Genomic DNA, 72,089 nt, shown 5'->3' on the forward strand with positions numbered 1-72,089 from the left:
AACCTCTCGATTCATCTCAGTATTATTTGTGTATCGTTTGTTTTTCCGTGCACATCGAAAAATCAACCTATATTATATTCCGATTTTCCTATAGCGAAAAGGTAACGCATTAGCTCGCTTCGCGAGGAAGTCTACCATCCGATGATCGATTCCAAGTGTTAGAAACTCGGTGTTGTACAAGTGTCTTTCTGAGGGCGAATTTTTGGTGCTTTCTTACACTCGGTTAAGATAATATTTGCTCTGTTCTCCATCTGCTCCTCAGGAACACCATAGCAACGCACTGTGCTTAAATAGGCAGGAAGACCCATTATTATATTCTTACACTGTTGCAGAACAATCACTGGAAGCAAACCACATTCATAATATATCTAGGAGCGTTCGTTCATAGCGATTTAAAATGCAACGACTACATAAAACTTAGCGCGCGGAAGCAAGATGCCAGAATGTGATTCATTGGAAGAATCCTCAGGAAATGAAAAGGAGGTAGCTTACAAAACCTACGTACGGCAAACACTTGAATACCGCTCGTCAAGCCTGGAATCCGTAACGGATAAAACTGACAGGGCAAATAGAGAAAATCCAAGGAATAGCAGCGCTTTTCGCTACAGGTTCATTTAGTAACCGTGAAAGCTTGACGGTGATGCTCAGCCAATTCCAGTGACGGACGTTGCAAGAGAAGCGTTTGGATCACGGTGTAGTTCACAGTTAGAAATCTTATCTTCGTAAAAAGAATCAACCAACATATTGCACCCTCCTGTGTATATCTTGCTAAAGATCATGAAGGTAAAATTATGGAAACTCGAGAGCACACGGATGCTAACCAGCAATCGCTCTTCAAGCGGACTATTCGCGACTGGAGAAGGAAACCGGGGAAGTGACAGTGGTACATGAAGTATCCTCCGCCGTACACCGTAAGGCTGCTTGCGGAGCATAGATGTATATGTGAAAGAAGTGAAACAAAATTTACATGACTTACAAACAGCTAAGTAAATAACTTCATTTCTCATCCTTGGTTAACTTACGATGTGACGACAGGAATGACACTCAACTACAGAAGTAACATTATTGCTAAATGCAGGACGAAAGGCGCACCTAGCAGAAAAAGACAACTAGCGCTAGGAAAGAGAGATGGTTGTCCGACAGAGCGCAGAAAGCTAAGGTGTAGCTGAACGGCTTATCAACGTCGTCAACATTACGGGTGCATCAGGGAAAACGTTTTCTTCAGTCATGTTTTGAGTAAAACTTATAATAGTCCAGCCAGTTAACAATTTTAACCGGATTTTTCCCGTTTGTGGTAGACTCATCATAACAAGGCCTTAAAATTTCAAACATACCTTCCCAAATGATTCCCTAACATCTATTTACTTTTTATTTCTAAACTTTCAGGCCAAATTTAGATGTATCTGTATCTTTCATATTATTCTACGTACGAGTTTATTTAAGCTTATTCACACTGTGGATAATACTTCCAAAGGACAAAAATGCTTATACAGCATTTCACCAGTCTGTGAGAACTATTCGTTGCGTTGGGTTGCTTCTCGCAAGTGACCTATCCGAGCAGAGCTCTTGGTTTAACAGTAAGATTTAATCCTTGAGAAGTATTCACTCAAACCAACACACTGAGTATTATTACCGTCAAAAGTTGTGTAATACATGTATGACTGCACCAGTTTCCACTAAACAATCATTTTCAATAGTCCGTCTGATAAGTCTGGGCGATATAATTCGTCGAGCACCGCCATCGATGAGAGGGACTAGATGTAGCCGGCCGGAGTGGCCGAGCGGTTCTAGGCGCTAAGGTCTGGAACCGCGAGACCGCTACGGTCGCAGGTTCGAATCCTGCCTCGGGCATGGATGTGTGTGATGTCCTTAGGTTAATTAGGTTTAAGTAGTTCTAAGTTCTAGGGGACTGATGACCTCAGCAGGTAAGTCCCATAGAGCTCAGAGCCATTTGAACCATTTGACTAGATGTAGTTAACGACCCGTTATCGTTTTGAGATAAATATCGATTACCCAGGTGCCGGTTTGCAGCCTGATAGCAAAATATGAGTCCATTTATGTACATAGTGCTAATGTTGGTGTCATAAACCTATCTCGGTAATCTCACGATAAGCTCCATCAACAAAAACTTGTAATGCAACAATATAATAGTTGCATTCTATTCAGGATTTTCCATTGTTTGAAAAATTGTAGTGCAATACACTGTAGGATACGAATAAGCAGTTCGCCTACACATCTCAGTACGATGACACTGATGTTTTTGATGAATACTGTGGAAGTCTACACTCTGCCTAGAATAGCCCCCACCCCCTCCATAGCCTATTCTTCGCCCCCTTCTCTCTCTATATCTATCTATCTCCATCAATCCATCTATATATCTGTTTGTCTATCTTTACATTTGGGTCATTCTTCCAGCGCAGTGTGTGGTTTTCCCTTCACAGAAATCTGTGTTGTCAAGTGTAACTGCGACGTTTACAACTAGATGCTTCTTTATGTTTGTTTTTTGGAGGCGCGATGCCAGCGTTTGTTTAATTTTCATGTTGACCCGTCCACGTCTAACTGCCAGGATGACGAGATTCCGATTAAATCCACGTTATAATTTTCTGATGTGTTGTGGTCTATAACGTGATATGCTTACCTTTGTGGGACCTACTGATTATACGCTTGAGTAAATAAGAAGAAACATTGTTGTGGTAACAGCCGAACAGTTTTATGTCATATTGTGAACCATACTCAGATTTTCAGTCCACCAAGCATTAGTAGATATCCACTGATAATGTTATGGTGCTGCACGGCGTAATTATCCACTGGCGGGAAGGAAGTTAGGAGTGATAAAGAGTTGGATAGTATCTGGCGAGGAAGGCACTGTTGCAGAAGCTGGGGTAAGGGGAATCATTTTATAGACGACGCAACACGCGTTGTCCAAAAGTTTAGCACTTCACATCTGTATTTCATGCACTTCTTTTAGCATGTGAGTTATGAGACGCCTCATTCACGTATATTCTCTCTTTTGGCACTTGCTTTTCGTAACAATGCGATATAATTTGTTTCGTTGTATTTCTTCATATTTCGGTACCTATATGAGGCCCCATTTACACGACAAAAGAAGTGAAGTTTGTTGTCGAGTACAGAAATGGTGCGAGCAATGTTGGCGGCAGAGAAAGTCCTCGACACAGACAGACATTGGGAAACGAAATTAGCGGCGGTGTTTACTGTCAATTCCGGATGCGTTCGCAGAACCGGGAGCTAGTAGGGGTTGACGGCGGGCGCTACGCCGTTAGCGGATGCGTTTCGCGGTGTTTGTTTAAAATATTTGGCGAGTAGCGGTCCGCATCCGTCAGTGCGAGCGGCGGCAGCGCGCTACGGTCGCTAGGCAGCGCGCCACCTGCCCGTCAACACGCACGCACCTCTCTGCTCTCTCCGCCGCACACACGTCCTCTCCGTACCGTTCTCATGACGTCGGAGGAGTGATTTATGCTATTTCCGTCAACTTCAGTAACTTTAATTACCAAAGCTACTTCGACACGACGCGTTTCGGTGGGATTTGTCACTTTCAGGTTCCCCTAGATCAGGGGCGGGCAATTTCAATAGCTCGGGAGCCGCTTTGTGGAAGCAGAGGGGCGGAGGGCCGCACATCTAAAATACTTGTGTTCATTACCTAACTCTGTATTTCAGAAAAGGTCGATTCCTTATTATACACACGAAATTCATCAGTGATTTTACGTTCTTTTCGGAGGTTCGTGGTTTCACTAAAGTTGAACATTTATGTATTTACTGTTGCACGGATAATACTGAAATAAACCAAATAACCGGAAAAGCACTGCGCACCGTACTGTGCGCGCAAATCATGTTGATACTCACGATACTCGGCGCGGTGACTGATGGGAGCGAACTTAAATTGGAAATGCCTTCGTTAGCCGCCGCGCCTTACGTTATCTTGATTTGCACGAATACTATCTACACTAAGCATACTTATTGACGTGGTTGTCTTAGCGTGATCTTCAGTCGCGCGCGGGAAGGAAATCTCGGTTCAAGGCAGATTTTTCAGAGTGTATTGAAGGACTTCGCAAAAACCCCAAGCGGTCGCGCGTGGCCCACGGGCCGCTATTTGCTCACCCCTGCTCTAGATGTTAGTATATTATCCCGTATGGTACACGCTTCTCTGAAGTGCGACGCTGTTGTTGATTGTGACGATTACTTAATGTAACAAAACTCTGTGGCCTTCCATCAGAAAATGTAATATAAAGTAGTTTGCAACATTTGTGCTTATTATTATTTTTATATTAAAAGAGTAGAACAAGTTGTTAAATATTTTGAGGAACTTGAGGGAAGTCATTTTCTTCGAGTGTACTGTTGTTTGATTTTGAAATAAATACTTTATTTGAGAATTTAGCGATTAGTTAATTTCACTCCCTCGGGCATTATAATAATAAGTCGATGCTAAGGGAATTGAATTAGGAAACAAAAAATGGTTCAAATGGCTCTGAGCACTATGGGACTCAACTGCTGAGGTCATTAGTCCCCTAGAACTTAGAACTAGTTAAACCTAACTAACCTAAGGACATCACAAACATCCATGCCCGAGGCAGGATTCGAACCTGCGACCGTAGCGGTCTTGCGGTTCCAGACTGCAGCGCCTTGAACCGCACGGCCACTTCGGCCGGCAATTAGGAAACCAGACACTAAAGTAGTAGATGAGTTTTGCCATTTGTGCAGAAAAACAACTGATGATGACCGACGTAGAGAGGTTATAAAATGCAGACAGGCTGTCACAAGAAAATCATTTCTCAAAAAGAGGGGCTTGATAACATCTAATATAAATTTAATCGTTAAGGAATCTATCCTGAAAGTATTTGTCTGGAGTGTAGTCTTCTACGGAAATTGAACGTGGGCCATAAGCAGTTCAGAAAGGAAGAGAACAGAAACTTTTGAAATGTGGTTCTGCAGAACAACACTAAATTTTAAATAGGTAGAACAAATAACAAACAAAGAGCTACTGACTGGAATTGAGAAAAAAGAAATTCATGGCACAGCTCGATTGAAAGAAGGGAAGGGAGATGTTTAACGCCCCGTCGATAATGAGGTCATTAGAGACGTATTAATGAAGGAACCATTGCGTCAAGGAATCGTCAGTTTTGACTATGGAGAAAGTTGAGTGTGTGTGTGTGTGTGTGTGTGTGTGTGTGTGTGTGTGCGTGTGGTGGCATACGTTAACATTAAAACTAATAATATTTTGTAATGTGTGCCACTTCTTGCTTTAAAAAAAAACAATCTTTTCTGAAATGACAACGGTCGTAATTTACTTACATATCGATAGTAACATTGCTGTACATCCTTCAATATCTGAGACGTCTTACAAGCTTTGGTCGTCTACAGGCATTACAGTGTAAACAACTGTGAGCGGAGGAAGTGTTAGGCGATGTTTTCGTTTGCGTGTTCTGTGTGCCAGTGTGGATTACGCAGTCCCACTACACGTAAGTTCAACCTCTTCTCTAATTTTCTGACATATTTGTCACAAAACACAGATTGATCCAAACAAATTTATATTAAATTTTCTCGCCGCTGTGACCGAGCGGTTCTAGGCACTTCGGTCCGGAGCCGCGCGCCTGCTACGATCGCAGGTTCGAATCCTACCTCGGGCTTGGATGTGTGCGATGTCCTTAGGTTAGTTAGGTTTAAGTAGTTCTAAGCCTAGAGTACTGATGACCACAGATGTTAAGTCCCATAGTCCTTAGAGCCATTTGAACCATATATTAAATTTTCTGATCAGTGGTCACAATGTTAGTGCTCGACTTTGTGAGAATTGTTATCAGGCTTCTACAGATGAAGTACCGCTTAGAGATTAAAAGAGCGCTTTGTCTGAATACAGTTATTTTGACGTGATTTTCTGCCGTTTTTGATAAACGCGCTATTACAAATGTTCATTTCATGGCAGTCAGGAATGCTGCATTTCCAATTCTCCCTGCCACTGCTTTCGTACGGAACGTATATTAAAGTTTTTGTTTTTCCTCAGTTTCCTGTCAATCACTGTGTCCAAAAAAAAAAAAAAGGTTCAAATGGCTCTGAGCACTAAGGGACTTGACCTGAGATGTTAAGTCCCTTAGTGCTCAGAGCCATTTGAACCTTTTTTTTTTTTTGGACACAGTGATTGACAGGAAACTGAGGAAAAACAAAAACTTTAATATACGTTCCGTACGAAAGCAGTGGCAGGGAGAATTGGAAATGCAGCATTCCTGACTGCCATGAAATGAACATTTGTAATAGCGCGTTTATCAAAAACGGCAGAAAATCACGTCAAAATAACTGTATTCAGACAAAGCGCTCTTTTAATTTGTAAACGGTACTTCATCTGTAGAAGCCTGATAACAATTCTCACAAAGTCGAGCACTAACATTGTGACCACTGATCAGAAAATTTAATATATGGTTCAAATGGCTCTAAGGACTATGGGACTTAACATCTGTGGTCATCAGTACTCTAGACTTAGAACTACTTAAACCTAACTAACCTAAGGACATCGCACACATCCAAGCCCGAGGTAGGATTCGAACCTGCGACCGTAGCGGTCGTGCGGTTCCAGACTGAAGCGTCTAGAACCGCTCGGCCACAGCGGCCGGCGCTGTGTTCATAACTAAGTTGATGTAACAGCTACAGAAAAAAATTAACAATGTACGTTACATGAGAGGTGTCCTCACTAATGACACGTGACTAATGACACCTCGATTCCAAAATATTGCTTCCCGAAGCATTTGAGAGGTATAGCTCTAAAATTGTCACCACTGTCGCCCTACAAGTTTTGTAATTTGTTTGAATACTGTTCTAGATATTTTTGCACCTGGTAAGTACTTCCTGCAACCCAGTAAGGGCAATGAATTTCTATTTCGTGAGCGTGTTTCGGCCCGGTTATCTCCGAGGAGAGCACTACCGCACTAGTTTAGTTTATCGGCCTCTGTTAGAGGGGTCAAAGTTTTCCATTACTGATGATAATACTTACGCAGTCAGAATCGAATCTTTGTACGGTAAAGTGTTTCGGAGTTCATAACGCTCAGTGAAAGAAATATATTGCGTTATTATGTACATATATGCTAACTGTACACTGTAAACAGAGCTATTTCTCAAGTACGTAACAGGTTTTCCCGCGTAATGAGATTGACAGAAAATTAGCAGGAGCGGCGCAGTGCCAGTGGTTCTGTAAATACTGTTGCAACAATAAGCAGAAATTCTTACTTTGCGCCGATAACAGGCTCCCAAAGATCGATATCGCTCCGTGTCAGATGGTAACAGCAGTTCTTGTTGACTGCCGCTCTTCAAAAAATGCTCGAGCGGCGGCATTGTTCGATCGCCACTTCCTCCGGAGAACAAACCGCTGGCCCCGATTAAATTTTCACACGAGCGATACAGCTATCGGCCTGGGAGATCTGTAGCAAGCGTGGTGCTATAGAGGGAGGCGGAGACGCAGAGGCGGGCTTGGCGGCCATATTTTGAGGAAGCAGTCAGTAGGTCGGGCGGCCCGCGCATGCGCTGTGCCGCCAGCGGCAGCAGAGAAAGTCGGCTCGACTCAGGCCTGCCCGGCGCGGAGCGCTGTCACTGGAGGTTCGCCAATGCGGCCCTCCACGGCGTACCGCCTCTCATAAAACAGCGCAACAGCTGGCCGACACCGCGGGCTTTCGTGGCCGACACTAAACCAAATACCACACCCACTGTCCGCCCACCCCTACGATGGCGCTTCCCTGATCCGGTTCCGCAAATAGAGACGACTGATACTAACAGTCTTAACAATACTATCGTGATTATTGCCCGTTCTTATTGCCCGTATGTTTCTAATACGTGTTTCTTTACGACTCCGTACCTCAGTCAGTAAAGCGGAACCCTTAGGAGCCGGCCGCGGTGGCCGTGCGGTTCTGGCGCTGCAGTCCGGAACCGCGGGACTGCTACGGTCGTAGGTTCGAATCCTGCCTCGGGCATGGGTGTGTGTGATGTCCTTAGGTTAGTTAGGTTTAAGTAGTTCTAAGTTCTAGGGGACTTATGACCTAAGATGTTGAGTCCCATAGTGCTCCGAGCCATTTTTTTGAACCCTTAGGATCACTTCCTTGCCGTCTGTCTGTCTTTCTGTCCTACTGTTAAAAACCATTTTTCTCATGAACGGTTAGACGCATCAAGTTAAAATTTACGCCACATTCTAAGGTCTTAAGACTAGTCTGCGATATTTGTTTCACGTACAACCCGAGACGCCGTACCTAAGTGTAAAAATCGCTTCCGGAAATTTGATGATGGATAAATTCCGAAACGTGTCTTATGAGCAGTAAAGTCATTCCTTGCCTGATGATTCACTTTTACCATTACGACCTAGTCAGCTTGAATGCAGAACTTCTGATTATTATAATAAAGGCCACCTGCCTCCTGTATGACTTTATCACATTTATACAGGGTGGTCCATTGATAGTGACCGGGCCAAATATATCACGAAATAAGCATCAAACGATAAAACTACAAAGAACGAAACTCGTCTAGCTTGAAGGGGGAAACCAGATGGCGCTATGGTTGGCCCGCTAGATGGCGCTGCCATAGGTCAAACGGATATCAACTCCGTTTTTTAAAATAGGAACCCCCATTTTTTATTAGATATTCGTGTACTACGTAAAGAAATATGAATGTTTTAGTTGGACCACTTTTTTCGCTTTGCGATAGATGGCGCTGTAATAGTCACAAACACATGGCTCACAATTTTAAACGAACAGTTGGTAACAAGTAGGTTTTTTGAATTAAAATTTGTTTGACCTATGGCAGCGCCATCTAGCGGGCCAACCATAGCGCCATCTGGTTCCCCCTTCAAGCTAGACGAGTTTCGTTCTTTGTAGTTTTTTCGTTTGACGCTTATTTCGTGGGATATTTGGCCCAGTCACGATCAATGGACCACCCTGTATTATCGAAATTAAAACATTCTCGAAAATCTTGGAATCCATGGCACCGATGTCTTGCCAGTATCAATGTCGATAACAGGAAAAAATAGCCGGCATTATCGATTTCCGGATTCGATGTCTTGTCTCTATACATAATTATGTTTTTACGAAGCGCACAGTGCGCGAGTTCTATTCGCAGCTGACTTTTTTATTTTGCCACGAATCTGGTTAGCTAATGCAGTCATCGAAGACATAGACATAGACAAGTACTTGTGTACGGAACAGTTGCTACGTTTTTATCAAAATATAGTGGAAAGAATCAGCTGTTTATCAGCCCTGCCAGGCACGCTAGTATGACAGTTTTCGTTCCAGTCTTCTGACTGGTTTGTTGCGGCTCGCCGCGACTTCATCTGCTGTGACAATCTCTTCATGTCACAGCAACACTTACACGCGACATTCGCCAGTATCTGTCGTACATTAACTTGGTGAAGAAGTTTCTGAGAACGTACGTTTGGAGCACGGCACTGGATGGAAGTGAATCAAGGGCTGTGCGGAAAATCGTAACAGAAGAGAATGGAGGCGTTTGAAAAGTGGTGCGACAGAATAATGTTGAAAATAAGGTGGAATGATAAAGTAAGGAACGAGGAGGTCCCGTAGAATCGGCAAGAAAAGGTACATGTGGAAAACAGTGGCGGCTGGTCCCGGCGGAGGTTCGAGTCCTCACTCGGGCATGGGTGCGTGTGTTTGTCCTTAGGATAGTTTAGGTTAAGTAGTGTGTAAGCTTATGGACTGATGACCTTAGCAGTTAAGTCCCATAAGATTTCACACACATTTGAACATTTGAAAACAGTGACAACAAGAACGGACAGGATGATGGAACATCTCTTAAGACATCAGGGAATAATTTCCATGGTACTAGAGGGAGCTGTGGAGGATAAAAACTGTAGGGGACGACAGAGACTGAAATATACCCACTAAATAATCGAGGATGTTGCGTGCAAGTGTTATTCTACGATGGAAGCTGCTCTGTTATGTTTTCAGACATGACCTTAATTTGCAGCAGCCTTCTATAAAACCACATCGCAAACCCTTCAATCCCCTATTCCCCAGTTTTCCCATAGTCGATTAATTATTCCTATACACCAGACATATATTCTCAAAAAATATTTATCAATTTAACGTCTAATTTTCTATGACAGTAGATTTCTTTCAGTGAGGAATTTCCCGTACGAAATCTACTCTAATCCAAAACTATTGTATGATGTATACATGCAGCTGAAGAGACGAATGAAGATTTGTACCAAGGCTGGGATTCGAACCAGGGTCTTCTGCAAACAACACAGAAGTGATGTTTGATACTTGAAAATGTCTCTGGAACCGTAAAGTTTCATTTGATTAAATCATCCATGCCTGAGTTTCAGGCAGGACCCCCAGTTTCATTCGATGTTGAGGTGTTATTCCAATACAGTTGGAGAGCCTCTGCACACACCGCACTACTTTGCGCTGTTTGTGTAGGTCACCTCCAGCATTTTTGTCGATATTGCAGTCGATCACTTTAGCGATCTCTCGATCTTCTAACAGCCACATATGTCTGCTATTGTTGGAGTAACTAATTATAAGGATTCGAGAAGCCTGTTTGTTTTCAAAACTGTTTGTGATAAGCAGATATTCATTGTAGGTAAACCTCTCGCATTCATGTTTCCTTAACAGACGCTTTCAGCTCTGAGAATGGAAGCTCATAATAATACATTAAGTTGTTAATAATAACAAAATAACACGCTAACGTACGTTCAGTTCCTCACTAGGAAGGCAGTTCTATTTCAGGAATCGAAGGAAGGGGAAATGTGGATTGAACGGAGTGGGTTCAATAAGGCAAGGCCGAGAAGTATGGTCGTAGTTTCCTGAAATCACTGTTTACTTTATCATCTCTACCATTTGCCATTAGTTGTTGGATTATACGTTCGCTGAGGACTGTGTGTATTTATACCTCTATAGTGGCCAATTTTAGCTGCAGCGCCATTTTCAAGTGAACTCGTCTGTATAAGACCAAGAATACAAGATACATGACTGCAAAATACTTGATAGTTGCCATTGTACGTGACAATAACATATTTTAATCAAGTGTTGTATCACATAATATGTTTACTTCAAATGATGAAATAGTCCTGTTTTGTCAAATAATATCGTTATTGAAGCTCAGTGGCTGTTAAATAATACAGAATGCTTATAGCGTACAGAAGCAACCAGCCACCATTTGCACTTTAAAGCATCAAGCTGTTCTTTGCATCTTTCTTGAGCAATGAAGAATTTTGGAAACGAATCACATTTGAGCTTATTCACGTATAATTCACTATAGAGGAACAATGGAGGGACTTGTAGCATGAATAAGCTTTTGTTGCAGTTTATTGATAGTTGAGAAGCCGATTTTAATATTCATGTGGCTGGTTGCTGTTTCCCGCAGTAAGTATTATGTAATGAAATTATCGTTACCACACAACGAAAACAACCCCAGTACATATTAGCATGGTCCTGTACAGTGAAGTCTACGTGAAACGACTCTGTAGCCCAAATTGTCCAATGGAGGTGTAAATAAATGCTATTTGAAGCAAATACGGGGTGTTCGGAAATTCCCGTTACAAAGTTCTAGGACGTGTAGAGGGGAATGAGTACATATTATTTTGAATAGGAACCCACGTCCGGAAACGAACCGTTTCCGTTCTACGACGTTTTCAATTCAGATGTTTAACTCATCCTCTTCTACTTGAGGAACTGTCTTAGGCACAACACTGTGTCATTATTAGGTAACAATTCGAAAGGAAACACAGCGGAGCATTCATTTATCACTTTAGCACATATCTTTGTAGAGTATTAACACTTGAATTTTATTCCAAAACAAAACAAATTGTGCCTACGAAGAATTTTCCACCACACCTGATGTCTCTTCACTTTTTAGTGTAGTGGCCAGAACACGTGCCGGAAGATCTTCCCCTGCCTCTACAGGGGTCTCATAAATTGAACTTTGCACACGACCCCACAAGAAGTACTCCATAGGAGTTAAAACCGACGATCGCGGCGCCACATGGTTGGACCGCCTCGGCCTGTCCATCTTTCTCCGAGTCATGCTGAAACCACATTTAATGACGACCATTCAGTAGCACAGCTACCGAGAACGTGCTCAATAAGTTTGTAGGAAGATCAGGTATCCATGACCAGTGAGCTTGAGTGGAAGGAGGTATAACCAGATCCAAATTGAAACGGTACGTTTCCGGACTGGGTTCCTGTCCAAAATAATATGTACTCATTCCCCTCTACACGTCCTAGAAGATTATAAGAGGAATTTCCGTACACACTGTATACAGTCTTCGCAAAAATAATTTCGTATCTCAAACGGTTTTAATGACTGAAATCGACGTCTCAAAAACAAAAAGACAACTTATAGATCTGTTTTCTTACATCACAACGCCTCCAATTACTTCAGCTGAAATGAATTAGGAACACCTCATGTTCGTTGTTAATTTAAATCAATATAAGCACTGCCTTTCAAACACTACAACCAATTTTCCGCATATGAAAATGGGTACATAATTAAGTGGTTTAATGTGAAATTTTGTCTTTTTTTATCATTTCTAAGTCCTCATATAATTGTGCCCTTCTAAAATTGACTATGTAATACCGCTGAATAACAGCAGTTTCTGCCCTGAAAGTAACGAGCGAACCTGTGTTGACGCACAAGTGCTGTGTTGTGTTACTTACCTGTGATTAACCTCGCGGGCAGCAACCTGCCACAGCACAGGGAGTCGTGTGGTGCGGCGTGCAGCCAGACCGCGGTGCGGTAACGTCGCCCCTGGACGGCCTTCGCTGGTTTCGTCAGCGACGGCGCTGCCCTCGAAATTCGGCCTCGGCCCTGCACTTTCGAAATATCCCTGACACTGGATCTCGACCCGGGCTGTGCGTTCACCGCACTGCGGTAACCGACAGATAGGCAGCGCCACAACTGGCGCCGTTTCTCGTCAAGTTTTACGCTAACGCCAAATAAACGTTGAACCATTAAAACATATGTTTTTGAGTTTCGGGTGACATGTTGCGATTTTTAACACTTTAGTGTTATTTGAGGTCCATATTATTCTCATTGTAGTACAGCACGTTCACGTTTTTCAAGCTATGCGGTTCGTTTTTGCTGGGCCGTATTTGTACTTAGATCATATTCATTTTTGTATCGTTCAATTCAGTTATTTTCCTGTGCAGTTAACGAACCGTTTCAGTTACTTGACTTTAAGTATGATCTTGACGTAAGAACAACTAGGCCTGTAAACGGTGACAATAACTTAAGAAGCCGTAGGCAATTATTGTACCATCATACTACGTCCTTTGCAGATTTTTTTATTTATCATATTAATATTATTATTGTGCAGTTCCATAAATTCGATAACGTACCTAGTAAAGCTCGAGCTCGAACTATTCTACAGTAAAAAGAAGAAATAAAATATAACTTAATTTTTGTAAGAGAAGTTTTTATCGAATGGTAGCTACGGTGTCAACTGTTAGTTTCTCTAATTTTGCGATTATCAAGCTGCAATTTAGAGAAAGTTTTCCATTTCCTCTCTTTTTTGTGAAGTTTTCAAAATTAGGTAACAGTTTTTTTCTGCAGTTATTCTCAGTGAATTACAATGTTGTAACCTGCGGAACGCAAAGAGTCGCGGAAAGTTTGTACGTATTCGATATGGGGAAACTGCTCAGCCTTTGTTTTTATTCCAAGCAGAGTTGTCTATATTCCTCCTGGACAAAACATGGGGCGTTCTACCTCACAATGGACTGCTGAGGACGTGTCGCACGTTTCACGATTGCGCCATCCTGCTGTAAGTCTGAACAGACAAGCGTAACCAATCTTAGCACGGAACGCCAAAGTGATTCTACTTTTTCCTTAAGCGCCTTTGTTGACCGACGCTGAAAACTGAGAAAATGGGATGTTATATTAAGGACATATAATTAGTCTTACTTTTGGAGTGTTGTAGGTATCGTCAACATCTAGCTGCTTTACTGTTTTGCATTCACTTGGTTAAGACGTTGCTGAGGATTTCGATGTGTGAAACATTGCCACATAATAAATAGGGCATATGCAATACTGATCCTCAGGGATTCGGCTTCAGATATTTTTGTACACTTCAATACCACAGAATTTGACTTACGCATCTGCAAACATGTTGCTGCCGACTATATGTGGCACTTTACTACTTACCGTCTGTCTCGTTCGTTTAACCAATATACGAAACGTCTCTCACTCCCAACTGCAAACGTAAGGAAATCTCTTGATAATGTAAAACTGATATTTACCTTCTACATACTTTGCTGGGATGCCGCAATTGCTGCTACTGATACAGCGAAAGGAATCAAAATTAAGTAAATCTGTGTTTGTATGACTAAGTAAATGACTAAAATCAAGCAAAGCCAGAGATACTTCTCTACAAACAATTGTCAAGTAGAATGAGATTGTCACTCTGCAGCGGAGTGTGCGCTTATATGAAACTTCCTGGCAGATTAAAACTGTGTGGCGGACCGAGACTCGAATTCGGGACCTTTTCCTTTTGCGGGCTTGGTAGGAGACGAGATATTGGCGGAAGTAAAGCTGTGAGGACGAGGCGTGAGTCGTGCTTGGTACAGCACTTGCCCACGAAAGGCGAAGGTCCCAAGTTCGAGTCTCGGTCCGGCACACAGTTTTAATAGTCAAGTAGTTAACACTGGTATTTAATCTCAGTTCAATCGTAACACCCAAGGGGCCAGGCAAAACTGAAAGTCATGAAGGAGTCAACAAAATGGATCTGTCGTACCACCTAGTTACCAGCGCTTACCATTAAAGAAAAGTGATATCAGATAAGGTCGTCCTAAGGTCATCTAAACTAAGTGTAGAAGAGAAGATTCAGAATGCCTAGCACTAGCAAGAGGAAAAGGCTCTGAAGAGAAAGACAAGAAACATCGAGAGGTACTAAGAAAAATTCTTGGGTTAAGAAAAAGTGGCTATACTTACTGATAACCAGGACCAATACAAGACATCCGACAATGTCTGGCGGTATATGAAGGCAATTGGTTAAATTTTTCGGGTACATTTTGGGATCGGAAGACAACAGACTAATAAATACCACCTTTGTAACCATCCTCAACAAGGACATCAGAAAAGGAAACTTGAAGGAAAATATTTATGACGTCACAATGGATCTGTAAGAAACTACACGTTAGAAATGCCTTATATACGAGTTATGTGTGTTTCAAGCAGTTCCCAAGACAAAGGAAAAAATGTAGCACCAAGGAGAGAATGAATAATTTGAGAGCATGAGACGCTTTCCACGTGCGTCGTAGTAGACAAAACTGAGGTGAAGGACAGTAATCGGAAGCGGTGCAGGAATGAGCTTCATTAGCACTGTATCGCCACTCGCAGCACTCGATACTACAGACTGCCGGGCCGCAGCAGGTAGCGCCTGCGAGCGGCTACCCGTAGCACGGGCAGAAGCTGCGGTGCGGCCGGCCTCTGCGCTCGCGCAGGCGTTTCCGCTGGCTGGCCGGCGACGCTGAACGCTCTGAAAATTCGCCGCTGCGTGCCGGAACAGCGGGAAGTGGAGTGTGTTAATTGGGGAGCGTGGACCCCTGACCCGCAACTCCTGCCGGCACCGGCACCGGTACCAGACCCGTGGGACGGCCGCCCCGCCGATCAGGTCACGTCTCCAGCCAATCCACGTTCGTATATCCTCGAGCGTTTGAGACGCTTAAAGACGTTCAAAATTACATGGACTTGTAAGAGACCAGGAGGTTGTCCACAGAATCGGTGAGGCAATTAATCTGTGGAAAACACTAACAAGAAGAGAGTACACGATGACAGAATTGTATTAAGACATCAGGGAATAACTTACGTGGTATTAGAGAGAGGAGTAGAGGGTAAAAACTGTAGGGGAAGAAAGAGATTGGAATATATCCAACAAATAATTCAGAATTTTGGATGAAAATACTTCTTTAAGATGAAGAGACTGGTACGGGGGAGGAAGTCGTGAGGTGCCGCATGGAACAAGTTAGAAGACTACTAATTCACAACGCACTCCGAAAATATTTTTCAAACAATTGTTTTCTTTTGTTATGTACCAATGAAATGTCCCAGTGCTGTCTTTAGCGAACGGTTTTGAGTAATTCTTACGTTGAATGACATCTAGTCCTAGTGACAGTTTCGAGAGTGAATCAGTTTTTGAAAACACATTCGCCCAGAGTGACATGTCAGTTCGATTTCATACGTTCTGCACCGCAAGGTAGTAACTTTTTGAGAATGTCTAGTTTTCTTAGCACGTTCTTCTGTTTTCCTATTTGTTAACGGAGTCCACGACGACAGAATATTGCCGGCCGGAGTGGCCGTGCGCTTCTAGGCCCTACAGTCTGGAACCGAGCGACCGCTACGGTCGCAGGCTCGAATCCTGCCTCGAGCATGGATGTGTGTGATGTCCTTAGGTTGGTTAGGTTTAATTAGTTCTAAGTTCTAGGCGACTGATGACCTCAGAAGTTAAGTCGCATAGTGCTCAGAGCCATTTGAACCATTTTGAACAGAATGTTAAAACTAAAATTATCAGCTTTCCAGAGAGGACAGACATTGAGTTACAAACCCCAGAGGTTCTGTAATCTGCAGCTGCGTTAATGTTGCCCTAAAAACTTGAACACCACACACTGAACAGGCTTTAGACCTGTTCTGACTAGCCCTCTGCGGCATGTAAAGCAGTACGAGGAGTGATCTATCATCGTGGGACATGTGATGAGCACGCCGGCAATCCCTCCAGCCATTAGTGCCAGGAGATGAATACTGATGAGACCTGTGCTTATTTACTCAAGCAGATCCCCATTTGGCCTCACAAGGGCTGAGTGTACCTCGTACCAGACGTCGCTACCTGGGGTGATACCAGGAATCGAACCCAACTCCTCCCGCGCCGAAGGTGGGTACGCTAAACACGGCTACTGAAGCGGTCATAGTTGCTCTTTTACATGTAATTTCAACATATTCCCTAGTGTTTTTGTGACTAATGTCGGGGGCGGATGTGATTGCTCCCAAACCATGTAGCACAATGCTTATGCCACTGGACATCCATTCTTTCATCGCGATTTAGTTGTCACATGGATTCCGTGAGTCACCACACCTGAAAGCCATAATGAGCGCCAGGGACGGAAGACTTTATTCCCATGCAAAACGGGTTTATTAGTGATAGGATACTAGTTAAGATGGACAGGAAGGATAATGTAAGCAACCGTGAACTGTGGAAGGAACCATCCCATAATTCGCATGAAAAAATTTATAAACTGTCGCGTATCCTAAATCACACGGAATGAAATCTAAATCACGGTTATCACGTAGGTATTAGAAGCCGAATAGTCATTCAGCCTAAGCAGTAACTGTGCCCGTGTTGTGTAGCGCCTTATTTAAGTTCAAAATGGTTCAAATGGCTCTGAGCACTATGGGACTCAACATCTTAGGTCATAAGTCCCCTAGAACTTAGAACTACTTAAACCTAACTAACCTAAGGACATCACACACACCCATGCCCGAGGCAGGATTCGAACCTGCGACCGTAGCAGTCCCGCGGTTCCGGACTGCAGCGCCAGAACCGCTAGACCACCGCGGCCGGCCCTTATTTAAGTCACTGCACTCTTATTAGGGAGGAGGGATGTTCAAATCTTCGTCCGATTTGGGTTTTCCATGAATTCCATAAATCGCTCTTCGAAACGCCAGTGCGTGCTCTATCCTTATTGATCTCGTCGTCGTCGGATAATTAATCCCCATATATAAATATAAAAACTTTAAGTCGTTAGCCATCGTCAGAATCTGATGATGCGTGATGGCTTAAGCTGAGGCCCGTTAAGGTGTATAGTTTATAAAATTTAGAAAAAGAGCGCTCAAGACGAAACATTATTTTAAGTAAATTACATCGCTCGCTTCGGGATTGTAATCTGGATACTTAGGTGACTTGCAGCCAGAAATACTGGCCAGTCGTACCGAAATCTGCGACGCGGCCAATTCCGCCCTCTGCTATTGTTGTTTGGTTGAGCACAAGCAGGAGTTACTGGGGATGGGGAGGAAGGAGGACACGGACGGAGCAGTTTAGGGCCGGCCAGGTGGTAAGCGGCCGCTGGCGGCGCGGCGGTGAGCCGGATGGCGGCAGGCAGCGCCCGCACGCGGATGCTCGCCGGAGAAAACCCGGTTATGGCGGGCTGCTCGCCCGGTTGATCCGGCCCCAAGTGGGGCGTCCCACATTCCGCCTTCTCACTGGGGCAGGCCTGCCAACGGCCGCCGGGATGTGCAGCGCCGCGCCGCGGCAATGACGCATGCAAATCGCGATCGCACGCCGCGGGCGCTGCTTACCGCCTGCCGTCCGCCTCCGACATCGTTAACGCGGGCTCCAGGGTCCGCGGGTACGCCTTGGCGCTCCTACCGGGTTCCCAGAAAACTAGCACACCTCTGCCACTACATCTAGACCTTAATTACTGTACAGTGCACACGATATTTTATATTGTCTCACATTTTAAAGTTACCTTCTGTACCATCACACGATAGACCGTGGGAACAGTTACTGCTTATACACATTTGCACCGTTTTTTATGTGTGATATGAAAAATTAACACATAAAACTTTCCGGGAGAACTCTGATTTCTCATATTTTTTTACGTGGTCAAGTATCCCTCAACAAAGTATTATATGGACCTTCCTGGCAGATTGAAACTGTGTACCGGGCCGAGACTCGAACGCGGGACCTTTGCCTTCCCGAGTTCGAGTCTCAGTCCGGCACACAGTTTAAACCTGCCAGGAAGTTTCATATCAAGCGCACACTCCGCTGCAGAGTGAAAATTTCATTCTGAAAATATTTTATATCTCGAGCAGATAGTTGGTGATAGTAATTTCGTGATAAGATCTCGCTGCAACGGAAAAGGCCTTTGTTTTGATGATTCCCAAGTTAACTCGGTTAATGTGGTCTGCCAAGCAACAAAAGTCATCTTTTGTTCGTCTTCTCCGCAAGACTTTCTGTGTAACCGAAACCCTTTTAATTTGTGTGTTTTATCGTGTAAGGGAAATTTAACGGAATGTCTAGAGTACCCACCTGAAGGACCTCACATAATGTTATTGTTCAGAGTCAGTCTCCACTTTTCGCCCACATGCATATAGCTTGTGTAAATCATTTCGTAATTCGCTTTGATCTTCTGACGACCTTACTAGAAGGCAAACGACGTCAACATCTGCAAACAGTCTAGACATTGTCTCCTAAATCGTCTATATAGATTAAGATCAGTACTGGTCGTATAACACTCGAACCTAGTTCCTGAAATATGTCAAAAGCCTGTCTAGACCAGTGCTCTGCAAGCTACCTTACGGAGTGTGGCAGGAACCAGTATTGGTATCACCACCATTTCTTTACTTTCCTCTCCGTTCGCTAACGTACGTCTGAAGGACGACTGTCAATAGGCCAATGTATAAGGTCTTGTTTCTCTGATTTTCTTGTCGTGTTAAAATCTCGAGGCGTATGTGTAAGGACGTAATATGTTGCTCGACTCTCCTTGCAACGTATACTCTCGAAATTTATAATAGTAAGCCTGTCGGTGATGGACACCACCTTTCTTGAAACGTCTATCACTGTAGTTAGACGAGCATCTCTGTGGCGCTCTCGCGTACATTGAATGAATCCCTCGCGAAACGTACCCCTAGTATGTTTCAGGCTGAGGAAAAATATTCAAAAATTTCTCGAATGAGTCTTTCGTAAAGCATTTGTTTCGTGTATGAGCTACACTCTTCCAGTGGATTCAACCTGGGCATCTGCTTTTCATAGAGCTAGTTCTTTTGTGATCATTCCGCTGCAGATTATTGATGGCTATTACTAGATACTGCACGTTTGTTTCTTCTTTCAGTAACTTACCTTCAAAAGTCAGCCAGATTTATGAACAATTCCTCTACACTGTTCCGCAAGAACTGTGACTACTTGCTCATCATTCCTTTGTCCTTCTTTAATCCAGCCTGATACGGTTCGCGTACGCTTGTGCAGCTTCCAATATGGGCCGTACAATTGTTTTGAAATCCATAGTTTCCCCATACAAACAACAGCTCGAATAATCCTCCCTGCCACATTTACTCCCAGATTCTTGAATTGCGTGACCAGATTCCAGCTCTGTCACATAAACTGTGAATGGAAAGCTTACATCACTAGTACGTTTCATAAATTGCAATTATGAACGAGGCCGTGCTGAAAATTAACGCTTCCGAATTTTAATGTGAAAACTTTAAAGCCTTTTAAATAATAAATTTTATTAGCATTCTACATCTTCTAGGAACGTATGCTCATGGAACTCCAACAGTAAAGCACACCGTGATGCACAACGCCTCCCTTGTAGTGCCAAGTCCTGAATGTATTTCACTTTTGATCTCCTTGACACTTCCACGCCGACTAAGTGATCCTGTAAACGAAACACGCTGCTCTTGTTTGGATCTTCCTCTATCAGTTCTATCTGGTATACATCCTAAACTGATGAGCAATATTCAGATTTCGTTGGATTTTATAAGCTATCTCCTTTCCGCATGGACCACATTTCTTGTGGATTCTTCCAATGGATGTCAGTCTATCACCTCTGTCTGACCTTCAGTTAGCTTTATGTGGTCGATTGCTAAATCACTTCACACGAAATACGACGGAATGCTGTTGGTTGGGTCGATTTCTTCTCCCATTCTTGTGAATCGGAACTTGCGCCACGTCTATTACGATCTCATCGTCGACGGAAAATTGAACTCAAACTTTTCTATTTTTCCTTCAACTTCGGTGACTTTACAACGGCCGGCCGCTGTGGTCGAGTGGTTCTAGGCACTTCAGTCCGGATACACGCGGTTGCTAGGGTCGTAGATTCGAATCCTGCCTCCGGCATAGATGTGTGTGATGTCCTTAGGTCAGTTAGGTGTAGGGGACTGATGACCTCAGATGTTAAGTCCCATAGTGCTTAGAGCCATTTTTGACTTTACAACGCTTGGTATTAAGAGGAAGCTGTCATTATTCTCCCCATTATTTGAAGACCTGAATGTATTTCACTTTTGATCGAAAAGTAATTACTCATGGCTGACCTGTCATCTGATAAGATTCACAATGCAAATAACCTCCTCCGCCAAATGAATACACATTCGTTAGCATACTCCGATGTAGCATTAAAATATAGGAACTCTGACTCTACTTGGTTACCTCTAGCTACGGTTTTTTAATAGGTAGATGAGAGAAGTAATGCTGAAGTTTGGTAGGCTGTCGACGTCGACGGAGACTGGACACCAGCTCCGATGGAGAGGGTCGGTCGTAAAGGAGCGACCATCACCTTTCTATGGAGCCGCTACATTCGCTTGTTGCAGTTTGGAGAAATCATTATTTCTATCAGTACCCGACCTCTTAGCTACACGACTCGATGATGATCTGTTCCTCTACTTCCTTTTGTCAATGAAACATGCTTCACTAGAATCATCGACGAAACATCCAGTTGATAGGTGCAGCATTTTGTTAATAGCCTGCACCATAATATTTCATAGTCGATTAATTATCCATAAGAAGTTCATGAGGTGGCCTGTAATCAAAAGCATGCCATGGTTGTGCAGCACTGATTACAGTATCAGTATATTCTAAGTGATAGTGTTTCATATTGTGTGTGTGTGTGAAATCTTATGGGACTTAACTGCTAAGGTCATCAGTCCCTGAACTTACACACTACTTAACCTAAAATATCCTAAGGAAAAACACACACACACACACACACACACACACACACACACACACACACACACACACACACACACACACACCCATGCCCGAGGGAGGATTCGAACCTCCGCCGAGACCAGCCGCACAGTCCATGACTGCAGCGCCCAAGACCGCTCGGCGTTTCATATTGTGACAACACCTATTACCAACCTCAGACATCCTAATTGCTCTCTCTTTATGCCGCTTTTTGCCGGCAACGAGATGAATGTAATAAGTATGTCAGGTTTTTGGGTCGTGTCTGTCTTCTCCGAAAATTATTTTATCCGAGCTCAGAGTATTATTTCCCTCAGATGTTACTGCTGCGTGACCAGTAATTTCTCAGGGGTTTCGAGATTCTCTGATTACTTGGTTAGCTACCGCAGTACAGAGAAATCGGGTTATCCTGTAGTTTGATCTAATCATTCAGTGCAAAACACCCTCCGAAATATAAGCCCACAGTGGTTGTGAGAAGATGTGCAGCCGCGTGTCTACGTCAACGCCTTAACTTGCTATTTAGGTCTGGTACGTTCTTGCTGACTTTGAGAAGCACGTCGATAGACTCTTCTGTTAAAATCTTGTATAACAAGCTTATTTTAGAATAAAAGTCGGATCTATATCTAACATACGTCCTATTTTAGTTAAATGCTTCGAGAACAACAAAATAATTGCAGTTATCACACTGTGTACGAACATACACCAGGAGAGAAACTGCCTTCTTCAGTGACAGATGTGTTCGGTTTGTGGCATTTATCACTCTCTGATATATAAATTCGTCATATTGCGTCTACTTTTTTATTTATTTTCCTTCCGATACTTCACCAACTACTTATTGGTATAAATGGTGCATTTAGCAATTTTAATATTAAATTGTTAAACTGAAGATGTAATTGGAATTAAAATATGTTTCACAGCTGATACCAATATGTAAATAAAGGAAATTGAAACATTTAACCTAACAGCAACAATGAAAATTAAAGAGAAGGTAAAACAATGATGCTGCATAAAAACAAACCAACTTAGAAAAATAAAACCTAAGACGTAGATTTTCGCCAATCACCTTGCCGATTACACGAATTTTCTGCAAAGACATCAGATCTCCTAATACCTCAACAGAGACTTCAGTATGGGAGTAGTCATTGTTCTACGACTATTATTAACCGCCGGTATATTTCATCATAATCGGTGAAGTGAAGTGTCCTGTGGTATGTAGTACTATTGATTGCTTTTACTTTATACAGCCGTCAACATGTTTCTGAGTCTAGACACGGATTGTAAACTGCTCAGCCAGTCAGACTTTACGAGTGAAATATGGAGATTAATGAAAATTTTATTTGTTACATTACAGTATCGCTTATTAAAGATTGGTTTTGGCGATCGTAGCTCGACGTGCTAACACAGACATCAGCGTAGATATGAGCTGTGGCAGTGATGGACAAGGGCGTCGAAGCTGCAAATTTGGCGAAGGGCGCTTACGGAGGGTCCACTGGCGTAACATACACTGAACATTATTGGCACTTGTGCCAATATTATTGGTAATAATCCCACTTTCGCTGTTGCTGGTCTTAGAAGGCGTAGCCAGATTGGTAGGTATCCTCCATTACTAGAGTGATTACTCACGGTACAGGTGTTTAGAGTTTGCGCCAGCTAAGATGCCCGTTAACCGCCAAAGATCTGGGTCTGTAAAATGGTACTAAGTGGACTGTCATGCATTATTCAGGAGCTTCCGGGTCGGTGCTACCTTGTTCGAATTTTCTGCAGAGTTGTACTTGGATCACATTGTTCAACGGCGAAAGCCATAGGGCCAATATAATAGTGAGAGAGGCGGTGTAATGAATGACTCTTTCACACTGCAGCGGTGTGGGCGCAGTTGAAATTTCGTGGCAGATTAAAATTAGGTGTCAGACAGGGTTTCGACCTGGATCTGTACCAATCGCGATCTCTGCTGTAAGTTTTATCTCACTACTTGTGCTCACAACTTCAGTTCGAGGGCCAGGTTCCATAACCGACCCCAGCCCGATACAATTTTTAATTTGCCAGGTTGTTTCAGACAGTGTAACGGCTAAGACCCTGAAATCGTATGTTGGAGGAGTGGCTTTAAATCACCTATCATTCAGCATTTTCTTTACATCATTCCAGACAAATCTCTTCCTCCGATAGCGCTATGTCTCCATCTCTAGTGACCTCGATTTTGACGCGACGTTACATTGTAACCTTTTCCTCTCGTTTTTTCCAATACTCTACCGGTCGAGTCCTGTGTGAAAGACTACCGGTGGCGGAGGGATGACAACTCGTTACCGACCGTAAACAAAGCGGCGACAAGTCGGTGTCGCTTTCAGTGAAGTGGGTTAAGCCGCAAGAAGCGGACGCGGCGTCACGGCGCGCTGCTAAGTGGCCCGCGGCTGTACAAAGCCAGCGCTGCCGACCCGCTTCCGCACAGCCCGGCACATACGGTACGTGCCGCTCGGAGAAAAACTCCCAGAGCTCACAACCGGGACACGCGATCGTTAAGAGTGAAATCATACCATCTGTGCCACAAAAGGGACTAAAGCGGTCTTCACCGTGAAGTGAAGTGAGAAAGAACGGTTAGTGTTTAAAGGTGTGTCGTTGTCGAAATTCTTCCCGACGGAGCACTACTTGGAATTAGATTGGAATGGCGAAGGAGTTCGACCCTCGCTTGTTTAAAGAACAGTACCGGTATTCTTCTGAAGTGATAAGAGGACACTACGGAAAATTTTTAGCCAGGATATCCAAATGTGAATTCGACGCTACAATTCCGGAATGCAAGTCCGGAGTTGTAACCATGGCGCCACCTCTCTTCACGTCCATTAGATGGTCACTGAGCAAGATGCCGTGGTGGAGAGGCACGGAACGCACATTCGGGGCGATGGCTGTTCAAATCTACGCCCGGCCATCAGGATTTGTGTGTTCAATGGCTTCCCTAAAATCGTTTAATACAAAACGCAAAGTGGTTCGTTTGAGAATCAAGCGGTCGGTTTCCTTCCCTTCCCTTTCCTTACCCTAATTCCGAGCTCCTGCTCCGTGTCCAGTAACGTCCCTATCGGCTGTTTATAAAGCAGTTCTAGTGCAACAAGGTAAAGATTACTCGATTTACTCAGCGTTCATACTAGAATTAAATAAGTGGTGCAGACATCTGACACATAACCCAAAATCTTACGTTATAGTCTCCTGCGATCTTCAACTGAATAATGTCACTAACGCTGGGGCCTGGTGGCGAATGAGAAGGCTAATTACGGGAGGAAGGGGTGAGTAAAGTATCCAGTGCAATAGAGAGCGCTCACAGAGGCCATTTCAAAGTCTTTGCAACAAACGTGTAGGGGTGATATCACATCAAGGTGGATACTTTTTGTCAGATATAAAATGATTGCTGAAGCTAGTGTCGTTTTATTGAATCCCCTGGTCCTGGGACGACAAGATTTCGCCGGACTACCGGGGTCTACTAACCAGGTGTGCTACATCTGCATACTGCCTACCCCAGTAAACTGATAGCATGATTTTCAATAGGAAAACCTTAAGAATGAGAGTCTGTAGACTGAGAGAGATACTTTAGAACCTCGGCGTAGTCCCTTTCACGTACAACAGATGACTGGATTATAGGCAACACACATTTCATACGAACACCGCAGAGTGCCTAAGCCCTGCCGCCTCTCAGGGGCATTACCAATCACAAAGACGCCTAACGTTTCCAGGATGAGTCAGCGAGCATTTTGCCTCTAACAAAAGTCGTTTCCCATGACGTTATCTATCATTCTTATACATTTGATACAAAGATTCTGAAACACAACATAAGCACTGAGGTTCAGTACTCCAAACAGTCATGCTAACACTCACAAACTACATCTTGTACAATTCTTTCCTATCTGTACAAACTTCTACAACTCATTCGAGGCATAAACAGCTTAACTTTCTGTGGGCAGTTCTTTGTAATTCAGTTCCAAATCGTCCTTCTTTCTTTTCATTTAATTCCTAGTCTGTGAAGCGTCCCTCTCAATTCCTCATTATCATTCGTTTCTTTTCTTGTGTGTCCTTTCTACGGCATGTGTAAAAAGTTATTTAGTTACCTAAGCTTAATTTTAAATATTTCGTGTAATTACATTGACGAGCTGAAACATTATGACCACTTGCTTAATAGCGCGTCTGTTCACCACTGGAAGGCAATATGGAAGTGATTGTGCGTGGAATGGATTCGAGTGTCATTGGTAGGGTTCCCGTGATACGTGGCATCAAATGCGTTCGCTCAAGTCATGCAGTTCCTGCATGCGGTAACAAGAAACGCTATTCAGCCTACCAGGCAAAACGTTTCCATTGATTTATGATGCATCTAGATGTTCCAGTGCCCACTATAGTATTAACTGATGACATCGTTGGGTCAACATGAGAAGACATTTGCGTCATCTACTGCAGTGCCCCTTGTTCAACAATTGCGCTCAGCGATGTGCTACGAAACATTCGTTCTAGCCTAGCAGTAACCTCTGCCATCAGATGTGCCACGTATCGCCCCCCTTCATACTGCTGCCAAGTCTCCGAGCTCTACGTTCTGTGATGAGGCGTGGACATCGAACACTTTGTCACCTGCTGCACGAGAACAGCCAACGAACTTCACCTACGAGGTGCTCGTAACTAGACACCGAGCCGTAACTGTCTGCCCTTGGTCAAAGGTTTGAACCGTCGCTACAATAATTCCTCATTCGTCTCTGCGCCGCTTAGACTTCTGTTTCCCTAAACGCCTCCAGGCACCAGTCAATCCCTCGTTGGGCAGTGGTCACAATATTCTGGCTCGTCAGTGTGTGTTGTATTTCATAATGTTTTTTTTACTTGTTTGAATATATTTTGTTTGATCCATTAACAACTGCCCGTTTTTTTTTCGTGTCGTCAACTTCTAAACCTTTCAGATCTTGCTGTATACTTAGTGCTTTTTTCCTGTTTTGTAAATGCTACAGCTTCTTGACAGTCGGAACATTCCAGGATATGCCGTTAATTAAGAAACCGCGATTTTTCCAGCAGCTATAATGAGTTCGCTACTTGCGAATTAATATCAAATTCCGATTTTCTCACGCAACCGTACTAAAGATTTAAAACCTCAAAAGACCTTCATCAACGTAGTAATAGTATGGCGACATTTTAGTGAACAAGTGGAAAACCGCAATATCTTCTGCCGCCAGAAATAGTATGTACCAGGATCTAGTGTTCATGCAGTCATTACATAGAGCAGGAACTCACTCAAAGTGTTAATTTCGCGTGAGGGCAAAGGATGCACATCGCATGTACCAGCCTTTAATACAATGTCAGCAGTCGGTCCATCAACGAGGAAAAGAACTACTAGAGTTACTGACTCCAGAAAGGAAAAAGAAAGTCTAAATGAGCAAAATTTTATATTTTCCGCATAGACACAGCAGTTGCTGAATAATTCTGAGAGAACGAAATAGAACAGTTGCAGCAAAGCAACATAGCTGCATTATTGAATGAAAGGCCTATAAAAAAGAAATTAGCCTCTTCTTTCGCAGCTTCTGAAGATATTTCATCTTTAAACAACCACAAACACTGAAAAAATGCTCGTCTATACACTCCAAAAGGTGTGAGAGTTAACGTGTTAGTCGCTGGAAGTAATAGATTCAAACCACACCAATATTCTGATTTTTGTACTCTGTGGACTCTGAGCGACCTAAGACAACTACTGGGAAGGTATTTAAAACGAAAACGGACGGTTTATTTACCAATCATAGTTTAAATTCGAGATTGTGCCCATTATCTAATACAACTATCAAAGGGAGGTAACCGAAATCTTGCTTCGTTTCCTTACCTCTCACGAAATGGCTGACGGCGTTTGTTTACGAGGTGAAACCACGCTGCCATCAGTCTCTTGGACAGCGTAATGCCTTAGAGTTTTCGACGATGCAAAGGAAAAGGAGTGGGTCTTTCTCCATTTCAGGGCGAGAAATGTAGCGGAGATATTTTGATGCAGGGTCTTCTGTAATACAATACGTAGAGCTGGCCGAGTTTTGACTCATTGTAGAATCGGACGCTTTTCACCCGAACACCAGGCGAACTGCTGCTGGGGCAGAGGGCGTCTCATTTGGGAACTTTTGAGAGGGGAATCACAGCTTCACAGCTAAGGGAAACCATCGAAAACCTTGGCTACAACCGAGGGATGGAAATTATTTTTTATCTTGGACATCACTTTCCACAGAAACACTTCGTTTTTATTTTAAGTATTCCTCTTTCGTTCTTTGCGACTAGTGTTGGGATCACAGCTCCATTCTTACGCAGTCTTTCCTGCCATCAACAAAGCCACAATGCCAGAGCAATTTTAATTTCGCTGCGACCTGTGGTGATTGAGCATGCTAGCTTTTAGCTTCGTGGATGGCAGAAAGGACTGTCTGAGAATGGATATCCCACCCATAAACGAGCCGCAAAGAACGGAAGTTTAACAAATAAAATCAAAGTAACAGAGTAACATTGATGACTCCTTAGAGAGTGCAGTGTAGCTGTGTCGCCACCGAGAAGGTTGATGCAGATCCGACGAGTAGTGTGATGGGCAGAATGACTGGAATTCTGATGTGAAGAAGCTGCGGTCTTTTTTTCTTTCCTCTCTTCCTCCCTTCTTGTGAAACTGTCGCTCTGCCAGTGCGGCCCCGCCGGCGCGCCACTAATGCGACACACGCCTACCCTCTTGCCGACAGGTGCAGCAGCCAGAGCAGCAGGAGCGGCAGCAGCCACTGCGATGCGAGAGGCCCCCCGCGGCCAGACGTCGTCTTCACGAGCCCCGCAGCCGTCCACCGAGCGCTACTCCGCAGCGACCGGCCGTCGCCCACCAGTTCCTCCTCCGCCGGCAGCCTCTCACCTCTCATAATGTGGACAGGACGCGGACCTGGGTCTTGACGAACTTACTTCTCGCGAACTCTACAGTTTTCGAGACTCTCCCTGCCGCCATAGCGAAGGAGGCAGTGAGTTCGGAGCCGGACTCGGGCAACGCGGCAGACCGTTCGAGTCGTGTTCCGGCCGGGAGCGCAGTGCAGTGCGGTAGGGCGGAGACAGCGCTGAGCGCGCCGCGTGAGGAAGTAGCGTGGCGACGCCCGCGGAGCTCGGCGCGCCGGCAGCCCCACCGTCCCCCCTGGATCCCCCGTGGCTGTGCCCACAGAGGGCCGCGCTCCACCAGCACCAGCCGCAGCGGCAGCGGCAGCAGTCTCCGCCACAGGTGGTGGTCGGCAGCAGCAAGCGCAGCGCCGCCACGCCGACGCCGACGCCCCCGCCGACGCTGCCTGCCGGTAGCGCGAGCATGAAGTTCTCCGGCGGAGACGCCGAGATCCTGGGCGGTGGCGACACGCTGCTGCTGTCCGCGTGCGGCTGGGCTGGTGGGGCCGCGCCCGTCGTCGACCACTTCCTGCTCGACAACAAGCTGGACGCGGCGGCGGCGGGGGCGGGCTCCGATCACGACGACTCGTCCGCCAAGGCGACCATGGACGCCCTCGACAGCCTGCTGCAGGCGTCGCCGCCCTCGTCTGCCGGGGGCCAGCCGGGGGGCGCCACGTCCCCCGGCAGCTTCGCGGAGCTCAAGCCCCTGCCGCCCTTCACCGGCTACACGGGACACCTCAGCATCAACGGCATCTCGGGACACCACTTCCACGCGATAGCTGCCGGGCCCTCCTCTCCCCAGAGCCCACAGCTCCCCGAGGCGAACAACAACAACGCGCACGCCACCAACCACAACACGGCGACTAGTTTCAAGCAGCAGCAACAACACCAGCAGCACCCGCACCAGCAACAACCGCCGTCGCAGCAGCAGGTGCAGCCCGGTGGACGGCCTACGAGCAGTTCCGGAGTGACGGGGGCGACGCTGTACTACGCCGTGAGTACGACGGCCGACCAACCGGTCGTCTCATCCTCGACGGCGTCCGTCGGGGGTGTGGTCAACATCAAGGAGGAGTTCATCGACTACTCGAGCCTGATGGGTGGCCCGGATATCGAGGACATCGCGGCGCTGATCGGCTCTGCCATCGCAGACACGACGGTGCCCAGTACCGTGGCGGAAGGGCTGGCCGCAGTTGCGGCGGCGGCTGCGGCGAGCGCGGGCAGCGGGCAGGCGCACGGCCAGGCCACCCCCGACGACACTGCCGGCTCGCGGGAGAGCTGGATGGAGTTCGACGCGTGGATCGACACCGCCTGCTCCGGAGAAGCCAAGCCCGTCATCTCGGCCGAGTCGCTGCAGGAGTTCGTGGCCGCTGCTGCTGCGCAGCAACACCAGCAGCAACAGCAGCAGCAACAGCAACAACAGCAGCAGCAACAACACCAGCAACAGCAGCAGCAGCAGCAACAACATCACCAGCAGCAACAGCAGCAGCAACAGTCGCAGTTCGAAGGCAGCTCGGCGTTGCAGAGCCTGCTGAGCTGCCAGTACCAGTCGTCAGCGGCCATGCTGCAGCACATGCTCAAGAGGGACACGTCAGCTGCGGCCGCCTCTGTCGGTTACCATATGCCGCTCCTACAGAATCGGTTGCAGAATGGACCACCCAACGGCAGCGTCAAGGTAATGAACATATGAAACTTAAACACATGTTTTCTTTACGTTTATCTCTTTTGCTGTCTCAGTTTAATATCAGACTACTAATCCAAAGATTACGAATTCGATAGCAAGGTGATGATAGCACTTAACAAGATTTGTATACAGGGTGTCCCAAAAATCACCGCCAAACATCAGGGACAGGTTCCTTACAGCAAAACAAGAAAAAATGTTTAGTAAACAAGAACACACCTTAAGGCGTATGAGCACTTGTTTATCTTCGATACTAGGAAACGCATCCCTTCTACTGCAAGCTCCTTGCATTTCATTTCTTGGGAGGTGGTAGTATGAACCAAAATAAGCAAAAAATTTCAAGTAAACATGGGCTTTAAAACGCATGCCTTAAGACCTATAAGAGCTTGCTCAGTTGAAGAGATGTATTTCACACTAGCGAAGATGAACAAGTGCTCATAACTCTTAAAGCATGCATTTCAGTCCCCATGTTCACTAGATATTTTTTTATTATTTTTGTCAAAACATCCTCCTCCGAAATTATGGAAACCAAACACCTTGCAGTAGAAGACATTTGTTTCATATTACACCTCTTAAAGATGCATTTTAGAGCCCATGTTTGTTAGACGTTTGTACTTATTTATGTATAAGCAACCTGTCGGGCTGTTTTTGGAACAGTCTGCATGTCAGAAATGCCTCGGTTCGAACGCCACGTAAACATGTAGGTTTGCAGGTACTGGTAGACCGGAGGAAAGTGTGAACGTATTATCTTCAACAGGACTACGACTGTAGACACTGTCATCGTACAGTCTTTTCTATCTCCTTCCTGGTCGAAGTTGTCCATTTCGTCATCAACTGTCATTTGATAGTTTCCTCCAGTTTCTCCAAAGTGATCGTATTTTGTTGCGATTCCTTCGAAACTACGTATTTCAAAAGCGGTTTGTTTCTTCAGATTATACTGCACTGTAAGTCTGCCAATGGTCCTTGTAAAATATTCGTAGCCGAATGGGTAAGCGTCAGCTTGCGCGGCTGAGCCCTCAGTCGCTTCAAGGATTTTGTCTTATCTCTGCTGCCACTTCTTGCAGTGACATTATAAAGTGAAAAATGGCTAGACGCTTCGCTGTTCGGAGTCCACATTATGAGACTGTTGGGATCTCTAAACAGGTTGGTTATGTCAGCCCAAGCGTCAGAGTAAGACCATGCCTAATAAAGCACTGTGGATTTCAGCCCAACTTTGGCGGACAGCTTCATGTATGAAACGTATATTTTAACGGTTCTTCTAAGGAATAATCGAAACCTTATGGAACTCAACCCTGTTCGTTTCTCCAGAAGTTTACGTTACTGGTAACGAAATTTCCGTTACTTCCACCAGTACCACGATTACACCGTCTAACTGCACATGGTTCAGACAGCGTTCCTGTAGAACGTTCATATGATCATGAGTGCAGTGGCTTTAATGGTGGTTAATGGTACAGAAAATCGTAGCAAAATTCAAAAAAGCATCTGGTTGCGTATTGTACCCACATAAATCACCAGTTTCTATCACCGTTGCAGCTCTCCATCCATAAAGGGTATACTGAGATAGTGTCTGTGTCTGTCTGTCTGTCTGTCGAATAGGACAAATCTGCGTTTATACATTCATTCAGTTGTGTCTATGTTTCTGCCTTGCAAACTTCTCCCAAAACTCCAAAATAATGTCATATATCACAGAGTGCTAAGCCAAACTGTAAGCTCAGTACTCCAGGGGGTGCGCTATCCTATGTTGTCGACGTGAAAATTGGTTGTAGTTTCCGATTTCCATTCTTTTTCTTTTAGTACGAAGTGTGACGTCTGTGCTCATTTAGTGGGCGTATGGCTGCAAATTTTTCATCCTATGTTTTTTCGAAGCTCTTAGTTTTATTTACCCTTTTAGCTATATTTAATCCAGCGCTGTACTGGCGTTGTCCAACCAATATCATACATCTCCCCAGCAAGTAGTGAAATTTGTTACATCCCAAAAGCACTAATATGTACTCCTTTGGAGTTACTTTTCTGTATTGCTAGAAACGGAACTGGTTATTGTTGTAACGTTTTCATTGTGAGCGGCTAAGCACAACTAACTGCCACACGGGACGGGTTTCTGTCATTTATTTAGCGTATTTGTGATGGCTGTTTTTGATTATGGCAGCTTCGAATGTGCTGAAGATTTCTGGGACAAACTCAAGGCATAAGATGTCTTCAAGAAAGACGTTAAGTAGGGGACGGTTTGCTTTGGGAGCTGTCTGCGAACCTCGTGCATCACCACTCTTCGTTTAGCTGTTGTCGGTGCAGTCTCTTCTCGAGCAGATGGAAGATTGCTCAATTTCCTGCCTGTGCGGTTAGCAGCACTCCACCTGTGATTCGGAGCCGTTATACGGGTAGAGGCCTTTGAGGACAATGTGCCGTTGGTGGTAGATAGTAGTATCCGAAGTGGGTCGCACCCACACGGGAACTACGGCCCCAGTGACACACTGACTGATACTACATCAGTGACTTGCACTATTTATAGGTTTGGTGTCAGGTGTTATGTAGAGCAGGAAACCCAATGGAGAGCTCAAAAAGAATACTGTCACTAGCCAGAAATTATTATTACCGCTAATATGGAAGCGTTTCAAATAATAAAATTCACTAACTATTTTATAAATTGTAATACCAAGAAGGCTAAATCGTGCAAAGAGTAGGCACACGACAATTGACAATTGAACAAAATTTTGTAAATCTGTACTTCTGAACATTCTAAATGCTGCAGTCAGAGATGCTAAATGTAGTCCGACGCGTTTGTGGTTTCAAGACTCTAAAAGCGATTTCAGCGATTTGCGTACTGTCAGTCTGTCCTGCAACACACGGACTCGGACATCGACGCAAAAAAAATCCACACTCGTTGAGTGCTCCAGTGTCGAACGAACACTATGTGCAAAGCTACAGCGTTTGACCTGCCACGTGGACGATATGACGATCATACCGTAAATTTGCTCACGTGGTGTAGCTAAATAAATGCGCGTCACTGTGTATGCACTGCTACAATCTATTGGTCGTACACAAGCATGGCTGTAATATAAGAAAACCCTAGGATGGTAGGAAATGGATCATTCTGCCTCATTCGAATTCACTCACATTCCGAAATTGCGTGGCTTGGCGTAGACGAGGGATACTGGTTCTTGCTGTCAAGCTTCCACAATGTTTGACGATTCTTCATTATATTGGGCCCTAAAAGTATAACTCCACTGGTCGTTTGATCATCTTGTTGCAATAGCATTTTGACCCTACAAGAAAATTGTGTTACAAATCGTCCGAACGTTTTTTTTTTCCTGAATTAAAAGGCAATATGTTGTTTTTAAACAATAACATGAACCTTGCTGACTGCTTTGTTTGTTAAATCGTTTACATTTAGATTTGTTCATAATGACACTTGTGTTAGAAGTAAACAGAAAAAATAATTCATCTTTCCCAGTAAATCAGAGGTCTACTTTCAAGCCGGCCGCGGTGGTCTAGCGGTTCTAGGCGCTCAGTCCGGAACCGCGCGACTGCTGCGGTCGCAGGTTCGAATCCTGCCTCGGGCATGGATGTTTGTGATGTCCTTAGGTTAGTTAGGTTTAATTAGTTCTAAGTTCTAGGGGACTGATGATCACAGATGTCAAGTTCCTTAGTGCTGAGAGCCATTTGAACCAAGTGCTTCAATTTTTACAGCCTAAACAATAAACTAGTGCACTTGCTTTGGTCTCAGTCTGAAGACTAGATGACTTTCATTAGTTAGACTGATACAGCTGTGTTCCACAATACGTCTTCGAATTTTTTAAATAAATAGTTTCCGGAGTTGGCAGCCCATGAAAGTAACTGCTGCTCCTGGAAGCCATTTTAAATAACTTTTGTGTGATTTTGAAACGTATATATATTATGTACATATCACGTCTTTCTAAGAGAGATCAATTTGCTAGCTTGTTCAATGATAAAAAATGATCTCAAATATTTCCAGGCAACTTCCTTGACGGAAGTGATAATCCCTAATCATCGAGTATGCAGCCTATTAACGTCATTCTCATAGTGTTATACTCAGTCTTCTTTAGGTTTACAGAGTGCTGATCTCGATTATGTTAAATACATGAATTCTTCTGATGATAACAGGACACTTGGGAGTTACATACTAGGTGAAAAATATGGCTATTCAACTTCAAACTCAAGAAGATGAAGATATTGATGAAATATCACAATATAAACGGGAACAGCAAAATTTAATAAACAGGGACAAACAACCTTAAAAAAACGTAGTTGTGTTTCTCTAACGTGAGAAGTGAATAGCGGGCAACTAAAGCGAATTAAGATCATCTCTTCACGTATTACAAAAAAGATTATTACTGAAAGCAAATTTTTGTTACAGTTCGCATGTTGTTCTCAAAATAAGGAAAACAGAAATGAGGAAAATAAAAATCAAAAGCATTGTTGCAGTTTCGACAGCGAGTTGGAACCGAAATGTGAGCTCGATACAACCACAGAAGACAGTTAGGAAAGCTGCCGACACCGATTTAAATAACATTTACTCGACTATTGTACTTTTGGTCATCAACTCTAATAGAGGCTTCATGCAATTCTCGATCCATGTAGTCGCCAACGACCCTCTTCATTCCAGAATAGCTGCCACATCCAACATCAACAACAATCTGCTTGTTTCAGAGATTCTTTCTTTCTACCATCCATTCAACTACATTTTATAGTAACGAATCATGACGTAATATTTGCCCTGCCACTTATTCTATTCGTTTCATTGCACTTTACTAACTTTCTTTTTGTTCACACGCTTCATTCCACACTCGAACCGATTCGAGCTGCGATTGAAACACAAGGATTACATTTTTGGTTGTTAGTAGCAATTTCTTTGTATATAAATACGTTATTCCTTTTAAAACATGTTAATATGTATTTGTTGCATCTTCCTTCTTTCTCTCTTCTGCTTCCGCGATCGCAAAATTCGTCCAGTTTTTGAAGAATGTCTTGTCAAAGTTTAGCATTTACTCGTCGCTACCCAGCATATCCTCCTGTTGCTCACACTTTCCATCTGATTGAAGCATCTGTTTCTGCTACTGCTAACTTTCGGCGAACTCTTCTGTGTCATCAGGAACCGCATCATACTCATGTTCTGTCTGTAACCAACAACACCCACTTCAACACGGTGCTTCACTTCCCTCATTTCCTTTTCAGTACACAAATTAAATATCAGTGGCGCAGCGAGCAGTCGTGCCTCACACCGTTCCAGACATCAGCCCAGGGGGCCACGCACAGATACAAGGCTCCCCTTCCAGTGGACAGTACTTCCTGCTTCCTGTCGCCAATTAGTCTCTATGCCGAACTGTGGCAAGTTTTCACGGATTCCATCTCTTCACCTTTTCTTTGGTCTCTCTAGTGGTCTTCTTCCGCAGGGAGTTGAGTCTGTGGACTTCAAAAGGCCATCAGTGTTTATTCGTCCTAGCGGCACCCTGTGCCTCTACAAGCCGTTTGGGTCTATCATATTTGGTCTATTGTAGCTCTCATCCAGCTTACAATAGTGCCGGATCCTTCATTCCCCAGTGATCTCATGTTGTGCCTTAATACCTGCAGTGCGAAAACGAGAAGATTATCTAAACATTTTTCCTGGACACTAAATTTCGCAACAATATAGTCCTACGCCCCCCATGAACCGTGGACCTTGCCGTTGGTGGGAAGGCTTGCGTGCCTCAGCGATACAGATGGCCGTACCGTAGGTACAACCACAACGGAGGGGTATCTGTTAAGAGGCCAGACAAACATGGGGTTCCTGAAGAGGGGCAGCAGCCTTTTCAGTAGTTGCAGGGGCAACAGTCTGGACGATTGACTGATCAGGCCTTGCAACATTAACCAAAACGGCCTTGCTGTGCTGGTACTGCGGACGGCGGAAAGCAAGGGGAAACTACAGCCGTAATTTTTCCCGAGGGCATGTAGCTTTACTGTATGATTAAATGATGATGGCGTCCTCATGGGTAAAATATTCCGGAGGTAAAATAGTCCCCCATTCGGATCTCCGGACGGGGACTACTCAAGAGGACGTCGTTATCAGGAGAAAGAAAACTGGTGTTCTACGGATCGGAACGTGGAATGTCAGATCCCTTAATCGGGCAGGTAGGTTAGAAAACTTAAAAAGGGAAATGGATAGGTTAAAGTTAGATATAGTGGGAATTAGTGAAGTTCGGTGGCAGGAGGAACAAGCCTTTGGTCAGGTGAATACAGGGTTATAAATACAAAATCAAATAGGGGTAATGCAGGAGTAGGTTTAATAATGAATAAAAAAATAGGAGTGCGGGTAAGCTACTACAAACAGCACAGTGAACGCATTATTGTGGCTAAGATAGACACGAAGCCCATGCCTACTACAGTAGTAAAAGTTTATATGCCAACTAGCTCTGCAGAGGAAGAAGAAATAGATGAAATGTATGATGAGATAAAAGAAATTATTCAGGTAGTGTAGGTAGACGAAAATTTAACAGTCATGGGTGACTGGAATTCGAGAGTACGAAAAGAGACAGAAGGAAACATAGTAGGTGAATATGGATTGGGGCTAAGAAATGAAAGAGGAAGCCGCCTGGTAGAATTTTGCACAGAGCATAACTTAATCATAGCTAACACTTGGTTCAAGAATCATGAAAGGAGGTTGTATACATGGAAGAATCCTGGAGATATTAGTAGGTATCAGATGGATTATATAATGGTAAGACAGAGATTTAGGAACCAGGTTTTAAATTGTAAGACATTTCCAGGGGCAGATGTGGACTCTGACCACAATCTATTGGTTATGAACTGTAGATTAAAACTGAAGAAACTGCAAAAAGGTGGGAATTTAAGGACATGGGACCTGGATAAACTGTAAGAACTAGAGGTTGTACAGAGTTTCAGAGAGAGCATAAGGGAACAATTGACAGGAATGGTGGAAAGAAATACAGTAGAAGAAGAATGGGTAGCTCTGAGGGATGAAGTAGTGAAGGCATCAGAGGATCAAGTAGGTAAAAAGACGGGGACTAGCAGAAATCCTTGGGTAATAGAAGAAATATTGAATTTAATTGATGAAAGGAGAAAGTATAAAAATGCAGTAAATGAAACAGGTAAAAGGAATACAAACGTCTCAAAAATGAGATCGACAGGAAGTGCAAAATGGCTAAGCAGGGATGGCTAGAGGACAAACGTAAGGCTGTAGAGGCTTATCTCACTAGGGGCAAGATAGATACTGCCTACAGGAAAATTAGAGAGACCTTAGGAGAAAAGAGAGCCACTTGTATGAATATCAAGAGCTCAGATGGAAACCCAGTTCTAAGCAAAGAAGGGAAAGCAGAGAGGTGGAAGGAGTATATAGAGGTTCTATACAAGGGCGATGTACTTGAGGACAATATTATGGAAATGGAAGAGGATGTAGATGGAGATGAGATGGGAGATATGATACTGCGTGACGAGTTTGACAGAGCACTGAAAGACCTCAGTCGAAACAAGGCCCCGGGAGTAGACAACATTCCGTTAGAACTACTGACGGCCTTGGGAGAGCCAGTCCTGACAAAACTCTACCATCTGGTGAGCAAGATGTATGAGACAGGCGAAATACCCTCAGACTTCAAGAAGAATATAATAATTCCAATCCCAAAGAAAGCAGGTGTTGACAGATGTGAAAATTACCGAACTATCAGTTTAATAAGTCACAGCTGCAAAATACTAACGGGAATCTTTACAGACGAATGGAAAAGCTTGTAGAAGCCGACCTCGGGGAAGATCTGTTTGGATTCCGTAGAAATGTTGGAACACGTGAGGCAATTCTGACCTTACGACTTATCTTAGAACAAAGATTAAGGAAAGGCAGACCTACGTTTCTAGCATTTGTAGACTTAGAGAACGCTTTTGACAATGTGGACTGGAATACTCTCTTTCAAATTCTAAAGGTGACAGGGGTAAAATACAGGGAGCGAAAGGCTATTTACAATTTGTACAGAAACCAGATGGCAGTTATAAGAGTCGAGGGACATGATAGGGAAGCAGTGGTTGGGAAGGGAGAGAGACAGGGTTGTAGCCTCTACCTGATGTTATTCAATCTGTATATTGAGCAAGCAGTAAAGGAAACAAAAGAAAAATTTGGAGTAGGTATTAAAATCCATGGAGAAGAAATAAAAACTTTGAGGTTCGCCGATGACATTGTAATTCTGTCAGAGACAGCAAAGGACTTGGAAGAGCAGTTGAACGGAATGGACAGTGTTTGAAAGGAGGATATAAGATGAACATCAACAAAAGCAAAACAAGGATAATGGAATGTAGTCGAATTAAGTCGGGTGATGCGGAGGGAATTCAATTAGGAAATGAGACACTTAAAGTAGTGAAGGAGTTTTGCTATTTTGGGAGCAAAATAACTGATGATGGTTGAAGTAGAGAGGATATAAAATGTAGACTGGCAGTGGCAAGGAAAGCATTTCTGAAGAAGAGAAATTTGTTAACATCGAGTACAGTGTCAGGAAGTCGTTTCTGAAAATATTTGTATGGAAGTGAAACATGGATGATAAATAGTTTGGACAAGAAGAGAATAGAAGCTTTCGAAATGTGGTGCTACAGAAGAATGCTGAAGATTTGATGGGTAGATCACATAACTAATGAGGAGGTACTGAATAGAATTGGGGAGGAGTTTGTGGCACAACTTGACAAGAAGAAGGGACCAGTTGGTAGGACATGTTTTGAGGCATCGAGGGATCACAAATTTAGCATTGGAGGGCAGCGTGGAGGATAACAATCATAGAGGGAGACCAAGAGATGAATACACTAAGCAGGTTCAGAAGGATGTAGGTTGCAATAAGTACTGGGAGATGAAGAAACTTGCGCAGGATAGAGTAGCATGGAGAGCTGCATCAAACCAGTTTCAGGATTGAAGACCACAACAACAACAACAACATAGTCCTACGAATTGGATATGTTTTATACACCAAGAGCCTGAAATTCCTTGAGAGACTGTGCGATTTAAAAAGCTGACTCAGGCTGAAGTACGATCCATTTGCGGCTTGGATCCTCGCTTTGATTTCTCCTTCACACATCGCGTCTTCTGTGAATAGTACACCAGCACTATTAGTCACACCCTTTTTGAGCCTAATCACAGTCCCTAACATTAAACATGTAGTCTCATTAGATATGTGTTCCGTTTCATTACACCACGTAGGTTGAAGTTTACCGCCGTTTTTCTTAATCGCTTAGAGAAAATACGGAGGTCGTTTCTTCGACGAGCACTGTCACGTTCCAAACGTTAGTGTTGCTTGGTACTGGGTGACGGGTTTCGGGAAGAAAGGATATAGTCGTATGGCCTAAGTGAGAGAGATCTAGACCTCACTATGTAGTAAAGAAATCCCTTTATTACAAGAGGTATGACTTGGCATAAATAGTGAAATAATGAACATTTTGAATGTTTTACAACTTCTGACTTTATTCAAAAAACAGTATCAACTCTTGATATGCTTGCTCTAAAAGAAGAAAAGATCAAGTCTTTACACAGAAACTGTAACTGACTAGCACCGTTCCGTCTACTTGAAATGAAACTGTCAGTACCTTCGACAGGGAACGCTTAAGTCCCTAGCTAAATTACTAAGATTCAATCAACTGTGCTGCAACTACTGCAATAACTGCTTAGCCCTGTCTGGCTGCCGAAAACGGTAGCCTGGGCTGTGAACGTCTTAATCTGACTGCAATACACTTCTCGGAGCGTCCTGTTTCCGAGTTTTATTCAGTCTTCCCCTTCGCCCCCGCCAGTTTGTAACATACCTTGTTGTCGAAGGGCCTTCTCCATCACATTTGCTCTAATTTTGCAGTATTCTTCGGAGACTAAGTGGAGAGAGGGAGGTGTCTGTCGCTAAATCATGTCTTAGACCTGATTCAGCCTCTTCATGATGCACAGGAACCCCATCCAAAGACTCGCTCCCATTATCGTTTTCTTACCCTCGCTCCTTGTCTGCAATTATATCATTGTTATTTTAACAGCTACAGTGCTATCGCCATATACCACCGTCGCTACCCTGGCGCCTCTGGTTAGTATTTTTCCCCACAGAATTTAGGAACCTCTGACATTTATTCGAGGGTCTATCAGTAAGCAGTGCAACACACTATTTATCTGTAAGCAGGTTATTTTTATTCAGGATTCCAATACACCATATTATTCACCGCTCTTTTGGCTACATAACCATATTTTTCGACTTAACCTCCGTTTCATGCGACGGCTGTACGTCACCTTACTGGGAAGGCTTGTATGCCCGCATGGCACCACTCTGCCGGTCGTCGTCGAAGACAACGTCTTGCTGCATCAGTAACGTCCCCATTATCTTGCCACTATCAACCTCGTAACGCGCAACTAATTCCACACAGATGGCCCTTCGTCGTTCTTTATTGTCTTCCGCCAGGCACCGAGTAACAAAGCAGGCACAAACCTTTGAGTACCCCAACTGGTCGACGGGTGTGTCTGCACTACCAACAGCGACGCCCAGTTGAGCAGCGAGGTGTCCGATTGTGATCAGTCGATCACCTCGAATGAGAGTGTCCGGACGTTCCAGCATTGCAACAGCCACAGCGGTGTCTGGCCAGCCGGAACAGGTTTGCGCGACCTTGTTGTGATGATGGCAGGTGCCTCGCCCGCCGTTGACCGTGCTATTGTTCATTGTCCGATCTCCGTAGATATACTGCAAGAGCCTATGCATATTTGCAATGCTCTGATTTTCCGCCAAAAGAAACTCAATGGCAGCTCTCTGCTTGGAAAGCAGTTACGTTACAGACACCATTTTGAGTCCACCACCATCGAACTCCATGAAACTGTAGGGGCAGATGCGGGAATACTCTACGACATCCCATGACAAATTTCGCTTTATTCCAACCAAAATTGGTCAAGAAAAAATAGTGTTGTATTACTTACGGAACGCCCCTCGTAAGTGCTATCGCGAAGCGCGTCCGTCGCTACCCTGGCGCCTCTGGTCAGTATTTTTCTCCACAGTATTTAGGTTACTGTAACATTTTATATACCGGGTGATCAAAAAGTCAGTATAAATTTGAAAACTTAATAAACCACGGAATAATGTAGATAGAGAGGTAAACATTGACACACATTCTTGGAATGACATGGGGTTTTATTACAACTAAAAAAAAAAAAAAACACCCCATATTCCTAGACGCGTGAAAGATCTCTTGCACGCGTCGTTTGGTGATGATCGTGTGCTCAGCCGCCACTTTCGTCATGGCTTTGAGGTTACCTGAAGTCGCAAGTGTATCGTGATCGACCGACATCTCTAGGGATGCTGAAAGACAACATCGGACGCCAGTGCCTCACCATAACTCCGGACATGCTTTACAGTGCTGTTCACAACATTATTCCTCGGCTACAGCTATTGTTGAGGAATGATGGTGGACATATTGAGCATTTCCTGTAAAGAACATCATTTTTGCTTTGTATTACTTTGTTATGCTAATTATTGCTATTCTGATCAGATGAAGTGCCATCTGTCGGACATTTTTTGAAGTTTTGTATTTTTTTGGTTCTAATAAAACCCCATGTCATTCCAAGCATGTGTGTCAATTTGTACCTCTCTATCTACATTATTTCGTGATTTATTCAATTTTCAAATTTATACTGAGTTTTTGATCACCCGGTATCTCTCGTCTCCTAACTTTCTCTTTGTTATGTTTCCCATGGGTACTACAGGACAAAGTCGATTTCCTTCCATACGTACTCCAGTCCCAGTAGGACTGTGTGCTCGGTCTCTAATTATCTCGTCGTTGACAGCTCGTTACGTAGTACGGAAACTCTAATCTTAGTGTGCACGTGTCTGCAGGCGGAGACGTACCTGGAAGCGCCGTCGTCCAGCACCCAGTACCTGGCGCACACTACCACGGGCAGCCCGCCGGGCGTGGTATCCACCACGGACACGGCACTGCTCATCAACGGCAGCAGGTACGGCGGGGGCGGCGGCATGGGGGTGGCGCGGCCCGCGCCTGGCCCGGGCTCGGCGTCGGCGGCGGCTGCGGCGGCGGCTGCGGCGGCGCGCATCGGCTTCGCGTCCCACCTGCCCCCGCGGCCGCTCAAGACGGCGCCGTCGCCCGACCTGCTGGTCAACGGCGGCAGCCTCGACAGCTTGGCGGGCGCCGTCTTCCCGCACACCACCACCGCCACCACGACGACGCCGGCGCCCTCCAAGAGCAAGAGCCGCAACCGGTCGCGCAGCAAGCAGCAGTGCGGCGTGGGCGCGCCCGGCGCCGCCGCCGCCGGCGTCGTCTACTCGGGCGACCCCGCGGCCGCCGCCGTGCTCGGCAAGGAGAAGCCCGTGCACCGCTGCAGCATCTGCAACCGCGGCTTCCTCAACAAGTCCAACATCAAGGTGCACCTGCGGACGCACACGGGCGAGAAGCCCTTCAGGTGCGAAGTCTGCGGCAAGGCGTTCCGTCAGAAAGCGCACCTCATCAAGCACCAGCAGATCCACAAGCGTGTCGGCCGCGATTGACAGCTCGGGGGCGTGGCCGGCGCGGACAGGCTGCTGGCGGCGCTGGTGGCGCGCCGCGCGGCAGACGAGCGAACCTCCGCGCTCGCGAAGCTAACGCTCGGCCGCCGGCTCTAAAGCCAGTGTCAGCCAAACGCTGTGATTCCCTGACACTCCGTAGAACGTTATGCGTTTATCTTCCCCATCGAGACAATCCTACCACTAGGTGACAATTCATTAGAAACGAACAAACAGTGGCGTGATTTGCCAGCCAGTGCTGAACTGTGGGGTTCGTCTCCATCCCAATCGACTGCATCGCAAACAAATCCGCGTGCATCGTTGTGACGCATAACTTTCTACCGTGTAAGTGTAAGAGCAGCCGATCGATCTCGTACGTGCGGAGAGCAGTACACTACGTAAAACGAAACAGAAGTAAAATAGGTATACTGTAGATTTAAATGTGTAAATGGCTGTAAATGCAAGGAAATAAGTTTCTATTTTGTGACAATTTCACAACTAAATGTGCAATTCTGAGATGAACTACCTGTGCAAGTTGAGCGCAGTAGGTGATAATGAAGTGTAGATAAAAAGTGAAAAGTGTAATTATAATGTATTTATAGCTGCAAATTAAAAGTAGCGTAACAGTTTCAAACTGCTTTTGAGAGTCGTTAAACTCATTTTCCTGTGCAGATTACTCAAATTGTTAAAGACATATTTCTTACGAACATTATCTCAGGTTAGCCAAAGAGTGCGTTGCTGCCTAATTTTATTTTTTTACTCTTTGTGTGTGTACGTATGTATGACTGCGTGTATGTTTGAAGGTACGTTTTTTTTACTTGTGTGCGGTGGAGTTGTTAACTTCCCTGTCTCTCACTAGACTATGTTCAAGTATTCGATTGGTTACGCATTTTGGTGCAACAGAGAGGGTTCACTGCAGAATTTAATTTTTTGCAGATAACTTAGTTCCAGTAATACATGATTTACTGCTAGCAATGAAACAGAGAATTTCAAAATTGTTACCTTATTTATTGTAGAAGAATCTAGGAAATCAATAATTTTAAATTAATTATGTTATGATGTCAGTTCTATTCTACTCTTCTTATTGATTCTAAGTTGTTATTTCACGGTATGAAGTCTAAGTGACTTTGAAATTAACTGTACTGTTAATAGTTGGTGCTTTTTTGTTGTGCTTCCACGTTAAACGCATAACGCTACACCAGAGGTATAATTAATTCTCACAGCCGCTGAAAAAAATCATTGCTTTTGTAATAGCCGTATTTAGTTCCGGAAACAACAGAGGGTCATAGGGGCAGAATAATAGTTTTTCACCTTATGTACGCAGGACGTCAGTTGTTGTATTAATGATTTTGTTCCCTTAGTTTCCATCATGACCGAAAGTAGCGCGGTCGAAGTCTCTTGCTGATAACCCTGTAACCCTGCTGCATATTTTCCCTGTTATTCCCCACATCATTTCAGTGAATGACAAGATGATTCCTCATGGAAAGCCACAGCCGTTTTACACCCTTGTCATTGTCCTGTCAGGCCAGGTTCTCCATATCTAATCATTTCGTTAGTTAACAAGAAGACGTGCTCAAACCTTCTTTCCTCATCCTCTCGGTAATATAATCAAAGATTTACATGTTATCCAGAAGGCAACTGATTACGCCCAACACTGAAAGAATTTGAGGTCATTTCCGAATGCTTATTATTCTACATCGATGGGACGAGGGATATTCCACTAACATTCTTCTCGTACGGCAGAAATAGCAAAATCGAGTTTTGGTGCGACAATACTAGAGCCATTGGCGAATGGCCGTATAGCACGCAAGCTCGTTGGGCACCCATTTATCGTAAGAGGAAAGTAAAATAGTAAAGCACTCTGTCAGTATGAACTGAGATGAAAGATACCAAGAGCGTACATCCAAGAGATCCTCTGTGCAATAACCGTTAAAAAACTAACAGTGGTACAGCGGCAAATGTAGCATTTATTTCATGTCACGAAGCGTTACACACCCATTTTAAGCAGACTGAGGCACACATTCCTGCAATATGCCGTTTTCCACCTCTCTTCCTGAATCACATACATAATTTTTCATAGAATTTATCAGGGGAAAAACCTTGAAATATAAGAAATATTGACAGGTATATTTACAGAATCGCTGTTTCGAGAAGGAAAAAAAAAAAAAAACACAGCTGCGGGCGGCTTTGTTCAGATTTCAGCGATAGTTGTGTGTCACAAGTTTGTTCAAAAAAAACAATTACTGCACTTCACTAGAACTAGTATAAAACGAGAATAATCCTAGATTTTGCCTACTACGTTACCTGATCACGCCGCACAGCCTAGAATGTGAATTTCTTCGTTTTGGGAATTTTAGGACGCTTTTGTACGAATAGCCAGCATTTCATATACTACTTTTAATGTGTCTACGATTCTCAACTGGTGTAAATATTTTATATATTCAACACAACACCAGCCATATTGAAATGTTAGTTCCTATTCACAATAACTGAACAGAATGTGCTCTATGAAGGGTTACTAGAATTTTGTAAGACTCTGCACTACAGCTAATATTAGGTAACTGAAGAAATTAATCATCATTATTTTGCAAACAAAGAAGCACCAGTAATTTTATGCAGTACAGTGACAAAAAGATGTGATTAATTCACGATTTTCATTTGATTTAGACAAATGTTTAAAAAAATCTATTTTTACAAACAGAAACAAGGCGCCCTCTCTTTAACAAATAGAAATAGTTGTTGCCAGTCTTTCAAAAGTAGTTTTATACCTGATAGTTTTGCTTTTTTCCTGAACTGTTAACGAATTTGGACATAATGCTGTTGACGAAGTACTTAAACTGCCTATAAGTTTGTATATTCTTCGATTCATACGGAAGTATTTGAGTCGTTTAAATATAACTAAGAAAGGTGTGCAGAAGCATCCGTCCTCATATTTTAGTGTGAATATTTCGCAAGAAGTGTAAGTTTTATAAACTAAATGAAGACAAATAAAAATATATGATGCACCGTAAGATCTGATTTTTGACTTTACAAATGTTTTTAAAGAACGTTCCAAGCCTTAGTCGAGTTTCTTTTTCTGTTGTGCAATTATATTTGTATTTTACTTTGAGGTAAAAGCAGTGCAAGGTTCTAAACATTTGTCAAATGCAAACACTAGTTTTCCTTTAAGATAGTGCACTACCTCGCAAAGTCTCCTGGCAGGTGTAAGTTGAGTAAGGAAACGATATTATAAAATATTCTCTATTAGAACCAAAAATCATTAAATAGTACGATAACAAGCTATTATGCTATGTTATAGAACGAATATTTACAATGATAAGTAATATTACTTCAGAAATAATGTTATTTTCATTTGTCTCTGCCATTTTTAGGGATTTTTCCTGAAAGCACTGCATTTTCCTTCGTACAAACATTTTTCTTCCTTTTCTATCCTGTTGGATAACGACTGTGATTAGTATTGCCACTTCCTTCTCTATCTTTCCGTCCTTCATTAGACCTAACAAAGTTATTAATTATGTATTTATTGTGTAAAATATGTTTACTAATTTCTCTTGCTCTGTACTTCTGTCACTATATATTTAGTACAATGATGGTTGTGCATTATAACTGAACACTGTCTGTATAGCTTGGAAGGTATATTTTATCTGTGAACAGGCTGACGAATGGTAAATTATAATATTAGCATCATGAGGGATCTGGTTAATGGGAGTTCAGATTTAAGATTAATTAGCAGTCATTTCAGTATAAAATGACTGCTTTATTACTTAAACATTAAAACGGATAGATCATTGGTAGGGATGTAATATATTTAAGAATCAACAATGTAAAATCACAACTTCATTTCATTCCTCACATCAGCACAAAGTTAATGCAAATGATACTGAAACTGCAAAGGTCATATTTTTATTTATAACTGTAGTATCAAAGAAGCCTACTGATTGTCTTATTAGTTGTTTATTTAACTGTTTTTAATGTGTTATTTATTTCAGAATATACAACTCTGGTGACTCTCATTCAGAGTGTGAGTGCTTAAATTCAGGAAGCTCTAATATATACATATACATATTACACAACTGTATGCTACAAGATATACTTCAATGGTCAATAGCTGTATTAAATTAATGGTCACTTGCAGTTGGTAACTATTTTCATCTGCATTTAAAAAGCATATCATTTAAGGGCAAAATTTCATCTCTTTTTCATAAAATTGAAAGGTATACTTGTTTTCCCTTAAACACACCACTCACTGCTTGGAAACAGAATTCCTATAGTAGCATAATTTGTATATTTGTGAAATTATGGTCAGCCCTTACTGTAATTTTTTTAGATGCAATAATTGTTTTAGTTACACTATTATAAATCAGAAATACAACCAAAAGCTACAGTGGTACTATTATCTTCAATAGAGTCAATTATAATCAAGTATCTAAAATGTCAAGATTTGACAAAGACTGATTTGAGGTAATCCAACATATTACACAACTAATCAGTATTCATTTGCAACACCATTAACCATCATATTGTTATGTACTCGTACATTTGTTGAAATTATTGTTGTATATTGTTTTACTTTCTTTTTGTATAAACTGATTTCAGTTGAAAATATACATTATTTAAGCAGCAGTTTGTAAATTATTTGTCTGAAGTCTGTTGCATTAAATATTACATATATTGACCATATGAATGATTTGCTTGGTTTTATTCTTCAATGACTTTCCTTTCTTACTAATTTTTCTACATTTTCTTTGTAGTTGGATGTGTATCCTAATCTTTCCTGAATTTCAGTAGAAGGTGATTGTAGAATACTGCAGCAAACGTGGTATTCACTAACAATTTTCAGGTTTTTTTAAGGATGAATTTTTTCTTGTGTATACTGTTTTGCTTGCAAATGTGTGGTATGGGCAAAAGCAGATAGTGATAAATAAGTATTTTACTGCTCAGTGAGACCATAAGCCATCAAGATTAGATGATTGTAATGCTCCATGGCACAAGGTGATATTGGGGACTGTATTTCACTAAACTTGTCAGACTGGATGTAACACCTCATTCAGATGAAATCTGAGATGTAGGTCTAGGCTAACTGGATTTCTGTGTACTGCAGTTAAACAAAATTAGTCATTAATCTCTCAAAATTCTGATGACTAGTTCAAAAAACCCCATTTAGGAATAATGTACATGAAATTAATTATTAATGAAGAAAATAATATTACATGAGACAATGGCAAAGAAGTTTCTTGGATCTAAGATATTAGAGTTTCTGTGAGCAGCTATCAGTAAGAAAAATATCCCATAAACTATGTCATGCCACAGAAGTGTAAGTAGTTGATCTCTGTGTAATGACATCATATTTGATAATTACAAGTAAATCACTAATCTTGTGCGTCATTTTTTCAGATACATAACACTATAGTGTATATGAGTGTAGTGATTTTATGCCAAAAGAGATACTTGATAGTGTTAGTAGGAATGAAAAATGAAATGGAAGGAAAGTTGATGATAAGGCTGTGCGATGATAAATTGCTTGCTCCTGTTAAATGGAGTCATATTAGTCGGAAACTTTACCTTTCAACATAATAGATGAATTCATGGTAATATGATCTGGCTGGCAACCTATACACAGTATTTTTTACTGTTGAAGCGCCGAGCATAGTCGGGCTGAGTGTTGTCAGATTTTTGGGTGAAACGCTCGCCTTTTCCACTGTTATAATGGTGCATACACACATCAAGCTCTCTACCCTTTCTGTGTAAAATACTGCCCACAGGATAAATGCTGTACAAATATTGGTGTATGATCTGATTATTAGGAAGTATAAGTTATTACCTATTAAATATAAAAATGAAAATTTCTTACCCATCCTGGGTTACAGACAAATAACTCTGGTTGGAGCACCACTGTTTCATTTTAGTTTTTCAGAGGGTACACGATACATGCAATTGAAACCAGAAGTCGGTTGCCATAACAATACAAAGCTCCTGCACAAGTAGAACACAATATTCCCGTTTTTTCTTATACTTACATGGCTAATGAATAATCTGCATATTTTCAGCAAACAAAAAGCTAAATACCTCTGCATCAAGAATATTTGGGTGGTGCATTTGGTACACAATATGAGTACAGATGGAACAAGGTACACCCTGTAAGTTCAGAAGAATGGAAAGGAGGAAGGAGGTTAATGTCCTCTCAACAAGATTATTATGAAATACAAAAACAGATGTACCCCATTTACAAATTATGGAGTAATCTTCTTAAATGATTCAAGGAAGCAATTGTATGATTAAATAATGATAACCAAAGGGGAAATTGTCCCATTCCTACCAAATATGATGAAATAACTTCATAAACACTCCACCTCACACGATTATCTGATCCTACAAGAGAACAGAATTATTTTAAAAATTGTATGTTGAATGTATTGAAACCTAGTAAATGTGTACAGTGACACTACACAATTAAAACATAAACCATAAATGTGCAGGTTGGTATAGTGATAAGACATTTCGTTCTTATTTGCGTGAATGGAGGTTCGAATCCCTGTCCAGCCACACATATTTGGGTTCTTCATGATTTCTCTAAACTGGGTAAGGGTAATGTTGAGAAGATATCTTTGAAAGAGCCCAGCCAATTTGCTTCCACAACTTCCCTACAGTCTAGGTTTGTGTGCAGTCTCCAATGACCACATCATCGACGAGACATCAATACAATAATTTTCCTATGTAACTTATACAAGTTCGCGATGCATTAGAAAATTCCCAGGTAGATGTAACACTGTAAACACTTTATTTTAAGAAGCATAAAGGAAGTGATTCACTGCTAAAGTTCACAGATGCAGCAAGAGGCAAGATGTACAAAGCACAAAGAATTGATCTTCTTGATCGATACCTCATACTGAAAAATTCTCTCTTTAACTCTGTTAAAAAACACCAAATTTTAGAACTAAATATGACTGGTGTGACCTCAGTCATTGCTGAGGTAAACAGTAAAAGTCGAAGTCCACACGGCCCCTATGAGAACAGCTGTGCTTAAACACAATCGAAAAAGTCAATAAGTACCGCTGGATGCTAAGTCTTGACGCCCAGGATCCTTGGAGGCCAATGTTTGGAAGGCTGAAGCTCGTTGCTGACAGCTGATGACTAGCTGTGGCTGCAGAGGTGCGATGTTCAGGGTGTTATGGCAGCTAGCTAGAACTGTGTGTCCGCTGGGATACTGTGATGAATAGATCCTCATTTTGTTCAGTGAACTGAATTGACTGCATAGAGGCCAGACGTATTCCTAAATACCTACCTGGTGGAAGGGCGCCTGCCCGTTGGACATATGATTCACAGATGCGAAGTAGTCCTGCGTTGCAGCGTTGTTGATGGCAGTTATCACTACAGTGGCAGTGAGGCTGGTGCCTCACATGATGTGGTGGCTGCAGAAGGTGCCCTCAACAACAAACCAGTATGTTAAGGTTGTCTGGGATATCTGTTTTCGATCTTCATGAAATAGTGTCATCAGTGGATTAGAGCTTCAGCAACCTGCCGGACACACCTGTGTTCGTGGTAGCTGTCATTGCAGGCGAAAGCCTGAGGATACAGCATTTACTGCCTTTGTCTTTTTCGAGACCACTGCTACATCTAAAAAAAAAATTTTTTTTTATCTCAGAGCACATTTCATACACTGAAGTGACGAAAGTCACGGGATTCCTCCTAATATCGTGTCAGATCTATTTTTCCCAGGCGTAGTGCAGCAAGTCGATGTGGCATGGACTCCACAGTTTGTTGGAAGTTCCATGAAGAAATACTGAGCCATGCTGCCTCCATAGCCGTCCATAACTGCGAAAGTGTTGCTGGTGCAGGATTATGTGCGTGAACTGACCTCTCAATTATGCCCTCTAAATGTTCAATGGGATTCGTGTTGGGAGATCTGGGTGGCCAAATCATCGCTCGAATTATCCAGAATGTTCTTCAAACCAATTGCGAACAATTGTGGCCTGGTGACATGGTACATGATCCATAAAATTCCATTGTTATTTTTGAACACGAATCCATGAATGGCTGCAAATGGTCTCCAAGCAGCCGAATACAACTATTTCCAGTCAATGATCGGTCCATTTAGACCAGACGACCCAGTCAATTACACGCAAGCACATCCCACACCGTTATGGAGCCATCACCAGCTTGCACAGTGCCTTGTTGACAACAGGGTCCATGGCTTCCTGGGGTCTGCACCATACTCGAACCCTAACATCATCCCTTATCAACTGAAATCAGGGCTCATCTGACCAGGCCACTGTGTTTCAGTCGTCTAGGGTCCAACCGATGTGTTCAGGAGCCCGTGAGAGGTGCTGCAGGCGATGTCGTGCTGTTAGCAAAAGGCACTCACATCGGTCATTAGGCGCCATAGTCCATTGACGCCAAATTTCGCGGCACTGTCCTGGCGGATACGTTCGTTGTACACTTCACATTGATTTCTGTGGTTATTGCACACAGTGCTGCTTGTCTGTTAGCACTGACAACTCTATGCAAATGCCGCTGCTCTCGGTTATTAAGTGAAGGCGCAGATTTAATTGTTGAATTTTCTGGAACTTACGGCTTTGAAAATTTAATGGCGTTCGACAAGGCAGTTTCAAACCCGATCTCGTAGATATGTAGATACAATACAACAACAGTGTATTGACTCGAGTAGTAAATCGAGTTACACTCCATTTTCTCTCATGTTTCTGGCATCGAGTACACCTTCTTACAGTCTTGTCGGAAAGATTATGGTGTTAACCAGTAACATCAACAATTCCGAAATCTGAACATCTGACTTCTTAGAGTGTGAATGATAATCTTACTTCCGTTCTGTTATTTTCAATGTAAGTACATCGGACAAAAATTACTCACTCAGAGCACATATCGCTAAAACTACCGGTATTTAACAAGGCGTCTAAGCTTGATAATGCCCTCAGTTCGGCGAAGAGGAGAGTATGCCATAACCAACTGCTTGGGTGCAGCATTGAGTAGAACCTCATTTGGCTCGAAGAACTGACTGCATGGAGCCTGGGCGCTGTACTAATTACCCACCTGGTGGAAGGATATCCGTATACTTTAGGATTACATGATGCAGAGTTACCAGATAACGGTGATGATGATTGCTACGTTTCACCTGTTGTTCTAAATGGCCCAAAACATTTGCTAAAAGATTAACTTCGGGTGATTTAGCGTGCCAGTCGAAGTACAATAACGACATGGTGTCGCACTGCTCGCCGTACAAAGAATGTACTGGAGCAGCCACGTAAACACGGCTGTTGACATATAGGAAGCCTGGGGTGTTCACAACACACTCATGATGAAAACGAAATATCGATACTTAGTCACCGAGAATGTTGGAACAAATACATTGACTCATGTTCACGGTAGCCTGAATGAGTGGGTCAAAATCATGGTACGAAAACACTTCCAAAAATCGCAAAATCATAGGGCCACCGGTGAAGTCAGTGCCTTGCATCATCTGAAAAGAGGCCAAATCACGCTCCGTCGGTCCACACTACAGACCTCGAGTCGGCCGAAGAGTAGTTTGTGCTTTGTTTGTCCTAGTGAAAACGTTCATCCTTACGTGGCGCTATGACAAAACGGCTTCTTGAAAGCTCCTAGCTATAAATGTGCATTTCATGCAGTTATCGTAACAGTGTCCACAGGGTTATCACGGAAACTAGTTGAGATGGTCCTGCTGTCACTGACATCATTAGTTTGTATTTGGTTTGAAGGAGAATCACTGTCAAGGAATGACAACCATTTCCAGTCCCTGTCGGTTAGGACATTTTTATGATCGCTCTTCTTACTCTGTGTTTGATGGCTACAAGTGGTACAGCATTCCTTGTGAACATGTTGAACTTTCGCCGCTGATACAACAAATAGAACAACCTCTTTCACGTTTATGGTCCAGAGCACGTCCAAGCAATATAGCTCGTTTCAGTTATTCTGTCACAACTTCACGGCTACCAGTCTTATTGTACTGATTCCAAGTAATCGACTGGCACAAATACACTATTTCACTTCCATGGCTTTCAAGTATGTCCACGGCGAATGTTTACTTAACAGCCTAGTACCAGTTGTAAACCACATCCACAGCACTTCAAAGCGAGCAGTGTGCTGTCTTAAAGGGATGACTAACATTTTGTACGGTGAGCTTATCTGTTTACACCTTTGAAATTTATCATCACCCGTAGGGTCCACTACAAATCGTCCGTTGACTTTCTAGAGAGACATTCCGGAGAGATATTCGCCGCTACATTTCCGATTTCTGTATTTATTTTCAGATATCAATTCACATCACATTGACTACAATTTCAAAACTAAATAAACTGTTCCACGGCTTCTCCTTGGCGTCGATGGAAAATTCCATACACGTCACTGAAGCACTCAGAAATTTATATTTGTTGAAGACATGAGTAAGTGGCGCACCACTGTGGTCGCAATTTCAGGTAAGTAATCGTTTTATCTTCATTATTATAGATGCCTGAAAAAAACATGAAACTAAACGTTCAACAAACACCACCTATCTAAAATTAATAGATATCCATTACCTCCGGCAGTAGCATACATTATAATGAGGAGATGATCTACTTGTTTAGAGATTATCTACAGGTAAAATGTTATAACATACTATTTTCAGTACAACTCTTAAAGTTTACTATTTATACTGTACACGTAGTAAACGAATATACGAAATCGAAATACAGTGACACAAAAAATAAATAAATAAATCAGAAAACTAAGAAGGTTAGTAGGCGTGTTCCTACATCTACAAAACAGAATAATGTCTTTTCAGATTCCAGGCCAGTAGCATAAGATGGCGCTAGTACTACCACTATGAGGATGCAAATCAGGTTTGCATTAAATACAAGCTGCAATGGTCGAGAGCGGTAGTTATCTTTGATATTGAATGTGGTGAGTTAATGTCAGTCAAGAATGTTTTAAAGCGATAAAGACGCCTTTATCAACACCTCACTAAGGTGTGTAACAGGACTGAGAGAAGCTGGGTGTTCCTTCTGTGATACTACAGAAAGACTTGGCGGGATGTATATGACTGCTGGGAGCGGGGATCGCGAGAATGTATGGTCGCAAGAAGACCGGGCTCCGGACGACCACGTGGCACTACCTAGAGAGTGCGTATGGCTCTGGCTCATCTGCATCTATAGCATTAATCTAAGTAGCAGTTGGCACGACAGTGACACAGCGAACTGTTACAGGTCTGTTACTCCAAAGAGAGCTCCGAGACAGACGCCCTGAAGTGTGCACATCACTGACCCCAAACCACTGCCAACTGCGACTTCAGCGGTGTCAAGGGAGAGCGTATTCGAGGGCAGGATAGAGATTTGTTGCGTTTTCTGACGAAAGCTGGTCCTGCCTACGTGCCAGTGATGTCCTTGTGTTGCTCCGTGCGGTTTTGGGCGCCTTGCCACGGTTCGCGCGGCTCCCCCTGTCGGAGGTTCGAGACCTCCCTGGGGCATGGGAGTGTGTGTTGTCCTTAACGTAAGTTAGATTAAGTAGTGAGTAGGCCTATGGACCGATGACCTCAGCAGTTTGGTCCCATAGAACTTACACATTTTTTGGGGCTTGTTTTGGTTAGAAGGAGGTCAGGTGAGGGCCTGCAAAAACAAACCTATCTGCGGCCTAAACACACTGGAGTTATGGTATGGGATGTGATTTCGTATGACAGCAGGAGCACTCTCGCGGTTATAGCACTCTCGCGCTTATCCCAAGCATCCAGACTGCAAATTTGCACGCAAATCTGGTGATTCGATCTGTTGTGGTACTATTTCAGCGGGTGTTTTCTAACAGGATAACGCTCGCCCACATACCGCTGTTATAGCCCAACATGCTTTACAGACTGTCCACATGGTACCTTGGCCTGCTCGATCACAAGATGATTTGTCTCTAATCGAGCACATCGTCGGACGACAACTCTAGCGTCATCCACAAGCAGTATTAGTCGTCTCTGTATTGAGCGAACAAGTGCAACAGACATGGAACACCATCCCACAAACTGACATCCGGCTCCTGTACAACCCAATACATTCACGTTTGAATGTTTGCATTCAACATTCTGGTGGTTACACTGGCTATTAATGTACCATCAGTTCACATTTTCAATGGCTGGCCCACCAATCCTCACATTGGTAATTTTGATGTGAAGCTATGTATCATTCGCCATTGAATACTGCTACACGTAGATATCATTTGCTTAGAAATTATAAATAATGATATGTAAATTCTTACCCTAAATACTATCCCATAAGCTCTGGAAACGTACATAAAGGCAAGTCCACTTTCACATTCTGCTTGCTTCTGTCAGCAGCAAATCGTTGCAATGGAGCAAAGTTAGATTTTAGTACTGCAACTTTTTGTTGTCATGGCTGCATAGCTACAAAAACACATCACAATAGTAAATTAATTATTTTCCACATCTAAGAAACCGAAAAATTCTGAAATATCTGTAAAATGTGGAGGCAGTGCAAAGAATTGCGGTGTTTTACATTGAGTGTGAAACATCTGGTAGAGGTTAATGTATTAAAAAACGCTGTGAGACTCAAATCAAGTAATGTGATGTCAGAACATTGTAAAATAAAGTATGAGTTAATTTGCACATATACACATATTCTCCAAATTAGTGCCCAAAATTCTCAGACATATACCCCAGCTTACATTTGGGAACGTAGGCCCAATAATTCGATGTCGTTGAACTAACGTAATAACATTTGAAAAAAAAAAAAAAAAAATTGGCTGAAAAAAATTCGGGGCTAAACATGCAAATACACAGACTTCCCATTATTCATGTAAGTCACAACACAATGTTTCAGCATTTAAATTGTTCTGAAGCACCACTTTAAGAGGGAGATAGCTAATTCATCGTGTTAATCGCTAGGAAAAATATATATGTCGCCATTGATTGAAAGTAACTGCTGTTATTGCAACTGACACATATCTACAGGAAAATGAGTAGAATAACAGCATTTTTCAATCACATAAGGCCTCTAAGGCCTTTACAGATGGTATTTTCTATATTATTTTACACATATGAGTGGTCACAATATTCTAAAATGCGTCGCAAAATGCTAAGTTACGTTTCAGCAGTTATTAAATACGTAAAGTGTGTACTAAATCCTAGCAGCAGTATTTCGCGAAAGTACACATCACGAAAATCAAGTACACACCCCAAACACACGTGTAGTATTACGAAGGGAGAAAATAAGGTGCTTTTTCACGAAACATCGCTTAAATTGTACTGTATATAATCAAGAGAGAAAGACGAGCAAAGACAGTAGCAGTGAGAGATGTGACATTTCCAAGAGAGTCGATGTCACTGGCAATAGACATCAAAGTGATGTTATTCTCTATAACATAACAGATATGTAGATGTGTTCTAAAACTTAGTCGGTCACAACCGAAAATGACTTTAGAGATTCTGCCAATCTGTGCTGCTGCTACAGCCGAAATGTACGTCTAATATTGAGTGCCCAGTCACACCGTTCATGTTCGGACTTTTCAATTACAAGTTACGGTACCCCATTACTGCAGTGCGACAGCACGACAGTGCCGGTTGGTAGAGACTAAGATATCAGTGTCATAATAAACGGAAAACAGAAACAAAGCAATGCGGTTACATCAGCGCTACGGCGGGGAATTGCTAATAATTGTCGAAATGCTGTTATTCTACTCAGTTCCCCGTAAGTATGCGTCAGTTATAATAATAGCAGTTACTTTCAATCAATGGCGACATATATATATATTTGCTAATGATTAATATGCTGTATTTAGCTTTCTCCCTCTTAAAGTGGTGCTTCAGAACAATTTAAATGCTGAAATATTATGTTGCGAATAATAGGCAGTCTGTCTATTTACCTGCTTAGCGTCAAATTTTTTTAGCTAATTTGTATTTTTGTTGTTGTTGCAAGTGTGATCAGGTTAGTTGACCGACATGAATTATTGGGCCTATATTCTCAGATGTCAGCTGTTATTAGTTTTGGGGTACATATTTCAGAATTTTGGGCACTAATTTGGAGAATAGATGTATATGTGCTAATTGCTTTTTACTTTCACCGACTGCTTTTGGGAATGGTTTTAACCCGCGACCTGTCTGCTTGAGGAAAAAGGAACTGATGGCCCTGTAGTTTGGTCCCTTTACTCTCCAATTCAACCAGTCAACTAATTTGGAGAATAATTGTATAGCACAAATTAACTCATACTTTATTTTACAATGTAGCCGTATTTTTCGGTATATTACGTGATTTGAGCCTCACTAATTTTTAATATACTAACCTCAACCAGGCCTTGCACTCTCAGTGTAAAATATTGCTGTTCTTTGCACAGCCCAAAATTTTTTTCAGACTTTCAGAATTTTTCAATTTATTGCATGTGGAAAATAATTAATTTACGATTCTGACGTGTTTTTATGAACGTGTAGCCATTTATTGGTGGCAGTAACAAGTTGCGGTACGAAAATCGAACTTTGATCGTTTTTACAGTGCAGTTATCTGCTGTAAGCACTCGTTTGCTCCACTGCAACGATTTGCTGGTGACAGAAGCAAGCAGAATGTGAAAGTGGCCTTACCTTTATCTATGTTTCCAGAGCTTGTGGGATAGTATTTCGGATAAAACACACCTTTTCAACAAATAAGAATTTATATTTCATTAGTTATAATTTCTAATCAAAAATGTAAAAATAAATATGCTATCTATGTGTTCCACTATTCGACGACGAACAATACATAGCTTCAGATCATAGTTACCAATGTGGCGATTGGTGGTCCAGTCATTAAAAAATATGGGGTGTGTTGCATGGGGCACTGGGTGCGACGTGCAGTTTGTAGCACACAGGGCACAAGGCATATGGGACGTGAGGCATAGTGCGTGGTCTGTGGTGTATGGGGCATGGTGATGCTTCATGCTTAATTCGCAGAAGTCTAGTGAGGTGGTTAGGGCCTGCATTGCTTGACCTCGACATGTGGCACGATGTCATGCTTCCAGGAATGACTTTAGAGATGAGGAAGTGCTGATGCTGAAGCCAGTGAAATATGAAATGCTCAATTGCCTCAGCTGTAATATGGCACCATGTGTGTCACCTGGTACTTCCTTATCTCATCAGTTCCAGGGATTAACCCTCTTACCTTAGCAGTTCTGGAATTTAGATCGTTATCTTACCAGGAGCTGCAGTGCCTCACTACTCCACTGAACTGTTTAGAGTAACCCACATTCCTATTCATAACGAATACTACTCCCATTGTACCATTTTCTGCTGCTGTTTGTATTATCCTATACTCGTCTATACTCGTCTTTCCATTTCACTTCACTGACCCGCACTACATCTAGATTGAGCCTTAGAATTTCCCTTTTCAGATTTTCTAGCTTCTGTACCACATTCATACTTCTGTCATTCCAGACCCCGACTTGTAGAAAGTTGACCTTTCTTTCGGTATTCAATCTTTTTCTCATGGTCACCTCCCACTTGGCAGTCTCATCCGAGAGATCTGTATGGGGGTCTAGACTGGAATCTTTTGCCAATGCAGAGATCATCATGACAGGCCACATGTTCTGTGAATACATATTGTGTGTCTTTAATGCAGATGTTTCCATTGCCTTCTACATTCTCATGCCGTTGGTCATTGCTGATTCAAGGGAGTGGCAGTTTCCCACGCCTGCCCTGACCTCTGTCCGCTCCTTCACCCTCTTTGACAAGGCCGTTGGCAGAACGAGGGTTACTTCTAATGCCAGAAGTCTTCGGTCGTCATTGATGATGATTTTTATTCAAAGTTTAAGCAATGGCGAGGTTCGAACGCAGAACTCAAGACGTTTTCTCCAGCCGGTGATATGTCCATCTTTCAAGAAAGTACTGTATGGGTAAATAGCACCCAATTCCTCAAGACCTTAATCCAAAAGGGAGGGACCAACTGAATGGAATGGCCTGCAATATCTGCTACCATGAATGCGACCAAGAATACTTCAGACCAGCTGTAATTTGCAATACGTCGTCCCAAGAACGCTCGTCCCGGAATGGACGATGCCAAGAGGGCCGCCGTTGAAGAGTGCTGTTTTGGTCTATAAGAACATCCTCAGACCAAAGGCTCCAGATAACCTGAGGATCTGGGGGATGGAGCCGCTGTTTAATTCCAAACAGCAGCAGTTGGAACAGATATCAGTCTGTATTCACAGAAGCTCCACATCTCATGCACTGGCTCCTACGTCGTCCAGAGCCATTGGACTGAGGATGGTCTCATAGACTGAAACCTGTTACCGGAATTTAAAAACAAGTTATTGTGGCCTGGACTGATTTTTATTAAAATACAAAAAACCTATATTTGTGCTTCTGTTTTGCAATAAAGTCATTTTTAGGATTCCGTATCTCAGTATGTAAAGCGGAACCCTTATGGGATTACGTTGTTGTCCGTCAGTCTGTCTGTCTGTCTGTCTGTCTGTCCGACTAAAAGCCCCCTTTTTCTCAGAAACCGTTAGAGATACCAAGCTGAAATTCGTGTTACGTACTAAGGTCTATGGTCCCTTGGAGGCGTAAAATTTAAGCTTCTAGGTAAATGCAGTCCATAGATATGGCCATTTTTTGATACCCGAAACTCGCACTCAAAAACCAATAGGGTACCTCTCCTTGACATAGAATCAAGAAATTTGGTAAGAAGCAAGGTTTCACAGTACAAGTAAAGGTAAAAATTGTATCACATAAAAATACTTTTTTGGCATTACAAACTTACATTTGATATATAATCTGTCAAAATTTTTCAAGATTGTAGGGATTTTTTGGTTGGTTGTTTGGGGAAGGAGACCAGACAGCATGGTCATTGGTCTCATCGGATTAGGGAAGGATGGGGAAGGAAGTCGGCCGTGCCCTTTCAGAGGAACCATCCCGGCATTTGCCTGGAGTGATTTAGGGAAATCACTGAAAACCTAAATCAGGATGGCCGGACACGGGATTGAACCGTCGTCCTCCCGAATGCGAGTCCAGTGTCTAACTGTAGGGATTTTGACCTGGTATTCAGTAATAGGTAGAGTGCTTCATGATAAAGATTTTTGTATATAATTTACAAATATTTAGAGCCAAATGAGTGAGCTACGATGAAGTGAAGTCCCCTGCCGCTGTGAAAACTATGCGTCTACCGCCTAACGGTGTTGTAGTAAGGCCGCCCGACTACCGTGCCACACCGGCGCTAGCACCACAGGTCCATTACGGAACTGCATTTCCACATGCGAACATTCCCTGACAGTCTATACTTAACGAAACATACAGCACCTGTAATATTTCAAAGCTAAGTAACACTGGTAACTGATGCAGGATTTCACTTCCATTGCTTGGGATGAGCTTCCAATATTCCACAAAATATCCGTTGAAGTCCACAGAACAGTTCGACATTCGCCTAACAATAATAGCCCTATGACCAACTGTACCATTTTCTTTTCTGGCGACTTCTGTCATATGTTACAAGTAATCAGAACAGGGACAAGATCAGACGAAGTCAACACAAAAAATAAAAAATAAAAAAAAGTTTAAAAAAATGTTTCAAATGGCTCTGAGCACTATGGGACTTAACTTCTGAGGTCATCAGTCCCCTAGAACTTAGAACTACTTAAACCTAACAACACACACATCCATGCCCGAGGCAGGATTCGAACCTGCCACCGTAGCGGTCGCGCGGTTCCAGACTGCAGCGCCTAGAACCGCTTGGCCACTTCGGCCGGCGAAGTCAATACATCTGCAGTTGTCTGTTAGCATAGCATGTTAATGTAACTCCTAAATTACTAAAGTAAATGGAAAATTACAACAGTGAATGCAAAATTACATAAAAAATTTAAACTTATAATTAAAACATTCTCGGGAGTTTTGGAATTTCTGGGATCGACATTTTGCCAGTATCCAGATTGATAAGAAGCGAAAATCATCGATATTTTCGGTTTACGGGGTCGATGAACAATCTACATCCGTAATTATAATTCATATTGTATTGAACCATCGCAGTGCGAGTCATACTCACATTTTACCTGTTTTTTTAGAGCTGTATGGCTTAATCTTGCCATGGAATTTAAACCCATAAACGTTCGCACCGGCAAATACATTTTTTGCGTAATCGTTTTTGAGTAGTTTACATAATTAGCACCTCACATTTGTACGGCTGCTACTAAGTTATTCAAACTCAGTGTTCCTAAATAATGGATACCTTTGTAGATCGATGTATGCGCTTTGTAGCCCTTATGTACATTTTTCTTCTCCCAATATTGATTTTTTTGAACTGAACGTCTGTTTAGCTACACGACAATACATGACAATAGAAATATGCTGAAAACAGTAAGTGCTATATCTACTTTCTTAGACAGATGTGCTTCAGAATGTTCAGCTTACACCCTACATAATTCGTATAATATGCCTTTCACTTGGAATACTATAGTGTTGCTTGATTAATCAAGCCAGAATACTACGAAGCAGGGAATGTCAGTTCTTTAGTTGTTGTGTCATCTATGTCTAACATTCCAAATAAAGATTTGTTTAGGCATTTCAGCTGGTCTTTGGGGTACTGCTAACTATATTTGGTACAAAGTTGTACTCAGAATAATTTACCACTGTCAATCACTTCTGTCTGCAATGCAACACATTTTAAACATACTCTGGATGACAGTGTCTTAGGTTTCTGAAATGCACATAATTAGTCTTTTAAATGAATGATATTGCCAAAATCATTTTATTAATGCCCATGAGGGAATCGTTTGACCCTTTCCAAAAACTATTCTATGTCCTACAAAATTTCTGTTTACGTGTAGCATCTGGTATGTAAATATAAAAGTTAATCAATGTATACAGAAAGATGGAAACTTGGAGTACACCACATGTAACAATTTCCCAGTCAGACGAGGATTGACAGCTCAACTCATGGATAACTGATATTGTCGGTCTACGTCCCTACTACAAAGATATGCTGCGTTGTTTACGACGTCATATTACTTTAATTTATTTAAAAACATGTTTATATTAACATATTCGAATACTTTCGAAAGATAATGTAAACTGCTGGTATAAGGGTTACTAATATCGAAAGTAGTATGATTTAGTAATTCGCTTCTCTTCGTAGCACTGGGTCTCTACAACTTTCGAAGCGAAGCTCACCTTTTTTTAGCAGGGGTATTGTCTTGCTGTTACGTTCAACAATGCCGAAGCATTACTGGTCATGCACCTGAACGTGAGTAGCAAGGCGTTCGGATTTCGCGCAGAACGGTCGCGTGTATATGCGTCACCATAGAATTATTTAACCTTTAATTGTTAACGTGGGGTCCGACAGATAAGCAGCGCATTTAATTTAGCTAATTTTATATGAACAAAGTTGGCAACACTGCCTGCCGCCTAGCAGTTCTCTCTCACATCTGTTTCCTTCCCATCACCAGTTTCTCATTCTTGTGTTGCTCATTGTTGGTAGCGTTTTACAGTTATTTGGAGGCTGGGGACTTCCTATATCCCCACGTCAACAATTCTTTTACGAGACAGTGCCGAACAAGTGGATGTAAATTCGCTTACTCACGCTTTCCTGCCAGTTTGAAACTTTTGAATTTGGAAGTCTCATTAATTGACTTTATTTTTGTAACTGACGATGGAAGAAGTCGCTTCCAGTTAATTCATTGAGGAGGTTTCAGATGAAGATGCCTCTGTAGATGGATTGTCTTCTAAAGCTGTGTCAGACTACTGCATCGAGTCTGAGCATAATACCACTAGTGAGAAGTATGGTGACTCAGACGGAGTAGATTCAGACCTGTCTAATGTTTTCATAGGTAAAGACAAGAGTATAAAATGGAGGATGGTTCCTACCAATCAGAGAGCAAAAGCTAGAATGAGGGATATCAAAACTCATCTCCCTGGAATAAAGAGATCGGCCAAAACTTGTAAATTTCCCAGTGATTGTTTCTCTCCGCTAGTAGATACCACAATTGTTAGAGCTATTACAATCATTACAAACATAAAAATTGATAAGGATAAGGAAAAGAATAAAAATGACAGGTCTGCGTATTTGACTGATGATACTGAAGTAAAGGCCATCATTGGACTTCTCATTTTAGCAGGATCTATTCGCTCAGGTCACGGAAACTTGCCCAACTTGTGGAATATACAGAGAATGTTTTTCAACAACAATAACTTAGAATAATTTCCAGTTTCTTCTGTGATAAATACAGGTCGATGACGAACATCCGACCACAACGTAAACAACAAGACAAACTGGCACCCGTTCGATTTATATCTGAACATTGCATACACGACTGCAGAGTCAATTACATACCTTCTGAATATCTCACAGCGGATGAGCAGCTTGTTCTATTCAGAGGTAGTTGCAACATTCGACAGTATTTTCCGAGTGAACCGGCCAAATATGGCCTCAAAGTCATCTATCTAAGAGATACTTAAACTTGGTACACTATTTCCATGGAGATTTACGTTGGAAACCAACATAATGGCCGATACAAATTGTCCACTTCTGCAGATGATGTGGCTATGATACTGGTAGCACCATTGAATGGCACAAGTTGCAACGCAACTGGAGATAAATGGATTTCTAGTATTCCTCGTGTCCTGAGATTGTTGCAGATAAACCTGACATATGTCGGTACGCTGAAGAGCAAGCGAGAGGTTCCTCCCCAATTTGTTACTGAAAAGAGAGATGTGAAATCCACAATGTTTGGCTTTCAAAAGGACTTCGCTTCGCTCTCCTCTGCCCCAAAGAAGAATACAAATGTACTGTTAATTCTTCTACACACCTTAAAGATATGTCAGTAGACCATACCTCTGGTGTAAACAAGAAACAAACACAATCATATTCTACAACGACACAAAAGGGGGGGGGGGGTTGATGTAGTGGACAAATTTTGTGCCATATATTGCAAGGAAGTACAGCAGATGGCCTTTGGCAATATTATTTCGCATAATTGATCTAGCTGGTATCAATAGCATTGCATTTTTAGAAGCAATAACCCTGAAAAGAAAACGGCAACGAAGGATTTTCTTTTAGAAACTGGATTCGGCTTGGTGCAAGACAAGTTAAAGAAGAGGGCGCTAGGGGTTCGCTTACCCATAGAAATTCGCCAAAGGGCAGCAAAAATTAGTGGATTAACATCTTCTGTCAATGACAAACCAGCACAAGAAGAAGTGTCAGCTGCGAAAAGGAGGTACATCATCTGTCCTAGAAATAAGGATGTAAAAACTCGATTTACTTGTCATAGTAAGTGCATGAGACATTGCAAGTATTGCCTGTGACCAGTATCTGAATGGTAATTGGAAGAGTCATCAGAAGAAGATTGTTGAATCATTGAATGTTCAGTTTATATTGTGGAAACGTAACTGTAGTATTACCTGTTTTCTAATGTAATTAAAAGCATTCTGTCTTCAAATAAGCATTAATTGATTCAGTTTCATAATTTATATGGTTGCCTCAACATTATTTTGTGTTAAATAATCTAGTTATTAATGTTCTATGTATGTAGCAACATTAACACATCGTGGGGATCCACTGGACACTACGTTACCACTTGAGTAAAATAATGCCAAGTTAATAAAGAAGGTGAAATAGTTTGCCAAAGTCATGAATTATGAGTTTAGCAGTATTACGTCGATAGTAAGATATTAGTGCGCAATTGCACGATTTATTCGCGTAAAGTGCGCGTTATTATGTATGAAACCAGTATACGAAACAATATCGACGTTGTTAGTAGATTCCGTTAATGGAACATGTTGCTGTTTGAACAGTTTCAAGACTACTATGGATAGTTAAAAACTGAGAGATTAATATGAAAAAGCAATACAGCAATGGCAAACGTAATTGTGAAAGTGGAACACATCAAGACCATCGTGTCTGGGTCTAGGCATTGCTAGGAAGTGTCTTACTTGAAAAAAGTCAATAAACTAAGTAAAGTTATTTATACTGTTATCCTACCAAAACAATAGTTTTCTGTTTAAGTTCCAGTTTCATAAAGTAAAGTGACACGTTTTCGTATTAGGCAACACTGTCAAATAATTTAGCAACGGTGCATGTTCGCTCTGTTAATCATCTCGTACTCGTGTCCAATTCCGCAAAATTAAACACTTAAGTGAAGTTACAGTCATCCTGTCACAGTCGCCAGCCGTAACTGTATGTTATCGTATTCTAACGTTATCTAGCGGGAAGTTTACAAACTTAGTTTGCCTTTGCTACAGTAGACAGGATTCCCAATGCTATAAAGAAAAATGTTTCTTCAACGTTTTCAAAAAATAAACGTTTATATTCGATACAACTTCAGGAACTCTAAAATCGAATTTCGTAATCCGTTTATCGTTTTCATATTTCATTCTTAATGCCAGAATCGATGTTACTAACGTGGTCAAAAATCGGTTTTCCGACCCTGAGCTGACAACTTCTTGGTCAGTCCAGTATTTCATATTTCTCCTTCCCAGCACAAAAAGCCTTTTCATTCAGATTAGGCTACTTTTTAAAAACAAGACAAAGCTTAAAATTCAAGCACCTTTCACAAATAGTTGGGCGGTTGCATGGGAGCGAAAATCGTTTAAAGAAGAAGAAATTAAAAACCAGAATTGGAGTACTTACCTGACCAACTAGAAGTGGTATCAGGAAACTGGTTCAGGAAAACACTTTTGAGAGACCCTAGTAAATGTATAGACATACAGGCACATTCAGCCACTACGTTATTTCTCCATCGCCACAAGCAGCAGAAACGGAAATCACTTAGAGGTTGGTATGCTCAATTAGTTGAGCCTTCTAGAAGGCTAGAGGAACTATATTTTGTAGAAGTCTCGCCTGCAAACATCAGCTACAAAGAAGTGTAGCCTACTCCTTGATAATGCAAAGTAATTCAATGACAACAATACTGCAGTAGAGGGTCAACAAGGACGTCAGTCCATTTTGTTAGTGTGTGTTGCCTAGATTAGGGGCAGGTATGCACTCAGGGGCAAACCTATTGTTCTCCTTTCATTGACAGGTACTTAACCTATTTTTCTCCTTTGATTGACAGGTACTTAACCCATTTTTCTCCTATGATTGACAGGTACTTAACCTATTGTTCTGCTAAAATTATCATCACTTATGATTGACAGGCACTTAGTCTATTGTTCCCCTGCTCCCTACCACTCCCGCTCCTCCCCTTGCTGCTACAGGCCTACTTTCAGGTCTGAGTTATTGGAATAGCCCTTCTCACTCTTATCAATTAGATTGACTACTTAATTAAATTGATAAATTAATTAACCCCTCTCTGGTAAACACCCTCCCCTCCCATCCTCCCTCCCAGAAACTGGCGGGAAAAAGACTCAGTTGATTGATCATTTGGAGGAAATTCGATTTTAGTGTATGGAATATTGTTTAAACAATTTAGACATTGTGTGGAATATTGTTTACTTAAACAATTTAGGTGATTTAAGGCAGTGTATGGCATATATGAAAGCTGGTAGAGAGGAAGGATCTCACAACAGGAAATTCATGCATATATTGTTTATTTATACAAAATTCAGTTTGTGGGGTTGGATTTGTCTTGCTCATCATTCTTTGCTGTATGGAAACATGCAGGTCTTGTAAGAAGCAATTACATGAGGAAAATATGATGCATAACCAAATGTTCGGCCCTGTACTCTGGGTGTCTTAACCTAATGTTTGGGCCTTTGTTAGCACTTAACCAATTGTTCTGTTAAGTGGTTTTTCCATGTCACCCCCAATTTCTTTAACTATTATACCGCCTTTGATACCAAATTAAGTAATCAGTTATGTCCTCCCATCATTTTTCTGGTACACTTTTCGAATATCACATGCTTTTGAATGCCATTTCTGGTGCATTCTTCTTTGTCACCCACCCACATAAAAATTATGCAAATTAACCTATTGTTCTGCAATTAACCTGCTGTTCTGCTCCATGTCACCAGCTCACACACACCCTCCCCTTAACTATTGTACCACTAACACCACATTGATATAAAAAATTTATGCAAATTAATTAAATCAGTATTCTTCAAATGAATGGGGTAGTTTTTCTTAATTCACAGCAATATGTTGGTCGATGAAATCGATGGAATATAGTTTAAACAAAAGATTGCTAATAAAAAACACATCCCACAACTCGATGTCTGATGCCACCACCACCCCTCCACCAATGGCGGAATCTGGGTGCATCATCAGGCCCCGCAAAGTGGCGATGCACCCATCAGCTGCCCAGCTATGCAGAGGTGTCCATTCAGGACCCACAAGCATGAGGCGGCAGCATCCCTTTCATACCTGACACCTGAGAAATTCTTGTGAAAATACGTGTTCACCTAGGCACCATTGATGGCATGATGATGCATAGCTGAGGTGCAGGTCCAGCACCGAGATATGTTGCAATGCTTCCCAGAATAGCACAGGGTGCATTGTTCCTAGCAATCCTAATGGGACAACCCGTCCGTTACTGAATTTACCCATCAAACTGCTGCTGCTGCCGTTGTGGGAGCACTTTCTGCCCTTTTTTTCTGCAGATGAGACTCTCAGCGGCAAAAACTATTTTCTACACATTGCGAGATTGCACTGGTAGTTAAACCCTGCAAAAGTTGTCTACAGATTATCAAATACATACAAGACTCACAGGAATATTGGGAGCCAGGAACGTATTTACCAATGTAACTACAGTTAAATGTTACGATTACTGCTACCATCTGATATGGACTGACGTACAGGTAATGTCTCCTCTTGACAGCTGTGGTTCTGGAATGAATCTCAGTATCTACAGCGCCCATAATTTTCCACATAACAATCTCTCTCATATCCTCACAGTTATCGATGTGCTGAATCTATAAATACCTCATGATAGGATGCACACTCATTTTCTCTGATCATGCCATGACATAAACCACAGTAACTTTGCACTGCAACATATACACATTTCAGACAAACAGTGCAGTTATCTTTTATATCTGTACAGCACCCGAAAAAATTATGGTACACCTATACTCATATTGGCTATATGTCTCTATTCTCCTCAGCCCTAGGAAACTATCTGACAGAGTCTTCGAATCAGCGCTTCTAGAAGGTGCTGCATCCTGCCAAGACTCTCTCAAACAAGTATTATGAAGGACAGGTGTCAGGCACTATGTGTGATAATGAATACCGCACCCGCAGACGTAATGCTTGGAAAGACATCACTGACACAGGTTGGTGTACTGTAATCAACATCACTATCGATAGAACAACAAGGAAAATGCGAGGGTACGATTAGGAGTGCTGATAACGTTCTCATCTCTATGTAGAGACTCCTATATCCCAGCACAAAGGATGTCTAGTGAATGAATGATTATGGTTGGCTCTTATCGAATTTACCCTCCGAATTACTGATGCACCATCATCCTTTTTTTTCTTTCTGCAAACAAAACTTTCAGCAGCAAAAAACTATTTCACACAGATCGTCATGTTGCATTCACAATTAAACCTTGCAAAGTGCCCCACATATTGTCAAGCACGGAAAGACTCTTACTCAATTACACAGCTCTCCCACTGAGGACAGGAGCTTGAATAGTAGTGCGTGAAACCGATCTCCAACCTAGCAATATATCACCGCATACCATGTCGATATAGTAACCATACAATTCGTCTCATGTGCCAAAGAAAATGGCCCCTTTTACATCATTTGTACATATACCGTGAAGACAGACAGCATAAACACATGCACCGAAAGTACATCCGCAAGTTCGAGTGATCATACACTCCCAACGCATAACCAGCATGCCCTCAGTGGATCGAAGTCACTCTGAGAACTGTTGGGCAAAGATGGGCTCATAGTCAATCAAATTGATAAGAGTGAGAAGGGCTACTCCAGTAACTCAGACCTAAAAGTAGGCCTGTAGCAGCAAGGGGGGAGAGAGAGGGGTGGGCAGAACAATAGATTAAGGGCCTGTCAATCATAAGGGATGATCCTTTTAGCAGAACAATAGGCTAAGTACCTGTCAATCAAAGGAGAACAATAGGCTAAGTACCTGCAAATCAAAGGAGGACAATAGGTTAAGTACTTGTCAATCAAAAAAGAACAATAGATTTGCCCCTGAGTGCATACCTGCCCCTGATGTAGGCAATCCGCACTAACAAAATGGACTGACGTCCTTGTTGCCACACTACTTACTGCCATTATTTAAATTTGTGTGCAAAATATTTGAAATACAAAAAAAGAATATAAAATAAAAAATACAAAAAAAAAGAAAAAACGTAAATTAGTTACAAACCACAGTGTACACATATTTTATTCAACATTTAATAACCAACGAAAGGATAACGTCCTAAGAGATGGGGTGTGGGATGTCAGAAGTTTGAATATAGTAGGGAAGCCAGAAAATCTGAAAAGGGAAACGCAAAGGCTCAATCTAGATATACTAGGGATCAGTGAAGTGAAATGGAAAGAAGACAAGGATTTATGGTCAGATGAGTATAGGGTAATACCAACAGCAGCAGAATATGTTATACGGGAGTGGAATTCATTATGAGCAGGAAGGTAGGGCAGAGAGTATGTTACTGCGAACAGTTCAGTGATAGCGTTGTTCTTATCATAATAGACAACAAAGCAACACCAACAACGACAGTTCAGGTATACGTGCCGACGTCGCAACCTGAAGATGAAGAGATAGAGAAAGCATATGAGGATAATAATACAGTAGGTAAAGGGAGATGAAAAACTAACAGTCATGGGAAAATGGAATGCAGCTGTAGGGGAAGGAGCAGAAGGAAAGGTTACAGGAGAATATGGGCTTGGGACAAGGAATGAGACAGGAGGAAGACTAACTGAGCTCTGTAACAAATTTCAGCTAGTAATAGCGAATACCCTGTTCAAGAATCACAAGAGGAGCTGCATACTTGGGAAAGGCCAGGTGGTATGGGAAGATTTCAGTTAGATTATGTCATGGGCAGGCAGAGATTCCGAAATCAGATATTGCATTGCAAGGCATACCCACGAGCAGATATAGACTCAGATCGCCATGTAGACGTGATGAAGAAAAGGTTGAAGTTCAAGAGATTAGTCAGGATGAATCAATACGCAAAGAAGTGGGATACGGAACTACTAAGGTATGGAACCGCAGCGACGCTTGAAGTTCTCTAAGGCTATAGACACTTCAGTGAGGAGTAGCTCTGTGGGCAGTACAGTTGAGGAGGAATGAACTTCTCTAAACAGGGCAATCACGGAAGTTGGAGAGGAAAACATAAGTACAAAGATGATAACTTTGAAGAAACCATGGGTAAATGAAGAAATACTTAATTTGATCGATGAAAGAATGAAAGTACAAAATGTTCAGGGATATTCAGGAACACAGAAATACAAGTCGCTGAGGACTGAAATAAATAGGAAGTGTGGGGAAGCTAAGACAAAATGGCTGCATGAAAAATGTGAAGAAATCGAAAAGGATTGATTCAGCATACAGGAAAGTCAAAACAACCTTCGATAGAATTACAACATTAAAAGTGAAACGGGAATTCTACTGTCAAATGCTGAGGAGAGAGCGGATAGGTGGAAAGAGAACACTGAAGGCCTCTATGAGGGAGAAAATCTGTCTGATGTGATAGAAGAAAAAACAGGAGTCCATTTATAAAGGGGATCCAGTATTAAAATCAAAATTTAAGAGAGATTTGGAGGACTTAAGATCAGATAAGGCAGAAGAAGTAGATAACATTCCATCAGAATTCCTAGAATCATTGGGGGAAGTGGCAACAAAACGACTATTACGTTGGTGTGAAAAATGTATGAGTCTGGCGACATACCAACTGACTTTCAGAAAAATATCATCCACACAATTCCGAAGACTGCTAGAATTGACAAATGAGAAAATTGTCGCACAATCGGCTTAACAGTTCATGAATCCAAATTGTTTACAAGAATAATATACATAAGAATGGAAAAGAAAACTGAGAGTGTATTAGATGACGATACGTTTGGCTGTAGGAAAGGTAAAGGCACCTGAGAAGCAATTATGACACTGCGGTTGACAATGGAACAAAGACCAAAGAAAAATCAAAATACGTTCACAACATCTGTCGACCTGGAAAAAGCGCTCGACACTGTAAAATGGTGCAAGATGGACGACCAAGAACGAAGTTCTCGGATTAAAAATGGTGTAAGATATGGATGGAGGCTCATGCCCCTATTGTTCGATCTGTATATCGAAGAAGCAATGGCAGAAATAAAAGATAGGGTCAGGAGCGGAGTCAAAATGCAAGGTGAAAGGATATCAGTGATAAGATTCGCTGATGACATTGCAATTCTGAGTGACAGTGAAGAAGGATTACAGAATCTGCTGAATGGAATAAACAGTCTGATGAGATCAGAATATGGATTGAGAGTAAATCTAAGAAAGATAAAAGTAATGAGAAGTAGCAGAAACGAGAACAGTGAGAAACTTAACATCAGGCTTGATGGTCATGAAGTAGGTGAAGTTAAGGAATTCTGCTACCTAGGCAGCAAAATAACCAGTGACAGACGGAGGAAGGACATCAAAAGCAGACTAGCACTGGAAAAAAGGGTATTCCTAGCCAAGAGTAGGCTACTTGTGTTTGACGCAGGTCTTCATGTGAGGAAGAAATTTCTGAGAGTGTACTTTTGAAACTCAGCATTGAATTATTGTGAAATATGGATTGCTGTAAAAAACCAGAACAGAAGAGAATCGAAGTTTTCGAGATGTGGTGCTACAGATGAATGTTGAAAATAGGTGGGCTGATAAGGTAAGAAATGAGGAAATTCTGAGCAAAATCGGAGAGGAAAGGAACATGAGAAACACAGACAGGGAGAAGGAACAGGATGATAGGACATCTGTTAAGAAGTCACGGAATAACTACCATAGCAGTAGAGGGAGCTGTAGAGGGCAAAAACTGTAGGGAAGACAGACAGTACAAACATACCAGCAAGTAACTGAGGACGTAGGTTCCAAGTGCTACTCTCAGATTAAGAGTTTGACACAGGAGAGGAATTCGTGGTGGGCCGAATCAAACCAGTCATTACACTGATGATTCAAAAATATATATATATCTCGCGATAAGGTAAAATTAGGGAGGCTCCGGCTCACACCTACATTTGTCCTGCCCGTAATCCATTCGCGCCGAGAACAGGAAAGGTATTAAGTGACAGTGGTACACAAAGTACCCTCCGCCACACAAGATAAGGGCACATGATGTAGAAATAGTAGGCGGGTGCGGGGGAGGAGTGGCGAGCGCTGGCAGACGCAGGCGGAGGTGGAAGCAGACGGGCAGGTGGGGCGCGCACCTGGCGGCCGGGCCGACCCACTTGGCGGCGCCCGCCGTAAACTACTCGGTACAGTACGGCTCGCCAGCCCAGAGCTTCCGTCTGCCTTTTAACAAGAACACCGCTACGCAGATGCGATCTCGAAAAATTATTTTGCACGACCTTACAC

The 72,089-nt window shown here is 42.5% G+C and overlaps 1 protein-coding gene across 1 annotated transcript; it reads left to right on the forward strand.

Moving 5' to 3' along the window:
• Nucleotides 1-28,964: 28,964 nt before the first annotated feature.
• Nucleotides 28,965-42,709, forward strand: LOC126154901 (ichor). The gene is made up of 4 exons (XM_049916194.1): nt 28,965-29,711; nt 29,781-29,903; nt 30,015-30,212; nt 42,044-42,709. The coding sequence occupies exons 1-4, from the start codon at nt 28,965-28,967 to the stop codon at nt 42,707-42,709; spliced, it is 1,734 nt and encodes a 577-aa protein (XP_049772151.1).
• The last annotated feature ends 29,380 nt before the right edge of the window (nt 42,710-72,089 follow it).

The sequence above is a fragment of the Schistocerca cancellata genome, chromosome 2, assembly GCF_023864275.1.
Source record: "Schistocerca cancellata isolate TAMUIC-IGC-003103 chromosome 2, iqSchCanc2.1, whole genome shotgun sequence".
Taxonomy (NCBI): domain Eukaryota; kingdom Metazoa; phylum Arthropoda; class Insecta; order Orthoptera; family Acrididae; genus Schistocerca; species Schistocerca cancellata.

Bases quoted from the DNA above. Each gene is read 5' to 3' on its own strand.
- LOC126154901 (XM_049916194.1), top strand. From the start codon at position 28,965: ATGAAGTTCTCCGGCGGAGACGCCGAGATCCTGGGCGGTGGCGACACG. The intron at 29,904-30,014 runs GCCGCTGCTGCT...CATCACCAGCAG, and splicing joins AGTCGCTGCAGGAGTTCGTG to CAACAGCAGCAGCAACAGTC. The intron at 30,213-42,043 runs GTAATGAACATA...ACGTGTCTGCAG, and splicing joins CACCCAACGGCAGCGTCAAG to GCGGAGACGTACCTGGAAGC.